We start from the raw sequence: 69,905 nt of genomic DNA, 5'->3' as shown, positions 1-69,905 counted from the left end.
AGTGTTGTTAGACCAGCTGAGGTTTCCTCCTCTCCACCCCTGTCTCTCTGTTAGCTCCATATACATGTGCACACTCTCAGCTGTCATTCGAGGGTATCTACATTCAAACTGGATGAAAAATAATAAATACTCTTGCACAAACTATGAATACTAGTCTTAAATTCTCGAAATATTCAATACTTTTTGTCTTTTTTCTCTTTATCATTATTATTGCTGCAATTTTCTGTTATTGTCTTCCTAATTTAACTGCACACTTCTATTCAATTCAATTCAATTTTATTTATATAGCGCCAAATCACAACATAAGTCGCCTCAAGGCGCTTCATAGATACAGAGAAAAACCCAACAATCATATGACCCCCTATGAGCAAGCACTTTGGCAACAGTGGGAAGGAAAAACTCCCTTTTAACAGGAAGAAACCTCCGGCAGAACCAGGCTCAGGGAGGGGTGGGGCCATCTGCTTGGGGGTGGGGTGAGAGAAGGAAGACAGGATAAAAGACATGCTGTGGAAGAGAGACAGAGGTTAATAACAGATATGATTCAATGCAGAGAGGTCTGTTAACACATAGTGAGTGAGGAAGGTGACTGGAAAGGAAAAACTCAGTGCATCATGGGAATCCCCGGCAGCCTACGTCTATTGCAGCATAACTAAGGGAGGATTCAGGGTCACCTGGTCCAGCCCTAACTATATGCTGTAGCAAAAAGGAAAGTTTGAAGCCTAATCTTGAAAGTAGAGATAGTGTCTGTCTCCTGAATCCAAACTGGAAGCTGGTTCCACAGAAGAGGGGCCTGAAAACTGAAGGCTCTGCCTCCCATTCTACTTTTAAATACTCTAGGAACAACAAGTAGGCCTGCAGAGCAAGAGCGAAGTGCTCTAATAGGGTGATATGGTACTACAAGGTCATTAAGATAAGATGGGGCCTGATTATTTAAGACCTTGTATGTGAGGAGCAGGATTTTGAATTCAATTCTGGATTTAACAGGAAGCCAATGAAGGGAAGCCAAAACAGGAGAAATATGCTCTCTCTTTCTAGTCCCTGTCAGGACTCTTGCTGCAGCATTTTGGATTAGCTGAAGGCTTTTCAGGGAGTTTTTTGGAGATCCTGATAATAATGAATTACAGTCGTCCAGCCTGGAAGTAATAAATGCATGAACTAGTTTTTCAGCGTCACACTGAGACAGGATATTTTTAACTTTAGAGATGTTGCGCAAATGGAAGAACGCAGTCTTACATATTTGTTTAATATGTGCGTTGAAGGACATGTCCTGGTCAAAAATGACTCCAAGGTTCCTCACAGTGTTACTGGAGGCCAAGGTAATGCCATCCAGAGTAAGAATCTGGTTAGATACCATATTTCTAAGCTTTTCAGGGCCGAGTACAATAACCTCAGTTTTATCTGAATTAAGAAGCAGAAAGTTAGCGGCCATCCAGGTCTTTATGTCTTTAAGACATTCCTGCAGTTTAACTCATTGGTGTGTGTTATCTGGCTTCATGGACAGATAGAGCTGGTGTCATCTGCATAGCAGTGTAAATGTATGCTATGTCTTCTAATGATGCTGCCTAAGGGAAGCATGTATAATGTAAACAGAATTGGTCCTAGCACTGAACCCTGTGGAACTCCATAATTAACCTCAGTGTGTGAAGAGGACTCTCCATTTACATGCACAAACTGGAGTCTATTAGATAGATATGATACAAACCACTGCAGCACAGTACCTGTAATACCTACAGCATGTTCTAATCGCTCTAATAGGATATTATGGTCGACAGTATCGAACGCTGCACTGAGGTCTAGCAGGACAAGCACAGAGATGAGTCCACTGTCAGAGGCCATAAGAAGATCATTTGTAACCTTCACTAAAGCTGTTTCTGTGCTGTGATGAGCTCTGAAACCTGACTGAAACTCTTCAAATAAGCCATTCCTCTGCAGATGATCTGTTAGCTGTTTGACAACTACTCTTTCAAGGATGTTTGATATAAAGGAAGGTTGGAGATTGGCCTATAATTAGCTAAGACTGCTGGGTCTAGAGATGCTTTTTGAGTAAAGGTGTAACTACAGCCAGCTTGAAGGCCTGTGGTACATAGCCGATCATTAGAGATAGGTTGATCATACTTAAGATCGAAGCATTAATTAATGGCAGGACTTCTTTGAGCAGTTTTGTAGGAATGGGGTCTAAAAGACACGTTGATGGTTTGGAGGAAGTAATTATTGAAGTTAACTCAGAAAGATCAATTAGAGAAAAAGAGTCTAACTTAATATCAATGGTACTAAGAGTAGCTGTAGATAATATTACATCTGTGGGATGATTACTGGTAATTTTTTCTCTAATGATAAAAATTTTATTTGTGAAGAAGTTCATGAAGTCATTACTAGTTAACGTTAAAGGGATGGTTGGCTCAACAGAGCTCTGACTTTTTGTCAGCCTGGCTACAGAGCTGAAGAGAAACCTGGGGTTGTTCTTATTTTCTTCAATCAGTGATGAATAGTAAGATGTTCTGGCTTTGTGGAGGGCTTTCTTATAAAGCAGCAAACTATTTCTCCAGGCTAAATGATGATCCTCTAAATTTGTGACACGCCATTTCCTCTCCAGATTACGAGTCATCTGCTTTAGGGTACGTGTTTGAGAATTATACCACGGAGTCAGGTACTTCTGATTAGAGACCTTAGTTTTCACAGGAGCTACAGTATCCAGAGTCGTACGTAGTGAGGAGGTGAAATTATTAACAAGGTAATCGACCTTTGTTGGAGTAGCGTTCAGATAGCTGCTCTGCTCTGTGTTGGTACAGGGCATTGAAGATGATAACAGTGGGTGGATTACATTCTTAAACATAGTTACAGTGCTTTCAGAAAGACATCTGTGATAAAGTCTACTCTCCACCGCTGTGTAATCAATTATTGTAAATGTAAATGTTATCAGGAAATGATCAGACAGGGGAGGGTTTTCAGGAAACACTGTTAAATGTTCAGTTTCTATGCCATATGTTAAAACAAGATCTAGAGTGTGATTAAAGTGGTGGGTGGGTTCTTTTACATTTTGAGAGAAACCAATTGAGTCTAATAACAGATTAAATGCCATGTTGAGGCTGTCATTTTTAGCATCTACATGGATGTTAAAATCACCAAAATTCTATATGCTCATGTAAAGCTGAGGAGCACTAATGAATTTCATTATGGGTAAACGTGGCTACACTGTTTATCTGTACATGACAATACAACTTGAAACTTGAAGGATTTAAGAGTTTCTGCTCTTTAACATGTGCCGCCCTCTATTTAACGGGACCAAAAGTAATTGGACAATCGACTGAAAGGCTGTTTGATGGTGTGGGCAATTCCTTCGTCATGTCATCATCAGTGAAGAAGATTAAAGATTTGATTTGATGTTTGGTTCTTGCATTTGGAAGATTTTGCTGTGAACAGACATCATGCAGTCAATGCAGCTCTGAAACAAACAAAGACAAACCGTCTGAGAAATTGCTGCAATATTAGGAGTGACAAAATCATCCTGAGAAAGAAAGCGAGCACTGATGAACTCAGCAAGGCAAAAAGACCTGGACGTCCATGGAAGACAACGGTGGTGGATGCTCGCAGAATCACGGTGCAGAGAAACCTCTTCACAACGTCAGCCAAGGGAACAACACTCTCCAGGAGGAAGGCGTGTCGATACCCAAGTGCAGCATAAAGAGCAGACTGTATGACAGAAAGCACAGAGGGTTCACTGCAGGGTGCAACCATTCATAAGCCCCGAGAATAGAAAGGCTTGATCGGCTACAAACGTCTAAAAACGCCGGCACAGCTCTGGGAAAACATTCTTTGGACAGATGAGGCCAAGATCAAGAGAAAAGTATGGAGAAGGCGTGGAACAGCTCGTGATCCAAAGCATACAGCATCATCTGTAACACACGGTGGAGGTAGTGTGATGGTTTGGACGTGCATGGCTGCCAGTGACACTGGGATACGAGTAGGGATGGGTATCGAAACCCGGTTCTTGTTGAGAACCGGTTCCCACTGTTTCAGTTCCTTGGAATAGTTTGCCATTTTTGCAAACGATTCCCTTATCGATTCCAGTCGCCCCGAATGACGTCACCACGTTGTGGAGCGTCATTTACCTGGCAGGAAACACGGCGGCTCAAACGCTCAAAAGTTTGGTTATACTTTACGAGAACGGATGACGACAGGGCAACTTGCAATACTTGCAAAGTAAATATTTCATTTAAGGGAGGAAACACTACGAATATGCAAAAGCATTTGCTCACAAAACACGCGATGACCTTAAATGAATGTCGTGTTTTTAATTCTGGACTCGTGAATCTCAACCCAGCAGCAGCGGTAACGTTTGCACGTCCTCTCCCGTTAATGCGGCAGGTAAATAATCAACTAACAGTGCATATTATGTTAGCGCGATCTGCCTTATTACAAACCTGCCATTACTGTGCATTTAGTGACCATGATGAGAGACAGAGTCTGGCTCAGATGCTGGCAGTTCTCGCTGCAGTCTACCGGTAGCGTCTCCTTTCAGGCAGGATAGACGAATGTCACCGAGCAGAGACTCAGTTTGTGGTCAAAGGCTTGCACCCGTTTGCCACAGCAGATGATTTTCAGTAAGTGAATGTGTTTAATTGTAGGCAGGGACATTACTGGATATTCTTGTGTAATTGCTACAGAATAATTTATGTTATACTTTGTTATTGCTACAGAATCAATCAATCAATCAATCAATCTTTATTTATAAAGCACTTTTCATACAGAGAAAATGTAGCACAAAGTGCTTTACATAGTTAAAAGCAGCCCACCCCACCCTCCAACTCACTCCCCACACTCTCAATACACATATATCCCCCCACCCACACACACATACACACACGCGCACACTTAAAGAGTAAAAATTGGGCTGGGCTCGCATGAGCCAAGTGAGGAAACACTATAACAGGGAGCCGTCTGCACCGGGAGCCGGTCACAGACCGCAGCCTCCAGGCTGGGCACACAGCAGGAGGGAGGCAAAGGAGCCCCCCAGCCAGGCTGAGAGGACCCCAGAGACCCAGCAGCCACGGTCAATAACAGCCCCGGTGCAGAGAGCGCCCTCCGAGGAAACACTGGAGATATGACGCAATACAATATATATAGGGTAAAATGATAAAATAAATAAGAACAGGATACAATATAAATATAAATATAAATAGAGTAAGAAGATTAAAAAATGAATAAGAATAAAATCAATAAATTTTAGGTAAATCCTAAATTAATAATAGAATAACAGGATAGAATAAATAAGCATAAAAAATAAATAAACGCTAAGTAAAAGCTAAATTAAAAAGGTGGTCTTGAGCCTGTTCTTAAAAACATGTACGTTCTCTGCGGCCCTGAGCTCCTCCGGCAGGCTGTTCCACAGACGAGGACCATACCACTGAAACGCTGCCTCTCCGTGAGTATGTGTCCTGACTTTAGGGACAATCAAAAGGCCAGCACCAGAGGACCTCAGGGTCCGCGAGGGTTCGTATGGTAAAAGCAGATCTGAGAGATAAGAAGGCCCAAGACCATTAAGACATTTAAAAACCAATAAAAGAACTTTAAAATCGATCCTGAAACACACGGGGAGCCAGTGCAGCGATTCTAAAACCGGTGTAATGTGGGCCCGCCCTCTGGTCTTCGTCAGCACACGAGCTGCCGAATTTTGCAAGAGTTGTAAAGTTGAAATATTCTTCTTAGGAAGACCAGAGAGCAGGGCATTACAGTAATCAATGCGACTGGTAATAAAAGCATGCATCAGCATCTCCGTGTTGGCCCGAGAGAGAATAGGGCGGACTCTGGCTATATTTTTTAGATGATAAAATACAATTTTAGTTACATGTTTAATATGTGGGATAAAACCAAGCTCAGAGTCAAAAATAACACCCAGGTTTTTCACTTGTAGCGAAGGACATAGTGAAAATGCCTCTAATTTAGACAAGAGTTTCTCTCTCTGAGCCTCAGGACCGACAATTAAAACTTCAGTTTTGTCCTGGTTAAGTTGTAAAAAGTTTTCTGCCATCCAAGATCTTATATCCAAGATACAGTTAAAGAGGGCATCCATTTGTCTGGTGTCATCAGGAGACACGGAGATGTACAGCTGCGTGTCATCAGCGTAACTGTGGAAGTTCACTCCATGCCTCCTGATGACACTGCCGAGAGGCAACATATACAAATTAAAAAGTACAGGGCCTAGAACCAACCCTTGAGGCACACCACATGTCATTTCATGGACCTTAGAGGAACATGTATCCATACTCACCATAAAAGATCTGTCAGAGAGATAGGAAGTGAACCAGTTGTGTACAGCACCAGAGAGGCCCACCATGTGTTTCAGTCTGTTTAAAAGAATAGCGTGGTCTACTGTATCAAAGGCTGCGCTTAGATCCAGTAGCACCAGGACTGAGAGCTTTTGGGAGTCCCAGTTACATCTAAGATCATTTAAAACCTTTATTATTTTACATTTACAATTTTTTTCCTGGGGACCCTGTGACACCCCATTGAAGAGCCGCAGGCTGGATCTCTTAAGATCTCACTGTTGGGTTTGTAAGGCCATGTTACTCCTAAATTTCTATCTTGTTCAAAGAGAAGATATAAAACAAAGTTCTAAGCTAGTCGACCTTAGTGTCCTCCTTTTTAAAAAGAATCGATAAAGAATCGAATCGTTAAACAGAATCGAAAATGGAATCGGAATCGTGAAAATCTTATCAATACCCATCCCTAGACATGAGTGTTTATGATGATGTGACCGAAGCAGCAGAACGAACTCTGAGGTGTTAAGATAAGATAAGATGAGATATACCTTGATTAGTCCCACAATTTGGAAATTTCATAAGGCTGCCGACCTATTGCACGCAATGGCAGCGCCATCTTACCCTCCGACCACACATACATTACACAAACATCACATGGGGAAGACAGGTCAGAGAGGTATAACAATGGGAAATGCACCACATGAGGAAAGATAAGGAGAAAAAAATAACTCCCCCCAGACTGAGCTCCAACAGGGAGATCAGTTTGAGAACAGAAAAAACACCTCTGCACATGAAAACACTCTTAATCTCTCAGCATTGGAGGGGAATAAGCGTCGAAGGCGTTTGGAGGGGGGATGAGTGTACATCTGCATGTGTATATATGTCTGTGTGTGTGTGTCAGTGTGTTTCATAATACAGATGACCCGAAACACACAGCCAGGAGTTTATTCAAGCAAAGGAGTGGGAGATTCTTCAAGGGCCAAGTCAGTCAGCTGATCTTAGCCCAACTGAGCGTTTCACTGCTTGGAGTCAGACAGAAAGGCCCACAAACAAACAGGTTTGCTTAGGTTTACCTTTTAAAGACCTCTGCAACCTGCTGGACTCGATGCGTAGCATGGACCATACCGCAGTGCTGATCCAGGTGTTCCTGGTCCATGTCTGTTAGTTATCTAACTGATATGTGATAAATGAGAAACATCAGAGCAGCTCCCAATACTAAACATGAAGTATTAAACAGATAAAGCAACACAACCAAAAACAGCGCTACACAATACAAGAAAACTCTGTGTAAAGAAAACAGCAGCAGATTGATAATCTTTAAGCCAACAGAGGGAAAAATAGCTCTCACACACAAATATGGATCTGCACTGAAGAAACTTAGAGCTCAGAGTCGCAAACAGCAGGAGGAGCAGCTGGGAGGCCCGTGCATACTGCGAGAATAAACAGCATGACTGCACTCAGACCAGAGAAGAGGTGTAATGTGCCGGCCTGCACTCACACTGCAAGGTCCTCAGGTCTTCCTTATGTGCAACAGAAACAGTGGATGACAGGCAGAACGACGCTTCACACATGAAGAGTTTGTAAAGCTCCTGACAGCCAATCAGATTTAACCCAGAGAAAGCTCCGAGCCTGCTCTGTGGCTGCGCTGAGAATCAGCTTTATGACGAGCTCTGCACGCAGACCACACTGACCACACTGACCAAAGCAGCAGGACACAGCCATTTGTAGGGATATGGATAAGTGGTTAGGACTATATATAGTCCGCTTACTTGCACACATCATGTATGAGGGATATTTAAATCCAGGCGTCCGCAGTGCTCTGGAGCACGTACAGGAGGGCAGGAGTTGCATCCAGGCTGCAGCGGTGCTGGCTGCACCAGACCTCACCGTGCGCTGCAGTCTGTTCTTGTCCTGTTTGGTGCCGATCCAAGCCGTGCAGGGATGAAGAAGAGCCCAGAGTACTGCAGAGCATAAATGGACCAACAGCTGCTGAGGCAGGCTGAACTCTCTCTCAGTAGGGCGTTTAATGTTTGCCGTGGTGCACCAAGGCTGAGCTTTATTACAAAGAATGAAAAATGTGCAGCTTTTCTGCAGGACAGGGTGAGGTGTTCTTTAAGGCGGACGAAGAGTTGCAGGTCGAACACAGACAGCAACGCTGCTGGCCGACAAAGAGCTCACACGTTTCTCTCTGTGACAAACACGCTGAGAGAAGCTGCAACGTGTTTTCTTCAGCTCCCTTTCAGCACATTTCAGCTCTGTGCGAGCACATTTGCTGGATGACCTTTGTGGCAGTCTTCTTTGGAGTGCAGCGTGTTTTTGTTTGGGCAGCATCTCCTCGGACAAACTCACCAGAATTCACCTCAAGCTAAATGTGACTGAACCTGAAATGAAAAAAATGAAATGGCTCTAATGCTCCTTTTTGTCTCGCTGCTTTACCGCTTCAGAATTTCATTTTCTCCTGTTAGAACCTGAAATCTCTGCTGCGGTCACAGAGCCTCTCGAGCATCAGTCGCTCAGACTGGCTGCTCTTTTCAGAGAAATACGGCCGTAAACACAGCAGCTGTGTTCAGGCTGCAGGGTGAGCTGACCACAAGACAGATGGAGTCAAATGTGACAGGCGGCTCTGGTTTAAGAAGCATTAGTCTGCTAGCTTCATGTTTGTGGAGAAAATCTTTTAGTAAAATGGGTCAATCTGTCATAAATGTCTGGACCCCAGCGCAGACTCACGGGGGCCTAACACAGCCTTACTGCTGAACACAGGAAATACAAACTAAACTGGGAAATTACTAAACACACAGCCATGAGGGAGATGCTGACTCACAGACACAGAAGCACAACACGGGAAGCAAAACTTCTCCCACAATTCCACCCAGTGCTTCCTGCAGAAGTTCTCTGATGACTCTGCAATAGTCGGCCTCATCACTGATGGGGACGACAAGGAGTACAGAGGTCTGACCCAAGACTTTGTGGACTGGTGCCAGCTGAACTACCTCCAGATCAACGCCAGTAAAACCAAGGAACTGGTGGTAGACTTCCGCAGGCACAAGCATTCTCCACTGCAACCACTGAACATCCAAGGTATGGACATTGAGGCTGTGGACAGCTACAGGTACCTTGGTGTTCATCTGAACAATAGACTGGACTGGACTCATAACTCAGACGCCCTCTACAGGAAAGGGCAGAGCAGGCTGTACCTGCTGCGGAGACTCAGGTCGTTTGGGGTGGAGGGCCCACTCCTGAAGACCTTCTATGACTCTGTGGTGGCTTCTGCTATCTTTTATGGCGTGGTCTGCTGGGGCGGCAGCATCTCTGCTGGGGACAGGAAGAGACTGAACAGGGTGATCCGAAGGGCCAGCTCTGTTCTAGGATGCCCTCTGGACCCAGTGGAGGTGGTGAGTGACAGGAGAACGGCGGCTAAGCTGTCATCCCTGATGGACAACATCTCCCACCCCATGCAGCAGACTGTGACAGCACTGAGCAGCTCCTTCAGTGGGAGACTGCGGCACCCACGGTGTGGGATGGAGAGATTTCGCAGGTCTTTCCTCCCCACTGCTGTCAGACTCCATAATAAAGACTTTAACTGATCAAGCACACACATCCATACATGTGCAATAACACTAAGTGCAATAATCCTTTCTGTCATCGTTGTATTTTTACTCAGTTGTATATAGTATTTGTATTTGTATTCTATTTTTATCTTATTGTATATTTATTTTATTGTATTCTACTGTATATAGTATTTTATTTTATTCTATTCTGTACAGTTGTGTACTGTATTTATTCTTATTGTATTCTAATTTTTGCCTCATAACTTTTGCACTGTCCACTTCCTGCTTTGACAAAACAAATTTCCCACGTGTGGGACTAATAAAGGTTATCTTATCTTATCTTATCTTAAAACCATTGACACAAATTAACATGACGCCACAGGGAAGCAAAACTAGACACACCGAACATGGAAACACAAGACTTTCACAATAAAACAGGAAACGGTTGAACATGACAAGAGTGGAGGAAAGGCAGACGAGAGAGAGAGAGAGAGAGGAGACGTGACAGACTAGAAACAGGACACAAGAAGTCACAATACATAAACACAGACAGAGACACACACAGAGACACACACAGAGACACAGAGACACACAGAGACATAGAGACACACAGAGACACACACAGAGACACGGAGAAACACACAGACACAGAGACACATAGAGACACACAGAGACACACAGAGACACACACAGAGACACAGAGACACATAGAGAGACACGGAGACACACACAGACACACAGAGACACATAGAGACACACAGAGACACGGAGACACACACAGACACACAGAGACACATAGAGACACACAGAGACACACAGAGACACAGAGACACAGAGACACACACAGAGACACACACAGAGACACAGAGACACACACAGAGACACAGAGACACACAGAGACACACACAGAGACACACAGAGACACACACAGAGACACACAGAGACACAGAGACACACAGAGACACACACAGAGACACACAGAGACACACACAGAGACACACACAGAGACACAGAGACACACAGAGACACACACAGAGACACACAGAGACACAGAGACACACAGAGACACACACAGAGACACACACAGAGACACACAGAGACACACACAGAGACACACAGAGACACACACAGAGACACAGAGACACACACAGAGACACAGAGACACACAGAGACACGGAGACACACACAGAGACACACACAGAGACACAGAGACACACACAGAGACACAGAGACACACAGAGACACACAGAGACACAGAGACACACAGAGACACGGAGACACACACAGACACACAGAGACACATAGAGACACACAGAGACACACACAGAGACACAGAGAGACACAGAGACACAGAGACACACACAGAGACACACAGAGACACACACAGAGACACACACAGAGACACACAGAGACACACAGAGACACAGAGACACAGAGACACACACAGAAACACACACAGAGACACAGAGACACATAGAGACACACAGAGACACACAGAGACACACACAGAGACACACAGAGACACACAGAGACACACACAGAGACACACACAGAGACACACACAGAAACACACAGAGACACACACAGAGACACAGAGACACACACAGAGACACAGAGACACAGAGACACACACAGAGACACACAGTGACACACACAGAGAGACACATAGAGACACAGAGACACACACAGAGACACACAGAGACACATAGAGACACACAGAGACACACACATAGAGACACACAGAGACACACACACAGAGACACACACAGAGAGACACATAGAGACACAGAGACACACAGAGACACACACAGAGACACAGACACACACAGAGACACAGAGACACACAGAGACACACACAGAGACACAGACACACACAGAGACCCACACAGAGACACACAGAGACACATAGATACACACAGAGACACACATAGAGACACACACAGAGACACAGAGACACACAGAGACACACAGACACACAGACACACACACAGAGACACAGACACACACAGAGACACATAGAGACACACACACAGAGACACACAGAGACACATAGAGACACATAGATACACACAGAGACACACACAGAGACACACAGAGACACACACAGAGACACACAGAGACACACACAGAGACACACACAGAGACACACACAGAGACACACAGAGACACATAGAGACACATAGATACACACAGAGACACACACAGAGACACATAGAGACACACACAGAGACACATACAGAGACATACAAAGACACACAGAGACACAGAGACACACCGAGACACACACAGAGACACAGAGACACACAGAGACACACACAGAGACACACACAGAGACACAGAGACACACACAGAGACACACAGAGACACAGAGACACACAGAGACACACACAGAGACATACAAAGACAAACAGAGACACACACAGAGAGACACACAGAGACACATAGAGACACAGAGACACACAGAGACACACACAGAGACACATAGAGACACACACAGAGACACATACAGAGACATACAAAGACACACAGAGACACAGAGACACACCGAGACACACACAGAGACACAGAGACACACAGAGACACACACAGAGACACACACAGAGACACAGAGACACACACAGAGACAGACACACAGAGATACATAGAGACACATAGAGACACAGAGATACACAGAGACACACACAGAGACACACAGAGACACACACAGAGACACATAGAGACACACACAGAGACACACACAGAGACACATGTGTGTGTGTGAGTGTGTGTCTGTGTGTGTGTGTGTGTCTATTTGTGAGACTGTGTGTGTGTCTGTGTGAGACTGTGTGCGTGTGTGTGAGTACGTGTGTGTGAGTGTGTGTGTGTGTGTGTGTGTGTGTGTGTGTGTGAGAGAGAGAGAGAGAGAGTCTGGATGGGTATTAACATCTTCATGGGGACCAAAAATTGGTAATTTACTACACTTGTGGGGACAAACAGCCCTCGTGGGTCCCCATGAGTTTGAAAGCGTTTTTGAGACTCAAAATGTGGTTTTAGTGTCAGGGTTGCAGTTAGTTCATGGTCAGGGTTCGGGTCAGGGTTAGGGTCAGGGTTAGGGTTCATTTTTGATGGTTAGGGTAAGCAGCTAGGGAAAGCATTATTCCAATGAGATGTCCCCAGATATAAATACACACATGTTTGCGTGTGTGTGACAGTGCAGAGTTTGGTGGTCCTACATGGAAATACAAAATCAGAGTCTGTTCATTTCTTAGCTGTAAGTTAAGATTTGGTACGAGCAGTTTCATCCTTCAGCTCTCGGTCAGCTCTGTGAGGATCTTCAGGAACAGTTTTCCAGGCTCCGTGAAGGACATTCAAAGGACTTCTTTGGATGTTTTGTTCCCTGTCAGGATGATCCCACGCTGCTTCAGTCATGCTGAGGTCTGGCTCTGTTTCCCCGTGTGTTTCTATCCAGCTGTGCCTTCACTGTGTTTGGATCATTGTCATGCTGAAACATGAAGCTGATGTTTCCAGATGTTGCTGCACGGTGGATCGGACTCATCAGTTGATCAAAGCTCTCCAACAGCAGTGACTGACCTGTAGCGTCCTCACAGATGGCTGCAGACTGCTGGACCTCCTCCTGACCTCCTCCCACACACTGACCATGTTCTGGCTGTGCTGTGCCTCTTTCTACAGGACGTGACTTTCCGAAACTGAGCTCTACTCAGGTTTTAGCCCTCACACTTCTTTTTTGGTCCAGTTTGTCAGACATGCAGAGCTTTCAGCTAACAGCTCTTTAAGGCACTGCTTGTTGGTACAAAAATACTATTTTATGCCAAACTGTGTGTGTTTGTGGTAACAAAGAGCCTAAAGACACCATGTAAAACTGGTTCAATGCTAAGGTTTCTGTTATGTGTAGACACAACACTGGTTCATCTCCGAGCTCAGTGCTTCATAGGTCAGAGTTCAGGGGTTAAAAACACTCCTGTGAAAATGCTCAGGTACAGGGACTGAACATGAGTCAAAAGCAGCCGATGTCCAAAGAAGAACTTTAAAAACTGTTGCTCAAGAGCACAGACGAAGTGTGATCGTGTGTACAGCGTCTCTTTATGTCTGTCTCCACGTTGGTTGAGTGTGGAGTAAGTGCATATGAGAGCATGAGGGTGGGAATGGATGTTTGTATCTGTGTGTGCCTGTATTTCTGTGTCTATATGTCAGGTTGGGTATCAGACGCCACCTCTCTGGGGACATCTCAGGCCCTCCAAGGTTTGGAGGCCTATCTCCCCCTACCACCACTTCCCCTGCCAGTGGCGGACTCCCTCAGACATCGGTGCGTTGGTGGTTCTTTGTGTCCGGGGATGGGCGTCCAGGTACACACCGGCTCACTCCTTGGCGGCCGCTTATCGGGGCCTGGAGCCTGGGGCTCGCTCGGGCCACTTCGGAGGTGGGGTGCCCCCGGCCTCTCGGCCTGGGGCTCGGTCAGTCAGGCACGGCTGGCTGCCGGCGGAGCTCACGGGCGCGTCACTGCAACTCCCCCTGGCTTCTGCTCCGCGGCTGCTGAGTGAGCCCTCATCTGGGACTCTCCTCAGCTCTTTCTGGGACAGTGGCGCAGCTGCCCCTCTGTTGGTCTTCCTTGGTCTCTTGTGTTCTGGGGGCCTCTGGATGTCTGGAGTTTTGATCTCCTCCACACCTGCTTCATGCCCTGGAGGACGGGGCTGTGGCCCCCCCACACCCTCTAGCAGATCATTACATGAAGGAACCTTTTAAAAAAACAAGCGCGTCCATGCTCACAGGTGTACACACGGGTGATCACACCCACAAACTACACCCTTTTTGGCTCCTACCTCAAAGCACACTGTGTTCTGTTGATCTTATGTGCTGCACAATAATGTTTAACATTTAGTATTTACTGTCATATTCCCATATATCATTGTGATGTTGTTTATTCTATTACTCTTGTTCTCTTCTGCTTGCTTTCTTTTTTCTTTCTCAGCAGGTGATCCAGGTGATTGATATATGCATTTTTTTTCTCTGCCCGTTCTGTTGGTTTTTGTCTTTTGCCCTTCTCCCCCGTCCCTCTTCTCAGCTGTTTCTCTTTCCCTCTTTCTTTCTCCCCTTCTTTCCCCCAGTCAAGTCTGTCCCGTATTCAGTAAGTGAAAATAAAATAAACAATAAAAGGTGAATCAAATGGACCATTACGGCAAGGCTGGGATGGTCAGTTTGGTAAAGTAAATCCGTTGGGCATCTTTCTTTGCCTTTAGACAACAATTCTGATGCAAAAGAGCCAAACGGGACAGGCCAAAAAAAAAGAAAAAAGAAAAAAAGAGCACAGACGAAGTTTGGCTCCTTGGAAGCAAAATGTAAAGAAGTGAAAAGCCTTTTGCACAGTGCTGTATAAACATTATCGACCTTTGTGAATGTGGCACTATGTTAAAGACAGAGACATGAAAATAGTAGCCCCCCATTTTATTTGATGCTCAGAGACATTTTCTTTTAGTAAGGCCACTGTAATGTCAGTTTTACTGTTGTATAAGTTCCACCAGCAGAGGGCACTCAGTCCTGTGCATCGGTAGCTGACTCTAGAAGTAGTGTCAGCGGTGAAGAGGCAGCCTACGGCCCGCGTGCCGAAAGAACTGATTAATCAGACATTTTTCTGTCTTTACAGGTAAGCTGGGTGGTTGGTAATATAAAACAGAGGTTCTAAAAGTGACAGACAGCAGTGGCGATTAATGATAAATGTTTTGTTTGTGGCGAATGTTAAGCTAAAGAGCTAATTTCCAAGTTGGTCCAGTTGTTAGCCTGTGCCGATCGAGGTGTTAGACGGTACCTAAAGTTTGTGAGTTCATTGCAGGTATATTGTTGGGTTAAAGCCACACTTAATATGTTTTGCACAATAAGAGAAATGTAAGTTGCTTTATGTTTAGTTCATGACGAGTGAATGCTATAGAAATATGTTAAGAAAAGTGTTTATTTGAAAGGGATAGAGTTAAATAAATAGTGTTAATAAGACAGGTTCATAAATAGATTAAAACAGTAGTAAAAACAAGATAAAACTGTAATCAGAGTTCACTATGTTATTCATGCGTATAGTAAAATGTATTTTTGTGATTTAAGCAGTTTATAAGAGTGGTGCATGTGAATATGAAGCTGTATAAGTTACTTGTATAAAGTGATGTCAGCTACACTAGAAGAAGTAGTGTCAGTGGTGAAGAGGCAGCGTACGGCCTGCGCGCCGAAAGAACCGATTAATCACACTTTTCTGTCTTTACAGGTTTCTGTAAAAATAAATATGTTGCACGGGAGATGAGTTGGCCCATCATTTCAGCGGTGTAACATGAACATTCTCACGCTAACAATCAGGAAAGACGACCACAGTCAGTAAACTATTTGACTGGATTTCCTTTGCATTTCACAATAAATGATAAAAACATGGCTTGAGTCAAGTACGTACAATAAAGTACCCATCCATCTGTCCAGAAACGGCCCTAACCAATCTGGCGCCCTAGGCAAGATTTTAGGTGGCGCCTCCCTACATCAGCAGTGTAGTGTAACGTTGTAACAAATAATATTTCTATTAAATAAGCTTTACTTTGCATTTTAATTAACGTGGGATTATTTTTTGTATTTAGAAATAATAGTACCAACTTTTTTTTTTTTTTTTCAACATTTGTGGCACTGGCGTGGCGCCCCCTGATGGACGGCGCCCTTAGCATTTGCCTATACGGCCTATGCCACGGGCCGGCCCTGCATCTGTCCATCCATCCATCAGGCTGTCCGTTTGCCTGTCCTTCCATCCTTCTGAAGCTGTGTGAGCTCCTGTGAATAAAATATGGGGACAAAGTCACATGATGGTTCTTAAAGGTTAAAGTTCATTGAGAGTTGTCAGATTCGTCTTTGAGTGTTCAGGTATAAAACATAACCCTCATGGATGGCTCTAAAATTATTCCCAGAAACAAAGTCTGGAGTCTCCGGTAGGTCATTAGGGCACTGGGGAAAACAAGCTGGTTTATGGATATCGATACTATCATCCAATCAAAAACCCTTCAGTTTCCAGACAAGTCTGTGCGCAGCTGTCATGGGACTGTTAGTCTGACAAAAATAACAGAAGCTCTTATTAATCAAATCTATTCAGTCCAGCTCTGATGATGCATTTAAAGACTGCAGGGAATCTGAGCGGTGCAGCTGTTTAAGATGTTGGATTGTTCAAGTGATCAGAAATCAGCTAATGGGCTGAAATGCAGGAACTGCAGAGGGTAATGCAATGATATGAATAAAATGAGGACCTTCAGTTTGGGCTGACCTGACATTTAACTTAATTGGGAAATCCAACAGGAAGGAGGAGTAGAGGAAATAAGGAGGTGAAAAAGGTGAAGGCTGCATATGAGTTTAATTAGATTAAACTTTAACAGCAGAGTAAATGTCAGCGATATCAGCGCATCAGTCTGAGGGTTTGGAGGACAGAGTCTGAAGACTGCAGAGGGTGAGGAGGAGGATATTCAGAGCAGGACAGATATAAGGAGAGAGGAATGCGAGGAGGTGAAAGCGTTAAATGTATTTGAGGCTTCAGTGATGCTGTGATTTCACGGATGGGTGAAGGGTGGAGAAAAATGAAGAGGATGAGAGGGGAGCTGCTGGAGAAGCCAAAATGTTCCAGGGGCTGATTTATGAAGGCTTTCGCTTGAGTCTTAACAAAGCCAGAATCTGGAATTTTAAACGTGTGAGTGCTCCGATAAAATCCTTCTGAGCAGTGTGATTGGACGGTGTGAGGTTAAAACAAGGATTTGTAACCTTATATCTTTATTACCTTGGAGAACACTGTCAGTCTGGTGGGACCAGCGTTCCTTTCACTCACCCTGATCCCATGGGTCTTACCCAGCAGGCTGTGCAGAGCCGATGGGTGAGGAATAAGCCCAGTTCTAACTGCCTCGACCTCCCAGTGTCTACCCTGCTTAATCTGAGAAGAAACCAGAAGGCCTGAGATACCGCTAACAGGCCCGGTCCCCATCAGCCACACCCGTTAACGGGACTTGAATGGATGCCATTAAGATCGATGCAGAAGGAATATGAACGAGTTTAATATAGTGGCACTGAACACTAAACCGCAGAGGTCAGTTAGTTGGAGGCTGGTGTAAGCTGTAGAAGCTAGTCATACTAATGTAAGAAACAACAAATAAACAACAAAAAGATGAGAGAAATCATTAAATACACCGTACATCTGGGGGTTCCCTAGGGGTGGGATTCTTGGGGGACTTCAGTGTGGGGGGTGTAGACCTGGATGGGGCTTTGGTGGCTCTTAGGCGGTGTTTTTCTGGTGGTTGCTGCTGGGGGGAGTCTGTGCTTGGTAGCCATGCTGCTCCTGGGTGGGTCCAGGGCGGGGTTGTGGTTCTGAGGGTGCTTTGTTTCAAATACCTTTTATTAGAAGCAAGTATCACAGTTGTTACAGGTTAATAAGACTTATGCCCCCTTTTCTCTAAATAAATAAGCAGACGAACAAAAAATCCACCAATCGATGATTTGGATGATTAAAGTAGATTTCAAGTCCGTTCCTGACTGCCAGAAAGTTGCATTTTCCCAAGATATGCAAGCACAGGACGCCAAATTAGTTCAAAATCTTTCACATCGGCATTCATGGTGTATCTTATTTTTTCACGGTGAAGTGTATTTGTAAGCTCTGCGAGCCACATCTTCAACACAGGAACCTCTTTGCCTTTCCAAAGCTGCAGGAGCAGTTTCTTTGCGATGATCAGTGCATATGACACAAGACCTTTTTGAGCATGTTGTAAACTTTGTGTTTCTTTGGAGAGCCCAAAGATAATTACTGTTGGATTTGGATGAATCTTGGTGTTAAGAATATTAGACAGATGGGTGAAGATGTCACCAAAAGCCCTGAAGCCTCGGACAAAGTGCAAAACTATGTAACAGATTTCCATAATGTGTCACACGTTTTCCACAGAGGGGAGTCTGGATACATTTTGTGAAGTCTTTCCCTTGAGTAATGTAACCTGTGTACAATTTTATACTGAATTAAACAATGACAGGAATTAATAAAAAGCACATTTATGTTGCGTAAGACCTGCCAAAAACATTCCGATAGGGAGATCCCAAATTCCTTTTCCCACTCCTCTTTAATTGGATGAGTAGAAGGTGTACTCATCTCCTGTAGTGAGTTATAGAATAATGAGACTCTCTGTTCGGACCCCCGGCTATCACTAAGGCATCTATCCAAGGTGTCGGACGGCATGCTTTCAAACTGCAGCAGATGTGTACGGATATAAAAAAAATGGCTGCACGGTAGTCCAAATCTATCTTTCAATTGTTGAAATGACATGAAGGTATCGTTTGAATACAAGTCTTTTAATTTACGAATACCAAGTTCATGCCACACGTTGAAAGCTCCGTCTGCACATGATGGAAGGACAGGAGGTAGATGTAACAGGGATGCACACTGATAGTGGTTTCAGATTAAAGTGCTTAATTATTTGTTTCCAAATTCGCAAAGTGGCATGGATCACTGGGTTATAGTTGTAGTGTGCACTTGTCAAGGGAGTAGGAGAAAGTAATATTCCACCAACACAGTAAGGAAGGCAATCCTCCCGTTCTGAGGGTGCTTTGGCTCCAGGCTGGGGTTCTGGCTGGGCATGGGGGGCTTGGGTCACGGGCGGTGTGTCGCCAGGGTTGTGTTTTGGTGGATGTGCCAGAGGACGGTCTGTTGATTCAGCCTCACCTCTGGACCCAGGACCCCCCTGGACCTGGGTCTGGGGCCGATTGCCCCTCTGAGGTTGCAAACAGCTCTGAGCACTCTAAGGAGTGCTTTGTATTTGTATATGTATGCATGAGGGCGGGACTGTACGTGTGTGTATTTGTCTACACTACTGGTCACCCCCAGTTTTTCCAGTTATTCATTGCAGTTCACGTCGCTCAAGTCCAGTGAACAGCTGAAATAGTACAAAGGTAAGTGGTGAACGGCCAGACGTTAAAAAAAGGTTTCCCAAAACTGAAAATGATGTGCATTTCAGATTATTCAAAGAGGCTTTTTCAGGGAACACAACATGGATTAACAAACCGCTGTTCTGCAGCAGTGAATGATGAAGCCTTGACACAGTGAGAAAAAGGCATTAAACAATGGAAGAGAGACAGACCATCGTAGCACTTAAAATTGCCTCAGCTTTCACGGTCCACACGCCAAAACAGCGTTTTCAAATGTATCTGCTTTGGAGAGCCTTTTAAAAAGCTCTGTGTTCCAAAAACGCCGTCTCAGTGTGGACGGAAGTTTGCAAATGAAAACATGTTAGTGTGGACATGGACTCAGATCCAGTCAGGGAGGAGTGACGTCTCTGTGGGTTCAGTAAAAGACGAGCGAGCTGGACTCAGGTCTGAGGAGACAGCAGTCCGGGGGAAATGGAAGCATGGATGGAGGAAGAACAGGATCAACAGCAGGTAGTTTATGTTGCAGGAGGATCAGGTTTTCTCAGTGAGATGAATGAATCGTCAGCTGCTGCTACAGGATTCGCTGCAGGTGAGGCTGCTGATTTCAGCACAATAGAGAAATCACATGCATGAAGGGAGACTTTGCTGCAGAGCGCTGTTTACTGAAACGAGCCGGCACAGTTTGTTCCCCGAGGCTGTCGCTCTGATGAACCCCTGCTGTTATATCATGTGTAACATGTGCACATGGCATCACTTTTGGTTTATTTTTCTTTGTATGTACTGCCTATTTCTAAAATAAAAGAAGGTTTATTTTTTAAAGTGGAGTCAGAGTGGCTGACTCTGATTCTAAAAGGCCGCCGGGGCCCATCGTAGAGAAAACAGCAGCTGAAACCGTTGAGGGGAGCAGCTGAGCTCAGTGCGATGTGTGGGTGCCGTCCTGTGGGTTTCAGATATTAAAGCATGTCTGCTTTTATGAAACGCTCTGGTCATCTTTGAGCCGCTCTGCAGGACTGCAGTTGGTCCACTTTCTATTTGGAGGCTCAGGTGGTGCAGCGAGAGAGCCTCCACACTGCCGAGGTTAGCTGCAGGCGCCAGCACGCTTCAGGTTTTACCATGTGATCATGGGGAAGGCAGTGATGTTTCTACGCCCTTCATCAGTCAAAGAAAGTTTATTGTGTAATATTGTTACTCCCATCACTCTTCATCTCATTGCTTTCCTCTGCATCAGAGCAGTGACACTGTGATTACATCCTATGCATCTTTAATGTGACAAACTAAAGACAAACAGCACATCGGTGCAGCTTCAGGTATCGGACCCCGCTCCCCGGTTATTGACTAACTAATAGCATTGATTCTGCAGCTCAGGTCCTTCAGTGTTTGTCTCTCAACCATTACAAGCCCTGGCTCGCTCTGAAGGTCCATTAAACGTCTGCTTCAGCCCACTCGTCCTCGTCTTTCTCTGAACACGAGGAATTATTTTCAGCACAAAGCAGAAATGACATTTGGAGTTCTTATAACAGAGACCGGCGAGACCTGCTGCATAGCATTAAATGCATCTTTGTAGTCCTCGTTAGTGTGTGTGCACGTTTCTGCAGCCGTAATGAGGACAGATAAGCAGGTGACTGTGCAGGTGAGCGTTTACAGCCCTGCTAAAGAGGAAACAGGAAGTAGTTTGAACCAGAACGTTGAAGGGCCAGTCCTGGTTCACTCAGTGATCTCCACAGATGAGAGCTCAGGACGTCGCTGTGCTGATGTGGACGCTGTATTAACGAGCAACACTGGCACCACTCTGCAGTTTATTTCATGCACTACATGGCACTACTTCTTCATGCGTCTGTGTTTGTGGGTGCATGAGCCACAAACACAGACGCACATGTTTGTTAGACTCAGACTTGTGGCTGTCCTCCCTCCATGTTCTCAGTGAAAGTCATCGTTGGTCATGTGATTGATTGAAGTGCCTTGAAGTGACTGCTGTTGCCATTTGGTACCAATAAATAAAACTAAAGCTCAGATGAGAGCCGTAGTGGTATCGCCATAAGCAGGTGGCAGCAGGTGATGTAGTGGTTGGGGCTGTCACAAGAAGGTCCAGGGTTCAACTGAGTAGAGTTGGCATGTTCTCCCTGGGGCTCTCTCCAGTATCTCTGACTTCCTCCCACAGTCCAAACACGCAGTTAGTGCGGTTAGGTAAGCTGGTGATTCCAAATGTGAACGTGGATGGTCATCTGTCTCTCTGTGTTAACCATGTGTCGGGTTGGCCACCTGTCCAGGTGTAGCAGGGCTATGTTCCAGTCCCTCCACGACCCTGACACAGGATGGATGAACTGGTCAGAGGATAAGAGCTGGTTTGAATGGGAGACCTTCCTGGAGTAAAACGTCCTGTTTCCCGCTGACAGCATTAAGTGAGGGAAATGTTTTTTTTTAACACGTTTGTCTTTTCAGGGAACAGAATGAAGCAGCAAATAAAATAAATGTCAAACGCTAATGGAAGCAGAGTGGCAGAGTGACACGTTTTAACATCAGCAAACACTCGAGCAGCCTCTGAATAAATGAAACGCGTTCATTTCTAGGGATGGGTACTGATAAGATTTTCACGATTCCGATTCCATTTTCGATTCTGTTTAACGATTCGATTCTTTATCGATTCTTTTTAAAAACGGAGGACACTAAGGTCGACTAGCTTAGAACTTTGTTTTATATCTTCTCTTTGAACAAGATAGAAATTTAGGAGTAACATGGCCTTACAAACCCAACAGTGAGATCTTAAGAGATCCAGCCTGCGGCTCTTCAATGGGGTGTCACAGGGTCCCCAGGAAAAAACATTGTAAATGTAAAATAATAAAATAAATATTCTTCTGTAGCAATAACAAAGTGTAACATAAATTATTCTGTAGCAATTACACAAGAATATCCAGTAATGTCCCTGCCTACAATTAAACACATTCACTTACTGAAAATCATCTGCTGTGGCAAACGGGTGCAAGCCTTTGACCACAAACTGAGTCTCTGCTCGGTGACATTCGTCTATCCTGCCTGAAAGGAGACGCTGCCGGCAGACTGCAGCGAGAACTGCCAGCATCTGAGCCAGACTCTGTCTCTCTCATCATGGTCACTAAATGCACAGTAATGGCAGGTTTGTAATAAGGCAGATCGCGCTAACATAATATGCACTGTTAGTTGACGTCATTCGTGGCGACTGGAATCGATAAGGGAATCATTTGCAAAAATGGCAAACTATTCCAAGGAACTGAAACAGTGGGAACCGGTTCTCAACAAGAACCGGGTTTCGATACCCATCCCTATTCATAGAGCTGCTCAGCGCTTTCAGCCGCCACGCATGCAGGCGCACTCGTTCTCACCTTCCTCAGAAACACGTTTGCTGAGCCTCATCACTGCTGCATTACTCTCACCTGTTCACACCTGGGGCCACACGCTGAGGTTCAGTCGTGCTCGCTGCTCGAGAATCTCCCACCTTATGAAAATATGTGAGTTTGTTTCATTATGAGCGAGTAAATGTGCATTACTGTTGACTCCAGGTTTGTCTTTCCTGTAAGCAGAGATCCCAAAGATCCCACAGTCATATTTAGACTCCTGCAGGTCATTGGAGTGGACAGTTCAGCTCATCGGTTTGTCTTTGAAAGTAAACATTCTTCAGACTGTTTAAAAAAAACTGTTTCCTCCTCAGAGATGCCTTTGCCATCCTTGTCCCCGCTCTTCCTCCTCTTCCTGACTCCAAAGGCGTGGAGCTACGAGGCCCCTGAAGACAAACAGGACGTTTTTGCGAGAACGGCGTGTCCCGCCTTCCTGACCTTCACCAACGCTGCCTACCTGTCAGGAGTCACCGTGGAGCTGCCCTGCCTCTGCAAACCAGAGCAGGTAGAGTACGCGAGTAACTAACCATCTGTTTTCTACTGCACACCTGGGGTGTCAGGTATCTGCGCAGAGAAACTGTAGTTTTTATAATATCCAGTTAGTGTTGGTTCATATTTTGTGTTGAATCTGTTTCAGTTTGCAGAGTTTAGTTTTAGTCTGTTGATATGATTGTATGGAGGGCGTATGCTGGAGGTGAGCTTTCGGTTTTATAGTGAAAACACAAGTTTTTGACTCTGAGACGTTCGATGCCTTAAACATCGAAGCCTCGTGAGGCAAACTGCGACAACGAATGTCACCAACCTGAAAAACATTTCCTCTTTATTTTATTCCTGTTGGTTTTCCATCTGCACAAAGTCAAATCAAACGTCTAGATTTCATTTACAACTTCATGGTTTTAACTGTATCAGGACCCCCTCGCCGGTGGCCATCCGAGGATGACCGTGGCATCCGACACACCTCGCCAGGAGGTGCTGCGCTCGCTGTGGAGGAGTAGCGGCTCTAGCTGGAGCCCCTCCGTCTATTTAAGAACCTCTTCCAACTGTGCAGACTGAAAAAGGTTCAAATATCGGTTTCAGGTCCAGTCGGTTGTCTGGTTTTTCCGGAAACATCTGGAACGATCAGAGGACACCAAAGCGCTGACTGATCACCATGGCAACCACCTGCTCGATCCCAGCCAGGTTCCTCACAGCGGAGACCTGCGGAGTCGCTTCTCCATCCGACTCTTCAGCCTGCTGATCTTCAGAGCTGGGCCCGATGATGCAGGCATCTATATCTGTGGCTCCGCCCACAAAGACTTCTTCTATGGTTACGACCTGGACATCCAGGAGGCTCCCACGCTCAGCTTAACCAACAGGTGCGCTGAGCACATACTGAATTCATGACAACCACGAACCTGCTTGTTTAAGCTTAATAATCAATCGATATTTAAGAAATAACGATCAGCTGATGTTTGCAGACTCGCTTCAGAGGCTAGCGACGGGAAACGGGACCAGAGCGCCGACCTCAGCGCTCTGTACCGCCTCTTCACCAGCTTCCAGCCGTGGTCTGTGTGCGACCGCTGCGGCGTGCCGGGCGAGCAGGTCCGAGCCGGGCTCTGCTACATACGCTCCCGCTTCCTGAACGTGCGCTACAGGCGGGCCAATCAGACGGTCGTTTCTTGCGGCTCGGGGGCGGTGCCAAGAGCCTTCGGTTTAAAGCAAAGCAGAGTCGCAGCAAAGCTGGAGGTCAGAAGCTGTCGTATGACGTGTCCGTCCCAGGCCCCGCCCTCCAAGCTGCTCGGTCTGATGTCTCTTTTTGGGTCCAGGTGAGCGTGTGCGTGACACCCGTCCAGCACCAAGCCGGTCACTGTGCTCAATTACAGACTTCCTGTTACTCAGGAAGTCAGAGGTCAAATCAGAAGCTTGATGTCTCTCGGTTTGGACGTCCCCCGATCTTCAGGGGTCAAAGTGTATTTCAGTAATGAACTTTTAGTTATTATAATTGTTTTTATTTAGAAAGAGGAGCTCTACATATTATTGAATACTTTAACAAATGTAAATATGCCAGATTACAGCCTCTGCAGACCCTCTGGCAGGCTGGTGTTACACACACACGTTAGCAAAAACATACAGAGACACTATTTACAGGTCATGTGACAAGGACAAAAACAGTGATCACATTATACTAGAACAATGACGAGTGGACACAGAGGACAGTATAGAGATCAGTAACAGAAACACATCAGTTTTGTTGCACAAACCCCAGTGTTGCACATGCCCTGACCTTCCTGATATTGCACTGACCCATTACACTAATAGTTGCTTCCCATTTTACACTAACTCTTTCACTCCCTGACACGACAGAGCATCTGTGCAGATTCAGTCCCCTCTCACAGTGGCTCGGGTCAGTCGAGGCGAAGGCTTTAATAAAATCACTCACTGGTCCTGCAGAGAGATACTGAAGATGATGCACAACCTGTGTCAATCCAGTCTGATTGTCAGCAGTCAGTATAGAAACATTTACATAATCCTCCTCTCTGAAGATCGAATTAATAAGAAGGCCTTTAGATTCCCAGTGGCTTGTGACCACTGTGATGGTGAACCCGTCTGCTGCTGGACCTCACGGGGGCTCCTTTCAAACCAGAGTCATGGTTTTATTTTCTTGTTATTGAAGCTAAAACTCAGAGACGCGTCCGTGTGGACGTCTGTCTGACATGTTATTTAGTTATTCATGCTAAACTTGTTCTTCATGACACAGTCTCTTCACTCTCACGTGTTTCCTGTCGGTCATGCTATTCTTCTGTACGTGTCACTTCCTGTCATGTCCTGGCTTGGAGTCAGCCCCCTGTGTAGATGTAGTCTTTGTTTTTGGTCTTCTCTTTGTTCCCGTGTAGTTTTTTTCCTTTTTGCGTTTTGTGCCAGTAAAGTTTTGTTTGTGGTGACCCTCGTGCGCTCTCACCTGTCGTCTCTGACACATGGACGCGTGGTCGCCCTGCTTGGAACCACAGTGTCCGAATGTCTCCGTGAATCATCTCTGAGATTGTGTCCTGAAGATTTCCTGCGGTGCTCTTTGCTGTTGAATCCAGATGTTTCACCTCTGGGTTTTTCTGTGTCACAGTTCTGCCTCATTGCCAACCGGGCTACCTCTGTACTACCTGACCCATCCCGACGGGCAGGTCCTCACCCTGGGCTGTCCCGGGGCGCGCCCTGACATGGCGGTCGCCTGGGACCGAGGGAACGAACCCATCTACAGGTCTGAACACTCTTCAGGCGCAGACCTCAGACTGCTCATAGACACCGGGCACCACCTGCTGTTCCAGCCGGCTCAAACGCAGGACTCAGGTATGAACAGCGCCCCCATCAGGTGGTCTCATCTCATTGTCCAGTCATGAAGCTCACATCAGGTGACCTTTACTCGAGATGTCTCTTTGTGAATATATTTGGCTGCTGACTCTGAGATAACTCTTTACACTCGGGGTCTTCTCCACCCTTTTCCGAACTTTATGGTGGCAGCAGGTGAAGCTGTGAAGCTAACCCTGGAGAAATTGGGGATCCCAGACCTGCCACCAAATCTGTGCATATCTGGGGTCTCCTCCCTGTACAGGAAGTGCCTCAACCAGGAGGGTGCAGGAAGTGTGGGGTCACGCAATCACAGGGTGGTCACTGCCCACAGTAGGGGGTCATAAGTGAGGAAGGGCACGCAGAGGCTCTTACCTGATGCTCCATCTGAAGTCGGTGTTTGGCCCGCATCAGATTTGTTATTTAGACGCTCTGAATCATATTTCAGTTCAGCGGTGACGATGATGAGGTCCGACCTCTGTGCTGCTCAGTTTGATTGAGGTGTCTTTACACTTGCAGGTGTGTATTACTGCTGGCTGCACGGTCGCCGGGCGGCAGAGATCCACCTCCTCGTGTACCCCCACTTTGGCAGCCAGTCGCTTCTGTCGCATCCCGACTTTCCAGCCGCCGTGCAGACCGTGCTGGGATCGTATGCTGCCATGACGACCGTGTTTTTCCTGCTGATGCTGGGCCGAGCTGTGCTGAGACACCGCAGGGAGCAAGGCCACGTGGACTAAAGGCAGCGAGGGTCAGACTCTGGTTCTGTGGGGCCGAAGGGCAGCCACATGTCCGATCCTGCTGTGATCACATCCTCATTAAAACTCTGACTTTATTACGCTGACATAAAAAAGTTCTCTGCAGGAATCCCTGTTTAAACCAAACACATGCTTGAAGTGATGGGAATACCTGAGTGAAAATGAGTCTGACGGGGCTTTAAGAATCCAGGGGGCGCCACCGCTGATTTATCCTGACGTGGCTGCTCTGGAGCTCAAGCCAGAGACTGTGTTAACCACTTTACCACAGAGCCACTGAGACCAGCCATGGTCTAAAGGTGCTGTTTGCTCTTGCAGACAGTCTGAATGTGTTTGAATATGTTCAGGTGTTCAAACACATCATTAACAGTCTGAGTCTGACAGTAAACCGTCGGGTCGGTCAGTGTGTAACATCTGCTGGACTCCAGCTGGGTCTCTGTGAAGCAGAAGTCCATTAAACGATGCCTGAGTGGACGACGATAAATAAAAACCCTCTTTTCTCCTTCACGGTCCGCTTTCATTGGACTGAATTGGAGGCTGTTGCCATGGTGAATCTCTGATGTCTTTCTGCTTATTAGCTCAGGGTGCACGCGTTCAGAGCTGAAACTGAGTTTTCAGTGTGAGAAAAGCTGATTGGAGTTCAGAGTTAGACTCTAGAGTGGATATTTGGAGATAATTTGTCGTGTTTGAGACCGTTTTCAGCATTGTGCAGTCTGTGGAGTGCAATCAGTGTTGATGAAAGTGAAGATTCAATCACAATATTTATTCATCCCTGAGGAAATTATGGAGCCACAGATGCTGCAAGACTGTAACAACAGCCAGTTACAAAATATAAGAAGATGGCTCTAATTACGAATAACTCAGGATATTACACAAGCTAAAAATGGGCTGTTGGACCCTAAAACTCTGGCTGTTGACCCTTGTTGTTGCTCTTTCTGTCTGATGCATTGTTCTCTGGTCTCGTCTCTGAGTTTAAAAGGATCTCTGGGTCTATTTGAGGTCCTGGGTGTCATGTGACACCTGTGACATCACTGTCATGAAGGTGCCGGACCAAGGTGCAGACACAGCAGGAGGAGGCGGAGACTTCAGGGCGAGGAGCCGAAGATGACCCTGCTCCTGTGTTCCCATCGCCGTGGGCCTAGCTTAGCTGCTGGTGCCAGTAGGATCAGTCAAGCGATGAGGCTAAACAGTCAAACGCCGCCTGTGTGGGTCAGGGAACATGTGATGAAGCTACAGTCAGGTATTAACAGACTCTTGCGTTGAGACTTTGTGTGTGGTTGAGTTTGGGTGACAGCATTAGTCCCCTTACCTGTGTGGCTGCCCTGTCAGTTCCTCCACAGTGACTGTGACCGGTTCCCTTCTGGCCTACTGGCCGTGGTCGTGCGGGTTCACACTCTAAGCTGGCCGTGATCTTTCTGGGCTTGTTACCCAACGGCACCTCTCTGTGGCTGATGCCCGGCGAGTGAGTCTCTCTGCAGAGAGAATCCAGCGTGCTGCTCACGGGGCCGACGTTGCACATTGGATGCCTTGTCCGCTGTAAGCTACGATGCTCACTGCCTTATTGGTCACGGTTTAACTCATCTCAAAAACCAAAGGTGAGATCAGGTGGGGCAGGTCCTGGAGGCTGGAAGCAGCAGGGGTCAGGGCATGCTGCTTCCTCCTGCCTCTCAGTGCCCTAGCTTCCTGCTGGGTAGTGGAGCAGGATGAGGAGGACTGTGGTTGAATTACCAGCGGACCCTTCATGTCGTGTCTCCCAGGAGCAACTCAGCTGTTGCAGCAGGAAATGCCAAATAGCCTGTGAAGAAGCACTGGGGGCGCACAGAGGGCCAGGGCTTCTGCAGAGGAGTTAGAATCCAGATGTTTAAACTGAGAATGCCACAATTTTAAGAAGAATATGAGCTCAATGTGTAGAAGACGATTCGATGTACCAGTAAAACAAAGAGAACACAACTGATTTTCTGTCTTTATGATTTATGTAACGACAGTCCAGGCAGCGATAGAAGTGCCTGTGTGCTGCCATCTTTGTCACAGGGGACGCCACAGCTTCGTATTTACTGTTCCCGGCTCAGTCTCGAGCCACCAGCGTCTCCTCTGGGATCCAACCAGGATCTTTGGCTATTTAAGCGAATCTGAGGCAACATTAAGATCTTCTGCCCCTGTGATGTAATACACACTGGAGGAAGAAAGGCATTGATTAACCCAGTCAATCATCACAGAACCACTGGTGATATGTGACGGCTCCCTCGTCTTTTTAGGAACGTGTTCAGTCGGACATGATCCGGTGTTTGGTCGGATGATCAATAAGGACGGTTGGATGGCTGCATTATTAAACACATACTTGGTGTTGCCTGGAAACAGGCTTCTGTGTAAAAGTCAGATTTGATGTGGGTGGATTTTCAGTGAGACTCTCACAGCCACCCTTCGTCTGACCTCTGAGGGTGGTGCTGTGTCTCAGGCCTGAACTCTAACCAGGGTTTCATTGCTGAGATGGAGGTGTGTGAACTTATGGTGGAGCGTACATGACAGATGAACTGTGGCCTTACACTGCCACCTACAGGTGGGTTCCTGCGTGTGCTTTACAGGGTGAGCCTGGACGACCTTTGACCCACTGAAGCAGCTGCTTTAACCAAAACACACAAACACAATGTATTCGACTCATTTCTGTAAGTTACACGACACCCATGAAATATAATTTTATTACAGTTTTTTACAGTCGCTAACAAGCGCCTACCCATACTTCAGATACTTTTTCTAAACTCTTAACACAGACCCACACCTACAAAACACAATTGGCCAAATGGATAATATCCTTCCCAAAAATACACTTTGTTAAATATATACTAACTCCTCATTTCAAAATTAGAACACATCGTTCTCTGCACACACTAACTGTACAAAAACACTATAAATCTGACTCAAAATGAAATTAGTCTGTCAAAGAATAACACTTGTTTTCACTTCACAAGGTACATGCAGTCAATCAAAGTACACCAGGTTTCAAAATACTGGCTATTATTGACATTACAAAAACTGCATAGACTTTTATGTTTCAGTTTCACAGGTATTTGCATGCAAAACATGCAATCCACCATATTGACACCAGAAATGTCTTGGTTGGTAACTGTATGTCCACATGTACAGTAATGTTCACATTCAAAAGCATTCCAGTAAAAAGCAAACAAGTTTTTGTTTCTTTACTGTTTACTACAGGAGGTACAGTAGAAACACGGTATGATAGGACAGAGAAAGTTTTACAGTATTGCTTACAGTGAACAAAATATCCATGAAACACACAAGAGCATTCTGAACAAAAAAACAACAGCAAAAAGCCAAGATAAAAAGGGGGGGAGGGGGAGGGGGGCTAAAAAAAGGCATAAGATTTGCATCTAATCTCTGCGATCTTCAGGGTTAGGCCACATGTTTTCATCAACATCACATCTGATGTTATCCAAGTCGATGCACCTGGGATGAAACCGCCTGGTATGTCGGATCCACCGACATATCATTGCAGAAGCAGAGGTTTTTATACTGTATCTAAGGTTTGGAATATTGTTTTTGCTATTGTGGGATATTGTGTGTTAACATTCGTAGATACTACAAAAACAGTTCATGATTTTGCTGGGAGGTATAGCTTGTCTGTTAAGAAAATGTAAGCATTGTGGAAATGTGTTCACTGACTGCATATTGGGTGAACACGACATGAAATGTGTGAATGGTATGGCCACAACAGACCGATGCTGTGCTAATTGTGTTTAGAGTTTTGCAAATGTGACAACTGTTTGGACAAACGCTTGTTAGCGACTGTAAAAAACTGTAAAAACATGCAGAAAATTCACATTTTCACACACACGCAGGGTGATGCTGCCACCTAGTGACAGAAATATTTTATCACATACTGTAATCCTGACCACGCTGGTGCTTTCCCCTCTCTCTCTCTCACACACACACACACACACACACACACACACACACACACACACACACACACACACACACAGTGTTTAAGGTGGAAACAGCTCTGTTTACCCAACAGAGGCGACGGGCAGAGCCAACAAAGTGCTGAGACTGTACCGTCACTGCATTTCTTTATTCGTTGCACAGACCTGAGTGCAAAGATCACAGATTCAAGTCTTCATGCAGTACTGAGGTGTGATTTATCCCATTGTTATATCATAAAGGTGTCATGTAGACGATGCATACAGTCCCCAGTTGTAGTGTAAACTGTTTGGGAAAAGGCTTCGCTCTGAAGTAGCTGGCGGTTAACGCCCACTGGATACTGCACAAAGCAGTGCTGCCTGCTGATTGGTCAGCTTGGTCTGTCCACCTGAGGAAAACTGAAACACAGCAGGGACAGTGTTGGACTTTGACAGATCGAACATTAACCATGTTGGTTAGCTGACCAATCAACTGTCTGCGTAATCCAGTTGGGATTAGCCGAAAAGTTAGCGAATGCTATTATACCAACATGAGTAGCCTACATGTGCTAACAGAGCTGATCATGTGACTGACTTATTGCACACAGTAGCTGAATAATACAATTTTCTTCATTTTTGTGACTCAGAATTTTATCTTAAAACATTTGGTGTTGTAAAATTCAACTTTGTACAACTATAATTATCTTTTGCAATAAAAGTGTTTCATTAAACTGACACTTTTCTCATATTTGCCAGTACTTGTATATTTTTTGATGTATCTGTCCCAAACTACAGATCCTTTTGGATGGTACAAAGACCAGTCAGAATTTAAGGTTTTTATCTTTGATAGTAAAGAGGGCGTCTGCTCTATTTCAGCGATATTCTTGTTCAAACATTCTCTGAGATTCAGTGTGTCAGAAAATGAGCTAAAAGTGATTCGATGAACCATTTTTCAAAGAATACGAATGTTTCTGCTCAGCCTCCCAGTACACACACCTATGGTATCAGTCTGAAACGACCTCGCCTCGTTCTCCAGTTATCATATTCACACACCTGAAATAAATCACCAATATGATGAGTACAAATATGTTACTGTATGAAAACGTTCAGATTTAATAAACCAAAGGTTTGCAGAACAGATGAGACATCTTGAAAACAATGATCAGAGTCATGTGTATCCATGTCGAAGCTTTCAGTCTCCTGTCTTTAGAAAATGAACTTTACTTTTAAACTAAAGTGACTGTTGTTGCCTTCTCACTAAAACTCAGTGGACTCTGGAACCACAGGAGCATTATTACTGTGGTGATATGGTGCTACGAGGTCATTAAGATAAGATGGGGCCTGATTATTTAAGACCTTGTATGTGAGGAGCAGGATTTTGAATTCTGGATTTAACAGGAAGCCAAAACAGGAGAAATCTGCTCTCTCTTTCTAGTCCCTGTCAGGACTCTTGCTGCAGCATTTTGGATTAGCTGAAGGCTTTTCAGGGAGTTTTTAGGACATCCTGATAATAATGAATTACAGTCGTCCAGCCTGGAAGTAATAAATGCATGAACTAGTTTTTCAGCGTCACTCTGAGACAGGATATTTTTAATTTTAGAGATGTTGCACAAATGGAAGAAAGCAGTCTTACATATTTGTTTAATATGTGCGTTGAAGGACATGTCCTGGTCAAAAATGACTCCAAGGTTCCTCACAGTGTTACTGGAGGCCAAGGTAATGCCATCCAGAGTAAGAATCTGGTTAGATACCATATTTCTAAGATTTTCAGGGCCGAGTACAATAACCTCAGTTTGATCTGAATTAAGAAGCAGAAAGTTAGTGGCCATCCAGGTCTTTATGTCTTTAAGACATTCCTGCAGTTTAACTCATTGGTGTGTGTTATCTGGCTTCATGGACAGATAGAGCTGGGTGTCATCTGCATAGCAGTGTAAATGTATGCTATGTCTTCTAATGATGCTGCCTAAGGGAAGCATGTATAATGTAAACAGAATTGGTCCTAGCACTGAACCCTGTGGAACTCCATAATTAACCTCAGTGTGTGAAGAGGACTCTCCATTTACATGCACAAACTGGAGTCTATTAGATAGATATGATACAAACCACTGCAGCGCAGTACCTGTAATACCTACAGCATGTTCTAATCGCTCTAATAGGATGTTATGGTCGACAGTATCGAACGCTGCACTGAGGTCTAGCAGGACAAGCACAGAGATGAGTCCACTGTCAGAGGCCATAAGAAGATCATTTGTAACCTTCACTAAAGCTGTTTCTGTGCTGTGATGAGCTCTGAAACCTGACTGAAACTCTTCAAATAAACCTCTGCAGATGATCTGTTAGCTGTTTGACAACTACTCTTTCAAGGATGTTTGATATAAAGGAAGGTTGGAGATTGGCCTATAATTAGCTAAGACTGCTGGGTCTAGAGATGCTTTTTGAGTAAAGGTGTAACTACAGCTAGCTTGAAGGCCTGTGGTACATAGCTGATTATTAGAGATAGGCTGATCATATTTAAGATCGAAGAATTAATTAATGGCAGGACTTCTTTGAGCAGTTTTGTACGAATGGGGTCTAAAAGACACGTTGATAGTTTGGAGGAAGTAATTATTGAAGTTAACTCAGAAAGATCATCCATCCAGTTCAGGGCTACTTCGGTGGTTTAGCCTGTCTCAGCTGTTACAGGGTACACCTGTACAGGTCATCGACACAGAGAGAAACAGCCATTCACATTCACACTGGAACCTGCAGCCAGTTCAGTCTCATCAGTCAACAAACATGTCTGGACTGTGGCACGAAGCAGATCATGAACAGATGGATTGTCTTTTTGTGACGAGTTCATGTTTGATGAATGTGTGAAGTGTGAAGTCAAGATTCCTCTCACGATTCATGATCTGCACATTTATTGGATTCATCGAGCAGCTCAGTCTAACATATCAAAAATACATGAAAAGCGATTTTCAAAATAAAATGTGAGTTCATGTTTTTTACAGGCTGCATGAGAAATGATGATTTCTGTGTGAGAGAACATTAGATTTTACATAGTTATGACTTTACATTCATCTGTACAGTGAGACGGGTTATTACAGCATATTGTTGTCAGAACCGTGCAGATGAAGATCTCATCATTTATCTGATAAAGCAGGAAGTTAAAGAAAGTGACGATACACCGCTGCGTTGACACATTGTACCGAGTACTTTACTGCCACACTGTGATAGAACAAAAACAGGTTACATGACAGAAAAGTCCCAAACCCAGGGAATCACGCCAGCATCCCCACACTCTGAACTGTGGAGTGAATAAATGTGCCCAGTGCGTTCTGCTTACTGCCCCCAAAATTTACACAGAGAACATCTTATGTACTCCAGAGCTCCCGCTGCGTGTGCTTCCTGTTCCATAGGGGGCGCTGTCAAGCTGCAAAACAACCACATAAACTCCAACAGGGTCACATTTTTCAGCGTGGTTTTGATAGAAGGGGTCGGACGAGTTCCAGCTTTGGATTTTTCACAAGCGTCTGTTTCCCTCCGGGGAGCAGGAAGTCACACAGTGGAAGTTCTGGAGTATTCACAAGTTACCCCACAACTTATCTCCAAAGACACGAGACTAAACGTTACATTAAAGATGAATGTTGCTCCTAAAATAACATCAAATATGCAGAAAGTAGCGACAGAGGAAACTCTGCTCCAAGCATCATTTAAAAATGTATTTATAATAATGAGTTTGTAGCTGCCACCAGATTTGAATGAGCTGCTGATCCGTCTCTCTGCAGACCTTCATCTGCTGCTCAATCTGCTGCTTGCAGCCTGTATGAGCTGCAGGTACCTGTGTGTGTGCGCATATATACCTGTTACAAGGTGCTGTGCTGCTGCCCTGCGGTCAGCAGGGGGCAGCATAGACTCACAGATCAGAGCAGATGTAGCAGCGCTCCTGCAGTCGGTCATGTGACCAGAAAACCTCATTTCAACACCAGCTTAGGGTTAGAGTAACACGGGGACACGTCACAGCCCGCCTCCTCAGGATTTGACTGATAGCCTGTGTATTGATGTTTGGTGCTCCCAGAGGGCCGAGCCACGCCCCTGAAGGGTCACGGTGCTCAGAGGTCACAGCTCGCTGCCTCCTAATTGGATTTTTTACACCTTCATAAAAACGTCAGATGTTTTTCTGAAGACGAGCACACGTTTGTTCAACCTCCACCCAGAGAAGCCCCCCGTCCCCACCCTCTGTGTATTTGAAGCTCACTCCCACAGCTGGTGTCAGTAATAATGGGAGCAGCTGCTCCCTCGGAGAGCTTCGTCCTGGACGCGGCTGAAACAGTGCCGGGGAAACTACGCGTGTTTTGCTGGCTCATTGTTTAATAAAACTCTTTGTGTGTTTTTAATTTGCATGGTCTCAGCCGTGGAGGTGTGGAAGTGTCCACAGTAAGAACTGAGTGGGTTCCACAGGAAGGTGTGAGCCACGCTGCAGAGCTAATCCTGTTAGCCACAGACTCGCTGTGAGTGAGAAAATCACACAAACCATGACAACAACATCCAAACAAATAATTCCACACTCAGGAGTTTAGCACATCCACAACAGGGCGTGGGGTGATCGTCCACTACATATGATTACATATTTACATTAAACAATCAGTGATGATTCAGAAGGGAGGGCTTAAATTGAACCCCGCCCCTCTGTTGATCCATCACAGACCAGAGAGAATCTGTGAAAAGTCAAAGAAAGCTTCAGTCTCAGAGCTCATTTAGGGTTTACATGGAAACAGATTAGTTTTCAGCATGCGGTTTATTGTTCCCATGATGACACTACCAGAGCACACTGCCACCACGGAGGTCCGCCCCCAGGTGTATGGCGTTATTTTTGTGCCACTATTCTGAGCGCACGTAAAAAAAATGTGCAGGTGCAAGTGTTGCATTTTGAGGAGAAATTTATTGTGAGCGAAGAAAAGCTGAATTTGAGTGACCAAAATTCATTGCTGCGTGCAAAAAAATGTATTTCAGTGTTTGCTATTATCCACACACACTCACACACACACACACACACTCACACACACACAACAGCAGCCCCTTGCTCAGTTTTTGCATTTGCGCTCGCTCGCATTGTGTCGCTCGCGCTCTCAACATTTCTGCCCGTGCGCGAGCAGCTCTTTCTCTACACTGTTATATTTGTGCCACAAAACCAGCCAATCACAGACTTGGATGCAAAAATATCTGATTGGCTGTTCTGGTCTCCAATCAGCTCGAAATGACGAAATGCAATATCCCAGAATGCATTTCGTCTAAAACTCAAATGAGGCAGTGGCGGAGGAACACAGAGTGGCAAATATGTGATGTCTTGATGAATCGAGCAGATATTTGAAGTTTACACAGCAACATCCTCGCATGAAAATATCTTCAAAGTTTATTTTGTGACCCAGAAAGAGTAATATTTCAAACTCCGCCCCTGCCTCGTTTGTAGTGATGTGTCGGTCGCGAACGAAATGGCTCTTAGAGCCGGGTCTTTGAAGTGAACGACGCGAGCCGGCTCCTTATCGCGAGCCGTGGGTTTTTTTTTCTCTCTCACTTTTTTCCCGCTTCACTCCACACACGAGCCTTGTGCTTTACGCTGGGCAGAGGGGGGAGGGGCTGTAGTTACACTCAGCAGCACAGGAACAGAGCGGGAGGGAGAGAGAGAGAGCCAGGGACAACAAGGTCACATTAGAAAGGTATAGTAATCATCCACAACTATGAAACGTTGAGAGCGCGAGCAACACATTGCGAGCGAGTACAAGTGCAAAAACTGAGCGAGAGGGGCTGATGTTGTGTGTGTGTGTGTGTGTGTGTGTGTGTGTGTGTGTGTGTGTGTGTGTGTGTGTGGATAATAGCAAACACTGAAATACAGTTTTTGCACGCAGCAATGAATTTTGTTTACTCAAATTTTGCTTTTCTTGCTCAAAATAAATTTTCCTCAAAATGCAACACTTGCACCTGCAAAAGTTTTTTACATGCGCTCAGAATAGTGGCACAAAAACAACGCCACACAGGTGGTCCTGCTCTGCGCTGCAGGTGCTCAGGCCGAGCTGCACTCCAGCATCGTCTTGAAGGCCTTCCTGAAGTTGTCGTCCAGGAAGGCGTAGAGGAACGGGTTGAGGCAAGAGTTGGCGTAGCTCAGGCTGGTGATGAAGTAGGAGATCATGATGACCAGGGGCGTGGTCCTCAGGTCCGTGGTCAGCGCTATGATGGTGCTGAGGTGGAACGGCGTCCAGCAGAACAGGCACACGGCCAGGACGACAAAGACCATGACGGTGACCCTCTTCTTGGCCTTGTCCAGTGCCTTGGCATTGCTGTTGAGCCGCATGTTCCTCAGCCTGTACAGCATCATGGTGTATAGGATGCAGAAGGTGGAGACGGGGATGGCGAAGCCGAGGATGAGCGTGTAGATGCGGCTGGTTTTGAACCACAGGGGCTCAGGGCTCGGGAAGCTGAGCACGCAGGTTTTCCTGCCATCAGCCGGGTCCACGTAGACGCCGGCAAACACCGTGAAGGGCATGACGATGAGGATGACGAGGATCCACACGCACAGCGAGATGATCTTGGCCGCTCGGTAGGTGCGGTAAGGCATGCGCTTGGATCTCACGGTCGACAGGACGACCAGGTAGCGGTCGATGCTCATCACGGTCAGGAAGTAGATGCTGGAGAAGATGTTGTAGTGGTCGATGCTCAGGATCACCTTACAGAGGACCTCCCCGAAGGGCCAGTAGTTGAGCAGATGTTCGGCGATGCTAATGGGCAGCACCAGAGTGAACAGGTCGTCCGCGATGGCCAAGTTCAGGATGAACATGTTGGTGACCGTTTTCATTTTGGGGGCTTTGAGGATCATGTAGATGACGGCGGTGTTTCCCGTCAGCCCCACAGCACAGATCACGGAGTAGATGACGGGCAGGATGACATAAAGGTCAGCGAAGAAGGGAGGGGTGCAGTTCAGGTCAGAGCGGTTTCCCGTGGGCGAGTACGGCAGCACAGAGTCGTTACAGAGCGGAGGCGGCGCGCCCGGGACCGACACGTTCTCCATGTTTCAAGAGAACGCGAGACACCGTGATGCGTGGAGGGCGGAGCAGCTCCACAGGGGTGGAGCAGGTGCAGCTCTACCTGCTCGCTCGCACCTCAGAGGAGCACACACCTGTCCGCGCGCTCAGCTGTCAAATCAAAGTCTCCTCCTCAGATCAGCTGACTTCTCCTTCGGCTCATTTACTGCACGAGCGGCGCATCACGGAGCCTGCACGAGAGACAGAGAGATAACCGATGAGCAGTGAGGTCAGCCTGTTTCTAACTTTGATCTAATCTCACAGCGGCGCGCGCAGAGGGAAACACCGAGCTCACGCGACAGCAGAAAGTATGAAAACGTGAAAAGTGAAAAAAATGTGCCCACCTGAACGCGCCTCCTCGCGCACGAGCTTCAGATGGACTGATCGATCAGTCAGTATCAGTGATCAGCGATCAGCAGCGTGCCTCCGTGTGCGCGCTCAGCGGCTCCGCGCTCCGGTCTCTTCTCTGAGGGAGACGCCTGCACTCCGGACCCCCTCTCTCTCTCTCTCTCTCTCTCGCTCGATCTCTCCTCCCCCTCTATCACTCTCTCTCTCTCTCTCGCTTCAGCCCCCCCCCCTCTCTCGTGTCACTGGCAGTCACGTGACCGGGTCAGTCACTGAGAGCTTCTGCTGAGGATTTTATTCTCCAAACGAACAATATTTTTTTCCTTCTACTCGGTGCTTGGTTCTTATTAGGACGCCGAAAGGCCACAACGTGTGATCATGTGATCTTGACTTGAAGCCTCCCCGTGTTCAGTGCTCAGCTTTGGTGGCAAACTTCGCTGGATCAGCTGTATCATCGTTCTGTTTTGAGGAAAGGTCGATCTCTCAGTGCCGACCGTGAACACCCTCTTCATTCTCACTTTGAATGAATGGCGTGTCACAAATTTAGAGGATCATCATTTAGCCTGGAGAAATAGTTTGTTGCTTTATAAGAAAGCCCTCCGCAAAGCCAGAACATCTTACTATTCATCACTGATTGAAGAAAAGAAGAACAACCCCAGGTTTCTCTTCAGCTCTGTAGCCAGGCTGACAAACAGTCAGAGCTCTGTTGAGCCAACCATCCCTTTAACGTTAACTAGTAATGACTTCATGAACTTCTTTATTATTTCATTATAATCAGGAAGTCCTAAAAACTCACTGAAAAGCCTTCAGTTAATCCAAAATGCTGCAAGGCAAGGCAAGTTTATTTGTATAGCACAATTCAACAACAAGGTGATTCAAAGTGCAGCAAGAGTCCTGACAGGGACTAGAAGGAGAGAGCAGATTTCTCCTGTTTTGGCTTCCTGTTAAATCCAGAATTCAAAATCCTGCTCCTCACACACAAGGTCTTAAATAATCAGGCCCCATCTTATCTTAATGACCTTGTAGTACCATATCACCCTATTAGAGCACTTCGCTCTCGCTCTGCAGGCCTACTTGTTGTTCCTAAATAAGAACCAGTCCATCTCCAGCATGTTTCAGCACCCGGCCATCGAGCAGGGAGAACGCAGCCTTCAACACACCGAGGCTGCTTTAGTTCAGAACCAACCAGCCTAAGCTAGTATACTCAGTGGCCTCTAAGTTATGAATCCAGTAAGACTGTCAACGCTCATACTGAAAGAGGAATGTGGCGTGGAACGGTCACCGTGATGAAAGTCCAGGTGGTGCTTATCTGTGAGGTAGTTAATGTTGGCTGTGTGTTTATGTTTTAACAGTTTATACTGTGATTTGTAGGAAACTCAATGATGTCTGCATCTGTGGGTGTAGCTGCAGAGTTGAAACCTTTATTCCCCTTGTGTCCATGCTCTCAGTGGCTGCTGCTGCTGCTGCCTGGGCTTTTCTGCTCTCATTTAGATTTGATAAATGTTCGTGGATGTCTCTGGAGTCCTTCACCTGTCCAGGTTGTTGAAGAATCGTCCTGTCGGTGGTTTGCTGAACAGCATCAGTACAGTTTCAGTGTTTCCTCCGTGATGGAGGCCTGTGCACTCAAACACGCTGGACTTCAGGTTAAATATCAGCAGAGTGCTGTTGAGTTTTATTAAGTATACATTTTATATTGTGTGTGTGTTATTATGAACAGCTCCAAAAAGTGAGCCTCTGTCAGCCATGTGGGTGGTTTGCTTTCGTGAGCATCACATCCCTTTGACTTATGGGACAGGAGGTCCACAGTCTTGAAGGATGCTCCGGTGTCTCCTCTGCTAAAGGAGATAATAGCAAAGGTCCTTGTCCTGTAGAGAAACTGCCTGCTCATCAGCTGATCTCAGTACAGTGTTTCCTGGGTGTGAATGAATGAGGTCCTGTTAGAGTCAGAGAGGAGCTGGCAGCAGGCGAGGAATGTGACATCAGAAACATGTCAGATATCAATGTTTGCATCATTAGCATGGAGCAGCGCAGTGGTTTGCACTGTTGCATCACAGAAAGAAGGTCCAAGGTTTGAATCCGGGGCCCTTCTGTGTGGAGTTTGCATGTCTGCGTGGATTCTCTCAGGCTTCCTGCAGCAGTCCAAACACATGCAGCGGGTGGGGTTAGCTTAACTGCTGAATATAAATGATCCTCAGGTGTGAGTGGTTGTAGCTGATTGGTGACCTGTCCAGGTGGACCACGCCTCTCACAGAGTAGGTAGCTGGCTAAGGCTCCAGCCCCCTCTGATCCCGATAAGCTGCCATCCTGCTGAACGTTGCACTGAAGGCAGAAGGGTTTCCTGATCGGGGAGAAATCCGAGCAGCGCATTCCTTAAATTCTGTTTCACGCGAGGAGGAGGAACACGAAGCATCGTTTTAATGAAATAGTGCCGTTTGGATTTTCTTCTGCTTCTTTCGACGAGACAGACGTCAGAGGACATTTTACATCTTTGCAACAGTCTAATATCAGACCAGGAACAATTCACCGCCATGTGTCTGCCCACAGGTAGAAACCAGTCATGTGAGTGTGGCTGGTTGGAGGCCACGAACCTTTCAAATGTTCCTCCTCATCCTCTGTCTCGTCTACGTGTTTGAGCTTCATGCATGTCCTGCTTTTCACTGTGTCATCCAAGTTTTCAGTTCCTGTCTTTAGGTTCATGCGTCCCGCCCTAACTGTCCTCCTCCGCCGGTTTCTTTGTCAGTTTGTGGGTCGCCGTGTGACCGTTTGGGTCATCCCCCCGCCCCTCGTGACAGCTTGGATGCCTCTGTGACAGACGATTATAACAGCACCGCACTGGCTTTCAGTGACATTTCTAAGGCGGCAGGAAAACCTGCAAAGTGCTCCCGTGATCAATACAAAGCAGCAGACCTGGTCACGATCGATTTAATTGTTTCTGCAGAGCAGCGGCGCTCTGAGCGAAATGTCAAAGGAGAGGCCACGGCTGTTTCGGGCTGGTTACAGAAACAGCACGAGGGGGGCGGGGATAACCAACCACCGGTGCTGCTCGATTGGCTGTTAGCTGAAGAAGTCGTGAGCTGTGAGTGACCGTGAAGGCGAGCTTACCTCAGGAAGCCCGAGTGGGTTATGTCACACCTGGAGAATAATGATGGCGGTGTGCTGAGATGAAGTGTTCTCTTTCAGAGGCGGTAGAACAAACAATCCTTTTTATTAACGATCCACTTCAAGTTTCAGCACATTCACAGATTTCCAGATTCTTCAAGGCTGAAAACAAAGAGCTGAACACCGGTCCTCTCTCAGCCTCGCTGCGTTCACATTCAGACCCGTGTGAGGCCAGAAGCGTTCACGTTTGCCTGTTTTTGATCAGCTGTCAGATCTAACCTGACGTGAATCTGAGCTTGAGGCAGCGCACGTCTGTCCCACCGGGGTCTCCGTGTCCTGGGTCTCCACACACAGTTGTGGCTGACGCTTTCTTTAAATCACGACTCTGTTACAGACATGTCACTCTGCTGGCATCTTATCCAGCGACACGGCGTTCAGCAGGGCGCCAGAGTCAAAGTACGGCGTGTGCATAAGTCAGCGACACTGGCGGCCTCAGACTGTCTGACATCCTGAGGATGACAGACAGCAGATCTACAGATTTAATTATGAAGGTGGAAGCTGTGTGTGCGTGTGTGTGCGCGCGTGTGCGCGCGTGTGTGTATGTGTGTGTCTGTGTACGTGTGTGTGTGCGTGTGTGTGTATGTGTGTGTCTGTGTACGTGTGTGTGTGCGTGTGTGAGTCCAGGTCGACTGCTGTGTGATTCACTGTCTCGTGTGCAGCTGGTCTCTCTGCACATCAGCCTTTTGTTTCACGTTCACACAGCAACAGTTACACACACACGCACACATTTGTAATTTCAGTGAGAAACACATCTCGTGTCAGAAGTGCAGTGCAAACAGGAAGGTGTCACCATGGCAACCAGGAAAGCAAAGTTTTAGTTGATGTGGAAAGTTTGATATATGACCTCAGCAGAGACGTATCTCTTATTACTCATGTGAAAAATCACATGTGATGTCCCACATCCACCCCCTCCACCCTCCGAGTGATGAGGTTTGGTTCTTGATGTAGCGTGCTGACAGCTACACCCTGCAGGACACCGGCCCTTGAACCCTGAACTTGCCCACCCCGACCTTAGAGTGTTAAAATAATGGAGGTGAGGGTACAAGGCTGTCCCACACGAAGTTATGGATGGATGCGGCTCAACGAGAGTCTGGAGCTCAGACCTGCAGCATTGTCTCAGACTGAGAGGTGAAATTTCCTTTTTCATTTCTACCTGCAGGCTGGAGTGAAACAGAAGGTTTGTGAGTCTTGCTTTCAGACTGTTTCGTGACAGTGAACGTGCTGATGTTGAACACGATCGTTTAGTTTCTCAGAGGAAGAGGAGCAGGAGGTCAGGCTGAAGTCTGTACTTCACACCCGGGCCCCACATAAAAACAAGCTTTATACCAGGACTGAAACAATCTCATTTCACAAAACTCAACACGTCGCTGCGTCTGTGGCTCAGGAGAATTTATTCCACAGTTTGGAACTATTACCTGTGAGGAGGTTGTTCCTGTGGGAGGTAAATAGAGAGCCGATGTATGAAAGGTGGGGAGTCCTGCTCACGTAATTGTCTCTGAAAGGTGCTGTGCTTGCAGCGTTTATCTCTCCCTCATACATCATCTCTGATCTCGACTTTGGCTACATGTTGTCACCTCAGAGAGTGACCTAATGTTTTGTCAGATGCTGGCTGTCGGTGATACATCCATGGTGTCCTTTTCTGTAATTCAGGAAGAGTTAACAGTCCCATCTCAGAGACCTGCGGCATCCGCCTCAGCTAGGTGGAGCGTGGATGGCATCAGTCTGTATATAAAGGATGGACGTAGCATTCGGGTGTGGCAAGTAAAGGCGGAGCTTAAGCGTCTTACACCTGCTGCTCTCTACTGTCCAGCAGGGGGCGACTCTTCTGATGTAAAAGAGGTCTGACTGGTCTCTGAGCCTCCTGCTCACGTGATTTAAGTAAACGCTTTCCTGATTGGTTTCTGATCTCGGCCGCTGTTTCGGGTCTTAGTGAAGAACATGAAGTTCATTTTGTTCATCTTTCCTTCATTGTGTTTCATTACGATGCCAAAGTTGTTTACAACATTCACAAAATGTCTGAGGTGAACAGTGTCCGGAGACGGCCCAAGCATCCACGGTGTACAACGCTCTTTTTATTTTCTATTCAACTTTATTTATACAGTGCCAAATCACAACATCAGGCACGTCAAGGCACTTTATTTTGTAAGATAGACCCAGCAATCATATGACCCCCTATGACCACTTTGGTGACAGTGGGAACGAAAAACTCCCTTTTAACAGGAAGAAACCTCCGGCAGAACCAGGCTCAGGGAGGGGCGGGGCCATCTGCTGCGACCGGTTGGGGAGGGGGAAGGAAGACGTTTAAAAGTTCAGATGCTGCATTCTGATATTCGAGTTAGCATTCGCTCTGTGACATAATTCAAGGTCTTCTTTATTTATCCCAAAGCTTCTGAAATGCCTGATTACAGAACTAAAAACACAATGAAAGCAGCTCAGAAACTGAATAATTAAACAAAATCGGTTCAAAAGGACACCACCCAAATAAAATGAAGTAGTAAGTGACAAATATGCTCACAAATGACATCAAATACTATTAAAACAACAAACTACTGCCACAGGCCGTCACTTGGTGTGGCGTCGTCTTTTACTGCCTGTGTCATGGTCCTGGGTCTGTGAGCCAGCGTTGTTCTTGGTTGTCTTTATGGTTTTGTGCTGATGTTTCAGCTTTTAGTCATTAGGCGTCTGTCTCTGTGTCTTCCTGTGGGCTCCATGTTCCCTCTGGCTGTTTCCCAATTCAGGGTCTGCAGCCTTAAAGTACGAAGTCTTAACGGTCCACACGGGCCACGTACTCAAAGACCGCTAAGGCCGGAAGTGCGAGGCTTGTGAAATGGGACGGTCTAGCCGCTGTTGCGCTGCCCAGGTTGCCTAGCAAACATGATACTAACAGCTGGAAACGTTTCATACAGCTTTGTTTGACAGAGATGAAGGAGACAAATGTTTTGTTTGTTTGTTTGTTTGTTTCTACACGAGCTCTGTGTGATCAGTTGAGTATCTGAGGCTGAGACCACGGGACTGTGAAACATGATTGTTGGGCTTCATGTCTCTGCTGAACAGTCATTTAAGATTAGCTAGTAAATAAGAATTAGCTGATGTTGTTCATGAGACTAAAGTCATCTCACTGTGGTGATGTAAATATAATATGGCCAATATTATATTTATTATATGTATCATGATTAGTTATTACAGCAGTGAGTTTGAACTCTGTGCCAAACACTGAGTTTCAGCAAAGATTCAAGTCGCAGTTATTTATGTTTCCTGTCACCTTAAATCTTCACTCACAGACAAGCATCTTTGACAGTGTATATATAGATGTGTTATAAGAGACAAATATTGTTTGTTTAATATGTTGGCATCACTAAATTTGGCTCAATGCTTACATACATGTGTAAAAGCAAATGTAGGAGCTGTGATAACTGTGTCTGATAGAATGAAGAGTCGACTGATATATGAAATATTCCTTTATTGGGTGAGAAAATCAGACCATGTCATAACTGCTGTAAGTCACACAGAATAGATATCAGAGCCTTAAACAGGCTGACGTCTGCTAAATGGGTCAAACTGGGCAGAAAGTAAACACAGGAGGTCAAACGCTGGACAGCTCGCGCTGCTTTGAAGAAATCAAGCCAGTGTCACAGTCAGAGCAGTTTCATCCGTTCATCCGAAAACGGCAAACAGACGACAGATAAACAGGAAGGACAGGAAGATGAAATGAGAAACGAATAAGCGTTACACAGGAATCCACGGGGCCGCTGTGACCTCACACGTCTGGTGACCTCAACATGAGAAGTGCCATCCTTTCATGGACGATGGTGTGCAGCTGTGTTTACGGAGGCAGAGACAGCTGAAATTCTCCATCTTCACCTTAAAGCCACTAACATCAGACGTACGTCGTTCCAAAGTAAAACGCCTCCAACTGTGACAGAAACACCAAATGAATGTTTTACAAAAAGGCAAGCACGAGTCAGATGAAGTGAAACTAATAATAAATAAATAAACTGATCTGAGATCAGTCTATCTCGGTCATCTTTACCTGTCCACGTGATAAACTGATCTCAGATCAGTCTGTCCCGGCCATCTTTACCTTTCCACGTGATAAACTGATCTGAGATCAGTCTATCTCGGTCATCTTTACCTGTCCACGTGATAAACTGATCTCAGATCAGTCTGTCCCAGCCATCTTTACCTGTCCACGTGATAAACTGATCTGAGATCAGTCTATCTCGGTCTACTTTACCTGTCCACGTGATAAACTGATCTCAGATCAGTCTGTCCCGGCCATCTTTACCCGTCCACGTGATAAATTGATCTCAGATCAGTCTGTCCCGGCCATCTTTACCCGTCCACGTGATAAATTGATCTGAGATCAGTCTGTCCTGGTCATCTTTACCTGGCCACGTGATAAACTGATCTCAGATCAGTCTGTCCCGGCCATCTTTACCCGTCTACGTGATAAACTGATCTGAGATCAGTCTGTCCCGGCCATCTTTACCTGTCCACGTGATAAACTGATCTGAGATCAGTCTGTCCTGGTCATCTTTACCTGTCCACGTGATAAACTGATCTCAGATCAGTCTGTCCCGGCCATCTTTACCTGTCCACGTGATAAACTGATCTCAGATCAGTCTGTCCCGGCCATCTTTACCCGTCCACGTGATAAATTGATCTGAGATCAGTCTGTCCTGGTCATCTTTACCTGTCCACGTGATAAACTGATCTCAGATCAGTCTGTCCCGGCCATCTTTACCTGTCCACGTGATAAACTGATCTGAGATCAGTCTGTCCTGGTCATCTTTACCTCTCCACGTGATCTGATCGGTGTGACGGTCTCACTCTACTGAAGGATTTCAGGGATGACCTCGTCTTTGCTCAGCTCATTATCTGGCAGATGTTTCACCAGATGTTTTTTAAGCATTAGAAGCTTTTGCTTTGTTGTTGCTTCGACTTGATGCTGCTGCACACAACGGGCAGATAAAAGGATTTGATCTGTCTTTGATTGATGGCTGAGGTGATTTTGTGAGGCAGCGTTGAGTGAGGGACACCTGTAGGTGTACCTGAGCCTGACGACTGACCCTGAAGGATGACAGGGTGCAGCTAATGGAAGGGTGGATGTTTTTAGATGTAGCGAGTGCTTTTTTCAGCCATCTGTCAGTACTGATTACTGTTTCAGCTGCCGCACTTCACCTCCACCTTCTCCACCTGCTTTCTGATGAGAGATGAGAAGCGTCCTTCAAAAGGTGTGTGCTTTTCAAACAGTTTGATCCCTTTAGCCCCGCCTCTCCTCTCGTGCTGCTTCAGGGCGATGACGAGAAAATGAAGTGGAGTCTTTCTTGGCGCTGCGCTGATCTGTGCGTTTGGGAGCCACTGTGGAGGAAATCAAAGGAGAAAACATCAGTGTTTCTGATTCATGTCACGGAGAAAAGTCGTCACACTGAGCTTCTTCAGGTTGACTCAGTCACTCGCATCAAAGTGGAAGTGGCAGGCAGATGGTGAAAATAATAACTTTAAATCTGACGAAGCAGACATGAAGTCGTGGGAACAGCAGGCGAGCTTTTATCAGACATCACATCCGATCGTTCCCGATGCTTTAAAAATCCCTTTAATGAGAAAGTGTCACACTGAGGAGAAAGGGCACATTCATCACCAACGTAAACACAAAGAACTGTGCAGCGATGTCACAGGAAACATCTGAAATCTTAAAAAATAAAACAGGTGCATCAATTTAAGAAATGGATATAATTTTTATTATGGATTAAAAAAACTCGAGAAACATAAGCAGGACAAAATAGGGAATAAAACAAGCTGATGAAGACTGAAAACATCAGAGGGAGGGATGGCGAGGCACAGGTGAACTCAGTCAAGACGATAATCAGGGCAGGAACAGCACAAAGGGAGGAAGTACTCTTCAGAATAAAAGATTAAACTGATGCAGGGAAACAGAAACAATCCGAGCGTCATCACGCAGACGATCTGTTGATCTGAAACCTCTGACGCTGTGTTACTAAGCTTTAAACGTTAGCTGCTGTAAGACAAGACGCTGGGGATAAATAAAAAATCTGTGAGCTTGTCTTGTTTTGGGAGAAAGAAGTAAAGCAAAAACGAAACAAAAAAACATTACATTAAAAAACAATAATAATTAAAACAAAATCTGCTCATCAGATTAAATTAAAGCAGTAAAATCAGGGTCAAACTGTGTCATACACCAAGTAATAATACAAAAGTAAAGGCAGAGAAAAGAGACCTTAAAAAGAAGCAAACATTAAATCTGAGAGTGTGGAAATAATATTGTGTAAATATTGTGCGCCGATGTGCGTGAACCTTCTTCGGGTGGTTTCGGGCACCGAGGGTTGGAGCTGTTACTCACAGGTCAGCGCTGGGGTGTGTGCACAGCAGATATTACACAGCTGGTTGGTGTCACACGGTCACAGCTTACAGGAGGCCTGGACACAGCACAACTGTCATTAAGGTCATTAGGTTCAGTCACGCGTGCTTTTTCTGGGACTATTAGTCCGATTCTAACTGCAGTCAGCGGCTCGCGGGCCAGCATCACTGAGAGAGTGTGACGGGAGGAACGCTGTCCGCCTCACACCTGTGTCCTGTCAGGAAACCAGCCTGTGATGGTGGCGGCAACATGGACACTGACTGTGTGACGTTACTACAGCGGACAGACGTTTGGCATTCAGCAACCACGCTGAAGCTGAAAGGAAGACTGGATGGAGTTCTTCCAGCATTCACCTCTAAGCTGTGGTCAGATGTTTGTTTCAGTCTGTTGGATTGCAGTAGGGACACACCAATCAGGTGTCTCGCGTCTGCCAGCTACAGGATGGAAAAGTGACCTTCCCCCAGTTTCAGATGATTTGGAAACACGCGCTCACAGCGTCCTCTTACAGAAAGTGGCACCAAGGGTTCCCGATCAAGCTTCCACATGTGAGAAGCTGAGTGCGACACACACTTGATGCCAAAGGCTTCCTGGGTCACAGCACACAGCGGAGGGGCCAGATGTGGTCCTTTTCATTGGTGATCACTCTTCTGAAGAAGGCGATGGATGGAGAAATTTAAACCCAGCCTTCTGTCTCTGCAGATGCAGTGCAGGAGTCTTCAGGTGTTGCCTGAGGCGATGCTTCAGGTTTGTCGAGGAGGACACTTTCTTCACTTTCAGCCACATTCAGACACACAGGACTTTAAACAAATGCCTTTTCTTGTTTCTGTTTTTATTACTAACAGTTCTTCTTTTTTTTTTAAAGTCCCGACCAGACGCCCGGTGTGCAGTTGTATCCGCACAGGTCACGTAAAGCTGGGCCAGCTGGAGCCCCTCACGCTGAGCTCCTCTTTGTGTTTGTGAAGTTTGTCTCTCTGAGACGGCGTGCCGTCTGCTTTACCCTCCTGCTGTCAATCATGTCACGCGAGTGGGTGTCTGTTTGACAAACCTTTTATTCAGTCTGACACAATACCAGAAATCTGTTCAGAGATTTACCCACGGTCGAGCTTTCGTCACACGATGATGTCAGTTTGTCTTACTGATGGAGTTCAGTAAGAACTGGGTCGCATGAAATGTATCTTCAGGCGAAAATAATAACCAGCAAACAGGACAGGAAGTGTGTCACTTAACAGGACGTTGATCTTCATAAATAAATTGGATTCATCTTCTAACCAGAGCTGAAACCTCGGGTAGATGGCAGGTTTGCTTTTATCTTGTAAGAGGAGGAAGGAGGACGCGTGTGTAGTTTACATATACGTGCTGATGAGGCAGTGCAGGTTGGTAATGTGAACAGCAGAAAAAGAAACCACACAATAAGAAACGTAAACGTGTTCAAAGGAACCCCCAAAGCCCCGCCCTCTGGTCAGGTAAGATAGGTGTGGCCGCTCAGGGTAGATTAAATCCTTGTAAGAGGCTGTGATCTCTGCATCTCTGAAAATTCATTGCAATAATAACGTGTGAGCCCACTGTGCAGCTATGCAGAAGTATGTGTCCCAGCTAACGCAGTAAACCAGTGAGTGAATGGCCTCGTGTTGTTGGCCACGTGCACACTTAGTGCACGGCTTGCCCCGCAGCACAGCTGTACTGGCCGAGTACAACTACACACAGAACTGATTATTGTCATTTTTTCTCATTGGGCTAAATGTCCCATAAAGGGACGGCTGTTGTTGAGCCCTCAGCAGAGTTAAGGGACTGCACAGGCTTTTCTGTTTCCTGTGGATGGATAACATCGTTTGTGGTGCCAAAAGCCTTGAATGTGAAGCTGTGCCGGCAGCAGACAGCTTCATGTGTCCCTGCCCTCCCGCTCTCAGGCTCCATTAACGTCACTGCTGCCTTCCCGCCTCGTTTTATCTCTCGTATTCCTGTTGCACTGCGTTAATGCTAATTACACCTTAATTGGAGCTTCTATCCAACTTTGGGCTTTCAGCCTGTCCTTGTTACATTTTAATACATTATTAAAATGCTGAACTTTAAAGCTTAAGTACCACAGGATCATTGTGTCAGTGTGAGTCACTCAGCTCAGGTTCTGCACCATCTCTCATGCATATAAAATAATGTGTGATCTGTTTTGGGGGCAGGGGAAGGTTCACTGTGGGTTTTTGGTGTTTCTAAACTCGGTAACGTCTCAGATGGTCACACGTGTTTGTTTGGTGTGTTTCTGGTTAAGTGTAGGCAGGAAGTGATCTGTTGATAATTACACAGGCATATTCTGCAAGATGAATGTTTTTGTAGTGGTTTTGCAGTGGTGTTAAACAGCCTGCATCCACACAGGTGAGCTGGCTGACTGACTTTCACAGACTCATATCACATGATCAGACTTATCAGGACTCACATTACTCCAGAGAATCCACATTTCTTACTGTCATCAGATGAAGACTCACCTTCAGGTTGAACTTGTCGATGAAGACTTTTTACGCCATCTTTCCAACACTAACATTTCTCTTCTTTGTGGAAAGTGAAGAAAAGCTGCTGGGACCTTTAATGAGAGTGCTGGAGAGACCTTTATGATCAGAGCTCTTGTTTAATGTCAGCATTGTCTCGAGGGTGTACTCACAGGTCCATCCATCCTCTTTCACAGGTCTGCAGTCAGTCGTGGTGGCGTAGTGTTCCAGTTTTTCCTGGGGTGTCCTGAGCCACTCCCAGGCCACAAGTAGGGTCTCCTCCCATGGTTGGGCACGGTTAACAATCCTCCAAAGGAAGGATCCTGATCGCCTCCTGTGGAGGAGCAGGAGCTCTGCTCAGAAACAGAGACTGATCTCCTTACAGCCAGCTGTACAGGAGGTAAGGCTACAGATGGCACGATTCGTGATCAAAGTCACTCATTGGCGTGTGGTGCTGTGGTATCGAGTGCACTTGTGAGGCTGGAACAGTGTGTGTGTTCTGGATGACCCTGATCTACGTCGGAGTCCAATCATAAAACACCTCTGTGGTTCAGATCAGGTTCAGTCTGAAGAAGGCTTTCGACTCTGTAAACCATAGGTGTCAAACTCTGGCCCGCGGGCCAAATTTGGCCCGCAGCCTAATTACATTTGGCCCGCGAAGCCATACCAAATGACTATTAGAGCTGGCCTACTGGTATTATACAGCTAATATATATATTGTTTAGTATTAAGCTTTGCTTGTTCCATATTCAGTTTTTCAGCAAAACGTGTTCAAGTCCATAAGAAAAGATTCATTCTCATATCTGGAGGAAGATTTTTTTAAAAATAAATATTAATGTTAGCCCGCGACTTTGTTCCAGATTTGAATTTTGGCCCACTGTGTATTTGAGTTTGACAATCCTGCTGTAAACCATCAGATATTGTTGTCCAGATTGACTCAGTTTAATATCTCCAGTCAGGCTCTTCAGGGGTTTGCCTCATATCTCTCACACAGGAAACAGTGTGTGGTGTTGGATGGAGTTAAATCTCCATATTTAGACTGTGATACAGGGGTTCCTCAAGGATCTGTTCTTGGGCCCTTATTGTTCTCTCTTTTTATCAATAACTTACCTGAAGTCTGTCCAAATATATTTGCTCAAATGTATGCGGATGATGCAGTTATATATACGCAAGCAAATAGTGTCCAGCAGGTGGCAAAAGATCTTACAGCTGCTTTAGCATTAATGCATAGCTGGCTGGAGGACTCATGCCTAATGTTGAACACCTCAAAAACTGTCTGCATGTATTTTTCAAAACGCTCTGAAACTTGAAGCAGTCAAACATATTCCTGGATGGAGTAGAGCTTGAATTAGCTCCAGAATTTAAATATCTTGGGGTCATTCTAGACCCAACATTATCCTTTAAGAGTCACATAAATAAAGTGTCGCAGGTACTTAAATTTAATAATCGAAATTTTAATCATATACGTAATAATTTAAATATGAATGTTGCAAAAACTTATTTTTACTCAATGATCATCTCTCATATGGACTATTGTTTGACGTCCTGGTCACTTGCTTGTCCAACAACACTTAAAACTATTGAAAACATTTATAAAAGAAGTTTAAAACTACTTGACAAAAAACCGACCTCCCACCACCACTGTCATGTGTTAAAAAAACATAAATTACTGAACTTCAATAACTTAGTGAAACTTAAAAGAGTGAGTTTAATATATAAAGTCTTACACTCCCTTGCTCCACCACCACTAAAGCAGTTCATTAGGCATAAAGAAAGCTCAGACAGGACCACTCGAGCTACAATCCGAGGAGACGTGTTTATACCCCACAGACGGACAGCATTTGGGCAGAACGTCCTCTCTGTCCAGGAGGCCATCTGTGGAACAGTCTTCCTCAACCCATTAGAGAATGCTCGACATTCAATTTGTTTAAGGCAAAGGTTAAAAACTGGTTATGGACAAATCAAGTGTGAGGTCATGTATGAGTTGTATAGTTTTAATGTTTTATTTGGGAACAGAATGGTGTGTATGTGTAAGTTTGGTGATGGAGTTTTTATTATGAATGAATGATGAATTTTTATGAATTATGTCTATTTTTTAATGTTTAAGGACAACAGATGGAAATTAGCCTTTGGCTATAATCTGGCATGTTTACATTCATGTAATTTTTTTTTACATTTATGTTCATTAACATGCACTGTCCTAAATAAATAAATAAATAAGTCCCTCCTCCAGGCGTGACCCAAAAAAAGTTTCCCAGGAGAAGCTCTTCCAGGATCCCACTAAAGACCTGAGTATGTAAACCAATCAGGGAGGTGTGGTTGTGACAGGACAATGACAATTTTCTAACTCAGGTGTCTTAGCTGAAGAACTACGGGGTGATAAGATAAGATAAGATAAGATAAGATAAGATAAGATAAGATAAGATAAGATAAGATAAGATAAGATAAGATAACCTTTATTAGTCCCACACGTGGGAAATTTGTTTTGTCACAGCAGGAAGTGGACAGTGCAAAAGTTATGAGGCAAAAATTAGAATACAATAAGAATAAATACAGTACACAACTGTACAGAATAGAATAAAATAAAATACTATATACAGTAGAATAAAATAAAATAAATATACAATAAGATAAAAATAGAATACAAATACAAATACTATATACAACTGAGTAAAAATACAACGATGACAGAAAGGATTATTGCACTTAGTGTTATTGCACATGTGTGGATGTGTGTGTTTGATCAGTTAAAGTCTTTATTATGGAGTCTGACAGCAGTGGGGAGGAAAGACCTGCGAAATCTCTCCATCCCACACCGTGGGTGCCGCAGTCTCCCACTGAAGGAGCTGCTCAGTGCTGTCACAGTCTGCTGCATGGGGTGGGAGATGTTGTCCATCAGGGATGACAGCTTAGCCGCCGTTCTCCTGTCACTCACCACCTCCACTGGGTCCAGAGGGCATCCTAGAACAGAGCTGGCCCTTCGGATCACCCTGTTCAGTCTCTTCCTGTCCCCAGCAGAGATGCTGCCGCCCCAGCAGACCACACCATAAAAGATAGCAGAAGCCACCACAGAGTCATAGAAGGTCTTCAGGAGTGGGCCCTCCACTCCAAACGACCTGAGTCTCCGCAGCAGGTACAGCCTGCTCTGCCCTTTCCTGTAGAGGGCGTCTGAGTTATGAGTCCAGTCCAGTCTATTGTTCAGATGAACACCAAGGTACCTGTAGCTGTCCACAGCCTCAATGTCCATACCTTGGATGTTCAGTGGTTGCAGTGGAGAATGCTTGTGCCTGCGGAAGTCTACCACCAGTTCCTTGGTTTTACTGGCGTTGATCTGGAGGTAGTTCAGCTGGCACCAGTCCACAAAGTCTTGGGTCAGACCTCTGTACTCCTTGTCGTCCCCATCAGTGATGAGGCCGACTATTGCAGAGTCATCAGAGAACTTCTGCAGGAAGCACTGGGTGGAATTGTGGGAGAAGTCTGCAGTGTAGATGGTGAAGAGGAACGGAGCCAGAACCGTTCCCTGTGGGGCCCCCGTACTGCAGACGACCCTGTCCGACACACAGCCCTGAGTCCTCACATACTGTGGTCGGTCGGTGAGGTAGTCCAGGATCCAGGTAGTGAGGTGATGGTCCACTCCAGAGTTCTCCAGCTTGTCCTTTAGAACCGAGGGAAGAATGGTGTTGAAGGCACTGGAGAAATCAAAGAACATGATTCTCACAGTGCTTCCAGCGGTCTCCAGGTGAGCGAGGGAACGATGTAGGAGGTGAATGACGGCATCATCCGCTCCAATGCCAGGCTGGTAGGCAAACTGAAGTGGGTCCAGTGATGAGCTTATTAGGCGCCGAAGCTGAGCCAGGACCAACTGCTCCAGGGTCTTCATCAGGTGGGATGTCAGAGCCACCGGCCTGTAGCTGTTGAGGTCCTTGGGGCGTGAAGTCTTTGGCACTGGTACAACACAGGAGGTTTTCCAGAGCTGTGGGACTCTTCCCAACCTCAGGCTCAGGTTGAAGAGGTGCTCCATCACCCCACACAGTTGGTCCGCGCAGGACCTGACGACCCTCGAGCTGATGCCATCTGGACCCGCTGCCTTCTTGCCATTAATCCTCCTCAGTTCCCTCCTAACCTGGGTGGTTGAGAGAGACAGGCTGGAGCCTTGTGTTGAGTGTGTATTGGATGCTGTTGTTGGGGGTGGGGGGGAGTGAGCAGGGTGAATAGAGGAGGTGTGAAGTGTCTGAGGTGGAACAGCAGCAGTGGGGGTGGGTGAGTCTGCAGCCGATGTTGCAGACTGCCTCATGGCTGAGTCAAATCTGTTGAAGAAATGATTCAGTTCATTTGCCCATCTCACATCCCTCCCAGGCAGAGAGTTCTGCTGTTTGTGGCCTGAGATGGTTCTGAGGCCTCTCCAGACTTCACCAACGTTGTTTTGTTGAAGCTGGTTCTCCATCTTCTGCCTGTAGCTCTCCTTCCCATTCCTTATCAGTCCTCTCAGCTCTCTCTGCACCTTTTTCAACTCCTCTTTGTCTCTGGATTTGAAGGCCCTCCTCTTCTGCTTGAGGACGGTTTTAATTTCTGGGGTAATCCAAGGTTTGTTGTTGGAGAAACACCGTACAGTCCTGGTAGGTACGGTGTTATCCACACAGAAGTTTATATAGTCAGTAATGCATGTAGTAAGGCTGTCGATGTCCTCACCGTGGTCATCACAGATCACCTCCCACACAGTCGACTCAAAACAGTCCTTAAGAGCCTCCTCGCTCTCCTCTGACCATCTCTGCACTGTGCGGGTGGCTGGTGGCTCCCTGCGCACTAAGGGCTCATACACAGGGACAAGGTGCACCAGGTTGTGATCAGATCTGCCCAGGGGAGGGAGAGGTGATGAGCTGTATGCCTCTTCTGCATTGGCATACAGTAAGTCCAGTGTTTTATTGTCTCTGGTTGGGCAGGTCACATACTGGGTGAAGGTGGGCAGTGTGGAGTCCAGTGAGGCATGATGGAAGTCCCCTGATATTATGAGAAGGGCTCTCGGAGATTGTGTTTGCAGTCTGCTGACCACAGAGTGGAGAGAGTCACAGGCTGCATCTGTGTTGGCCGAGGGGCGGACATACGCTGTTATCGCGATAACATGCGAGAACTCCCGGGGCAGGTAGTACGGACGCATGCTAACGGCTAACAGCTCAATGTCTCTGCTGCAGAGTTGTTCTTTCACAGTGATGTGCCCAGGGTTACACCATCTGTCATTCACAAAAACTGCCAGTCCCCCTCCTTTCCTCTTACCGCTGTCTCTGGTCCTGTCCGCTCGCAGCAGCTGGAATCCCGGTAGTGTCACGCTTGTGTCCGGAGTTAGCGATGTTAGCCACGACTCCGTTAGCATCATGATGCTACATTGCCGGTACTCCCTCTGTGACCAGGTTAGCGACGTGAGCTCATCCATCTTATTGGGCAAAGATCTTACGTTTCCAATAATTACAGAAGGAAGAGATGGTCGATAACGTCTCCTTCTCGGGCGACGGCGCTCCTTCCCAGCACGACACCCCCGTCTTTTCCTCCTCAGCTCGCTGGGAATATCGGGTCTGTCCGCCGGCAGTACCGCTGCAGGACTCAGCGCTAACAGCTGATCCTTACTGTAAACAAAGGATCCCTGCTCTGGGTCCCCAGTTTATTAGAAATAAACTGAGAAAAACGACCAGGACTAGCACAAAACGGTAGAACATGGTTGCAGAGTCTAATTACTGATACGTTAGTTATAAAAAAATTACGAGAAAAAAGATAAGAAAGAAAGAAACTCAGAATGAGCAGAGCTGCTGTAACAGGCTGCCGCACACGGGGGGCGCCGGAAGTAAAAACAGAAATCCCCTGTCATTTAAATTGGTCCTTCGAGCTCAGCGATGGAAACAGCAGACACGTCTCTGTGACTCCAATCCAAGGTCTGACTGCTGTATCCTGACGTCGTGGGAAGCCAGCATTGAAGTCTGTCGACAGCCCTCTCCAGGTAGAGGTGAAAGACCTGGGACGTGAAATTCGGGTCCAGGCCGGTGAACATTTCTGGTCCACGACCTTGGGATCCAGCCAGACGACCTGAACAACCAGCAAAAGACGACTGAGGGTGAGAAAACACTGTTTGGTCTTAAACCACCGGAAGGGTTTAGTGAAATGCGCAAAATAGGTTGGAAGTAGCAGCAATTACTTAGTGATAATTATGTTTAGACTGGTTTCAGAAGTAGCCGAAAGTTGTCCTGATTGGCCCTCTGTCTGCCCCCTCCTGTGGGGCTGATTAAGAGACCCAACCAGGGACACCAAAGCTCCCAGGATCACAGGGAAAACCTGCTCCTGTTGCTAATGCTTACTGTGCAATCAGAGCTTTCATGCTTCTTTTCTATCATCGTGTTCAAGCTCCTGAAGACAGAATAATAAGTACGAGCTGTGGGAGGATGGATGAGCTTTGAAACAACATGAAATGTATTTTTCTCTTTAATTTCCCCAAAGCTGTGACGTTAAAAGGACTGCTCTCTGACTGTGAGCGTTAATGACTGAACATGCTGCTGTGCTGAGCGGTGAAGTGGACCTCAGGCAGGCTCTGGAGTCTTTGTTTCATCACTTTCTCTCCTGTAATTTCATCCTTGTCTTCTGCTCAGTTTTTAATGGATGACGTTTTTAATCACCTGCTGTAACGGCGTGTAACGCCATCATTAGGCACTACAAAGACTCAGGGCAGCGACAGGTCAGTGTGCTGCTGGATAGAAACCCAGACAGTAATGAGGGTGCAGGAGATAAAACAAGGAGATTCATTTGTTTGGCTGTCCGTCATCTGTCCCACGTTCTGTCTCTGACTGGATATTAGTTTATAATCCATTTAGCTTCTCTTCAGTGACGGGCCAGGTCTGTTTCTGCTGAAGCTTCATAGCAGGGTGACAGGCTGAAATGCAAGCCGGCCGGCAGGATAACAACAATCAAACCTTTTACTCACGCTCACAGAATGTCAGAACAACAAAGACGAGTCTATTCCATTTGATTTCTTTCCATTTTATTTATAATGGCCCAAATCACATCAATACCCACCTCAGGTGCTTTATATAGTAGAGGAAGGACTCAACCCCAACATTCAGGCGAGCCCTGTGATCCAGCACTCTGATTGGCTGTGGACTGTGTGAGGCAGCAGCGATTCCCTTCAGGCAGTTTTCTGAAGGCTGAACACACACAGGTGAGTGTCAGCGTGGAAGGCTAATCTCGCTCTGTTCTGAAGTTTCGTAGCTGCGAGGCTTCTGCTCTTCTCTGGGTTATCGAGTCTTTCTGCCATCGCTCTAAATCTGGACCACATCCCCCAATAACGGTTGTCCACCTGGTGGACGTAAGCAGCTTGATGACCTGAGGACCGAAACTCATCCACATGCATCCCTCAGACCTGTTTCTGACTCTGAATGTGGTTCACAGGACAAAAAACGTGTCATGCTCACAATCAGGACAGGTGTGCATGTGCTCAATAATCCTGTTACCTATGGCAGGGACAGCGGAGGAGCTGCACGCCCGTGTGGGTGGCTAAATGCTGCGGCGGGGATATGGCTCCTCTGGAAAGCAGAATGATGTCAGAATGGTTTTAAAGGACATCTTGTTCTAATTATCTCACTGCAGGTAAAGTGCACCATTATGTGGATGGCACTTTGGAGCATTTCAAATCTGCAATAAAAATCCATAAAAACAGACACAACAAATCGATATCTGCCCCATCGTTACGTTATGGTTTCTGGAAGGCTGCGTGTGGGTGGGACGCTGACAAGCTTCTGCTGCACAGGGTCGGGAGAAAGAAGAAGAAAAGGAGGTGCGAAAGGAGCTGTGAGGAGGAGGAGGAGGTGTGATGAGCTGCAGATAATAGACTGTTTGACATTTGGATGGACTCTCAGTGCAGAAACTCCCAGCAGGTAAATAACGCCTGTTCTCATTATCCTGAACACGCTCTCCAAAGCTCCCGCGAGCTCAGCCTCCCCGGACTTCTTATTTCATCAGGTGGAGCCGGTCTGGTTCGTGCCGCCAGTGTCAGCTGGTACACATTTAACGCTGATTTAGTGAGCTCATTTCCAGCTTTTATTCTGGAATTGTCTTGGAGTAAAGGCCTTGGAGGAAACCTTACAGGAAAACACCGTCTCTGCAGTGCAGACTGACTCTATTGTCCTGGGTTATGTTATGATTCAGTGTCAGCTGCACTCCCGTCCAGAGGGCCGCAGTAAAGCCCCCAAAGCCTTTTGGTAACTGCCAAAGAGGAGCATCGATATTTTGTTTCTGCCCCCCACCGAACTGTGTTATATACATATGAAGTGTTTTGATTTATAGCCTGAAGCACATTGAAACTACAGAAGCTGAGCCTTTGACAGGCACATTTCAAAATAAAAGATGAAAGGTGTGTTTTATTGTCTAACACAGCGGTCCCCAACCTTTTTTGCACCACGGACCGGTTTATGCCCGGCAATATTTTCACAGATCGGCCTTTAAGGTGTCGCGGATAAATACAACAAAATAAAACTAGTACCGGTACCGAAAAAAAGAAGATTCATTCATAACACACGTGAAAAGACCAAGGAAACCCGAGTTATCGATAAAAACGATAACAAAATAACGCTGAAAACCGATAAAAACCCTGAAAACCAGACATTTCACACCTGAGCCTCAACGACCGCTGATGTAAATCACAGGGTCATTGAAATGTGTTAATAATTTACAGATGATGATTCATCACATAAGTCGTGACCCCTGCTCTCGCCCGCATCATCTGCCTTTAAAAGGTTAAAAGTATCGGCTCTGTATTGGCTTCAAAATGAGGCTTTCATCAATAAGACCTGAACTGACAGCATGAAGTCCTCAGAGACCAGGTGAGCAGCAGGCCCACTCTCACCTGGACGGCAGGCTTCATGCGGATCGATCCAAATGTCGATAGTAAGGATACCAACACTAGTATTGGTATCGGATCAATACTTTGCTTTTATCATTCAAGTCCAATACCCATATGGAAAAGAAATAGAAAAAACTTATAAAAGATGTGGCCTACTTCATATCGTGAACTTAGAAGGCTGATATGATTCACTCATGAAAGTGGCCACTTTCATATATTGTTTTAGGAAGTATCCAAAACATACCAAAACCCCGTTTCAAAACACATGACGAGCTGAAAGGTGTGTTTTGTTGTGTTAATTATTGTGGAAAGCAACAATCACAGTGACATAGTGGTGATTAAAATGTGTTCAGAGATTTCACCTCATGAGTCACAGCACACCACCCTTTCCCCAGTTAGCTGCCTGATTGCCTTTGCAGTGTGGCACAGCACTACTGTGAATGAGGGAAAGTGTTAATGTTGAATTGTCCAGGCAAGTATATTCATGTCAAATGAAAAGATATACGTGTGCAGACAGCATCAATTAACACACAACTTCAGGTTTTTTATTTCTATGTGATAATTCTTCATAATTAAAGAATAAGAACAAGTTGCCTGATGTCCTGTAATCATTATGAAGCTATAATTTGAACACAGTACGTTTTTGTACAGAGCATCGGATCAGTATCATCGATATCACCCTGAATTTTACTTGGAATTGGATGGGAAAGGAAGTCAGTGGTATCACACATCACTACTTCACGCCTTCAGCGACGTCCGTCTTTACATGAAAGCAGACTTGGTAAAGGACAAAGTGCTTGTTCAGGACTTCAGGCTGATCTGTGGTTGCATCACGTGATCGGGCGCGAGGAGAGGAGCTCTTCTCAGACTCATTTTGTGGTTTTTAGGACTTCTGTAGGTCACAGAAAAGAAACTCCCATCCAAACTAAATGTAAATACATGAGTCGTACTCTGTGTTTAATATGAAAGCGACCTCGGGCGTATCAGCACGTCGCTCGCTGATCTCCTGCAGGTCACCAGTCGAGCTGCAGAATGATCACACTGACGCTGAGTTTAAACACACAGATTAAAAACGATCAGAGAAAACATGCAAGTGTTTGACTGAGAAAACAAACGAGTTCGTTCTGTTTATGTCCAAACAAAGAAAGCTCCGATCAGATCCTCCTTTGATCTGCGGGAACCTTTCGTTTGACTGGTGTGTATTTTATAGCGTCTGCAGCACTCGATGTCTCCGTGGGGCTTCTTTGATCAGGCCACCCTTCAAACACACATTTACAATCTTTGGTACCGTCACTGTGATCATTTAAAAAACTCGCTTACACTTCAGGAAGTTATTTGGAGTGTGTGGGGAAAGATGGCTAACGCTACCAGTCAGCGGCGTTGAAATAACCTGAAGAACACTCACCTGAGGACAAACCTGTGACATCACAGCCTGTCCTGATCAGCAACACGACAGGCTAACAAATCCTTGTTGTTTGTTACGGAGCTCAAAGTCGTTATCAGAGAGTCTGTATATCTGTATATACACAGAGCGGAGACGCCGCAGCTGAGAAGCTAATAATGACACACAGGAAGTCAAAGTAAAAGCGAGGTACTACAAAATAAAACAGCACATAGCAAGAACACAGAGACAAAGGCTCCACAAGATATAAGGGCACGCTGAGGGGCGTAGATTAGAGTAAAGCTCAGACTCTAATATGAATAAGTCCACAAAGTTAGATTTAAACTTCACAAAACTCTGAATTTGAGGTTTCATACGCCAGGAGTGTTTCAGCGACTGCGTGAGATCAGTCCCTGGACTTCCTGGATCTATCCCGCACTCACACACTGAACAGCAGCAGTGCTGGGAGAGCTCCAGAGCTGCAGCAGGAGACCACCTTGAAGGAGAGATGAGCTGACTTTAAATAATGTCTTTGCTGTTTGACTTTAGAAGTTTGTTTTGGACATACAGGGAAAAGTGCTGCAAACAAAGAAAGCTTTCAGAAATATAAATTATTGCTTATGGGCCCCAAATGTATTCTGCAGCAGGACAACGAGCCCAACGAGCACTCAGGCAAAGTCATTAAAAACTATCTTCATCGTGAAGAGGAAGTGATGGTACGGCCCCCACAGAGCCCTGGTCTCAACAAGTGTGTCTGGGGTTACATGAAGAGACAGAAGGATGTGAGGAAGCCTACATCCACAGAAGGTCTGTGGTTATCTCTCCAGGATGGAACGACCTACCAGCCCAGTCAAAAATGGTGTGCAAGTGTACCTAGAAGAAGCCAAAGGGTAGCTGAAGGTGGTGCCATTAAAGTCACACATGTGGACTTTTTTCCTCCGTTACACCAAAGTAAGGTGTCTGTGGATACAGAAACTTTTTTTCCTCGTGCAGACTTCCTGTTTGCAGACACTTGCAGTGAAAACTCTGACGGTAACACCATGGCGTGCTGACCTCACGCTGTAACGGTGATTGTCAGGAGGCGTTGCCGTGCAGCAGCTGTGTTTAAGACGGACAGTGATTTGAATGTGAGGCGGTGGGGGGGTCAGATGAGCCTGCTCTGATATGAGTTACAAGCAGTGACAGTGACTTACACAGAGCTGCCACTGCAGCGAGGCACAGGCTTCACAGAAGATTGTGTTCCCCTCGCCCCCCTGCTCATGGGGTTTCCTCTGCTAGCCACACATCCTGATCTGCTTTGGCATTTCTTTTCTTCTCTCGTGTTCTTTTCACAGCATCGGCTAGAACAAACGTAAGAGTACCAAGTAATCTGTGAGCGCGCTCAGTGGGACTTTTTCACCCCAGCACTGAGTCAGAACGGCCTCCTAATGCACACCTGTGGACTCTGGATGGATAATGTTGAACTAATTAATAATGATGATCCACCCTGTAGATTTTTCAACTTTGTTTCTGTGCACTGTCACAGCGTCGATGCTTCGTGTGCATGCAGCTGTCTGTACAGGCCTTCCTGATCATGCATGCTGAGCGTCTGAAGGCCTAACACAGTGTAAATGCAGTGCAGTCCAAGCCCAGCAGTTAGTTTAGCTGCACCGTACTTGGATCCATATTTGGCCAGTGAGATGAAGAGGGAGCGTCACCGTCCTGCAGGCCAGACCATGATAGCAACTCCTGTTTGGAGTCAGCAGGAGCATCTGGTTCTTTTTAATGTCTGTGAATATTAAGCGGTGATTTATTCATCTCTGTGGAAATGTTTATCTGGAGCTGTGGACTCCACATGCTGAGGTTTCACTGTGCTGTGTCTCCTTTAATCACTCCTGAAAAACATGAAAAACAATTTTTAGCATGAACATTTTATGATAAGAAAGAAACCCTGAAACTCTCCATCAGCTGTTTTTAGCCTTCACTGAGTGTTTACTCATCATAATGTGCTTAACATGACCGCTGTGCTTTCATACACGTGAGCTCTCAGCCACTGCCTGCAGTAATACATGTTGGTCAAACAGCACAGAGATAAAAACACACTGATTGTTAGGCTGTATTCACAAAGCGTTGGCAGCTGCTCTGATATCAAAGTCAAACTGAAGTTTGATGTTTACTGACTGCAGGTGTGATTCTCAACTGGCTTCACCACTTTAATCACACTCTACATCTTGTGTTAACATATGGCATAGAAACTGAACATTTAACAGTGTTTCCTGAAAACCCTCTCCTGTCTGATCATTTCCTGATAACATTTACAATAATTGATTACAGAGTAGACTTCATCACAGTAGATGTCTTTCTGAAAGCGCTGTAACTAAGTTTAAGAATATAATCCACCCACTGTTATCATCTTCAATGCCCTGTACCAACACAGAGCAGAGCAGCTATCTGAACGCTGCTCCAACAGAGGTCGATCATCTTGTTAATAATTTCTCCTCCTCACTACATACGACTCTGGATACTGTAGCTCCTGTGAAAACTAAGGTCTCTAATCAGAAGTACCTGACTCCGTGGTATAATTCTCAAACACGTAGCCTAAAGCAGATGACTCGTAATCTGGAGAGGAAATGGCGTGTCACAAATTTAGAGGATCATCATTCATCATATTCATGTTTATTGATCCTTAAGACTGGTGTAGAATTATGTGTCTGCATTAAACATCATCAAACACTCTGAAAACCTCTGGGCCTCCTGCTGTGGCACTCGCAGCTCCGAGGGATCTTCAGGAATGGTGACACCATTATTTTCCAGAGATCTGATTGGTCAGTAGGCAGTGGCTCCATACCTGTGGAAACCTACGGTTGCGTGGATGAGAGGAAGTCCTGCTTCATGGTGCAGGCCTTCCTGAGTAAACCGATCAGCTCCTGTCCAACCTGTGAGAAATATTCTGTGCAGAGCAGCGCTTTTCCAAACTGCGAATACATCAGCTGAGAGAGGATTTCAAATCTAGACTTTCTATTCTATGACAAACTGAGCGATGCGAGGCTCGTCGGAGGAAGATCATCACTGTGGGAGCATTGGGACAGAAAATCACACTACAAGCAGCCCTGAGAGAGGTGAGATAGAGAGGCGCTGTCGTACCTGTGTGACCCACACCTGTGCTTGGCTGCGTATTAAGGTCACAGGAAGTCCTCCCTGGGAATGTTTGGAGGGTTACACTCAGCCTCGTTGTATCACCAGGCATCACAGAGTTTTACTTTCACCCTCCTGATCTGTTAGTTTCTTTCAAACCTTCTGGGTCTCCTCCACATTTTTGCTTTGTGACATCAGAGTGTCTCACCTGTCGCAGGTGTGTGCTCGCTGAGATGTCACAGGTCCTCGATGCTGAAGCTCTTTCTCCTCTGTGGGGTCAGGATGGTGGCGATTATGGTCATCGTCATCATTTGTTTCAGAGTTTAAATAAAGATTTTTCATGTGATGTTTTTTCTATCAGTAAGTTCTAGAGCTTCAGCGCCGCCGAGCAGCCGACAGGAACAAATGACAGGACGGGACAGCTGTGTACATAGCAACAAAAACCAACTGTGTGTGCGTGCGCGTGTATGTGTTTACACACTAATGAGCTAATGAGTTAAACAGCTGTGCAGGAGGAGGCTAATAATCACAGACAGAAACTAATCAGAGGCCTCGCGGGCAGAAACATGTTTGTGTTAGTGAGTCACATGAAGGTTCTGAAGCTCAGTAATAATGTCTGTTTGTGTTGTTGCAATTATTCCAGTGATGATCGTCGGTCTGTGTACCGAGCATGAAAATGTTGATGGGAAGCCATAAAATCTCTGCTGCAGCACAAACATGATTTCAGCCACGATGATCTTCATGAGTCACCAACAGATTAAATGGTGCGAACATCTCACATATCAGCTTTGCTTTCATGGCTTTCTCAGCCGGAGCATGAACACTGACAGCAATAAGCTCAGTCTGTATGTGAGGGCCACGCCTGGATGAGATGCTGCAGGACTGGCCTTAAAACCAAACGGAAGTTTCAGCTTTTCTCTCTGAAGGCCAAATATTCTGCCTCGTTTCGTTCATCTTCCACTTTCTTCGTTTCACGGCAGCAGGAGGCTAAGCTGGTCGCTGTCCTGCTCCACAGCTCGTTCCTCCTGGAGGATCCTGAGCTGTTGGCCACAGCAGATGTAGACTACACTGTCTTCGGTGGGTTGTGGGCGTCCGCCCGGGGTCGGCGTGTCTCACAAACTTCCACATGCCCAATCCTCGTTAGCGGCCCCTCGTTCTGGTGTCCGTTGACTGTGGCTGGACAGGAAAACAGAAACTTTGACTCTGGCTCAGCACTTTCTTCACCCCAACGGTCTGATACAAGGCCCACGTCACTGCTGACACCACACCCATAAATCACTGGCGTCCTGCTAACACGTGCTGATTGGTCTGTTAAGCGTTTGGGACAGGACGCCCTCCGTCGACGGCTCCAGTTTCTAATCTGTACCTCCAGCAGGCATCAGCAGTGGCGTTAAAGCCCAGCAGGAGCTTCACGTGTGACTGACGTCTCAGTCAGTAGTTTTCACCTGGAAACAAAAATATCTCTTCATTATAGTCTGACTGCTGTGCACTCGCCTTCACTAACAGCCTGCTGAGGCTCCTTGAAGGACATTCAAAGCTCTTCTGGATGTTTCCCTGTCAGGATGATCCCACGCTGCTTCAGTCATGCTGAGGTCTGGCTCTGTTTCCCCGTGTGTTTCTATCCAGCTGTGCCTTCACTGTGTTTGGATCATTGTCATGCTGAAACATGAAGCTGATGTTTCCAGATGTTGCTGCACGGTGGATCGGACTCATCAGTTGATCAAAGCTCTCCAACAGCAGTGACTGACCTGTAGCGTCCTCACAGATGGCTGCAGACTGCTGGACCTCCTCCTGACCTCCTCCCACACACCGAGCATGATGTGGATCCATCTCTCCATCAGACCTGTTCCTCTGATTTCCTCTGACTTCTCTTTGTCTGTCTGACAGGCTCCCCGGGTTCCTCGGTGATCTGAGCACGCACGCTGCTGTAAGCATACAAACAGGAAGTGACATAAGAAAAGCCACAGATTGTTTTTACTTTGATGTTTGTTTTCTGGACTCAGAGGGGAATAAATGAGTGTTTGTGACAAAGAAGAATTTGAGCTTTTTTTCAGCGCTGGAGTGGAAGAAAAAAGCTGCTGAAAGGATGAAGATGGATCCAGTAAAGACATAAAACTTGATGGGAAAGGGAAGATCAGAGGAAGTGACACGGAGTTTGCGATCTTGCATTCAGAGTAAGACAAAAACGTGACAGCAGCTCTGTGACGGCCCGACAAGCCGAGGGAGAGGAAGAAGAGTGAAAAACAGCGTCCTTTTTCATTTCCCTCCTTGGTTCCTTCCGTGGTCTGAGTGTCAGTGTCTCCTCTGGCCATGTGTTAACTCGAGTGTGTCCAGGAGGGGGGCAGGGGTGGCACCAGCCCCCTGCGACGGCCTCTGGTGCTGCAGCATCGAAGAGTTTTGCACATCAGTGAATCAATGAACTGTTAAACTGCAGGTCATGGTTCAGATCCTGTGTAGCTCCATGTTTCACATAATAAACATGAAAAATCACTTTATCCTACTCTGACTTCCTCTCTGCTGAAATCAGCAGATTTCCTGCAGATATGGATCCACATGCACGGAGATAATAATGATGGATTGGATTTATATAGCGCTTTTCAAGGCACCCAAAGCGCTTTACAATTCCACTATTGATTCACACACTGGTGGAGGCAGCTACGGGTGTAGCCACAGCTGCCCCGGGGCCGACTGACAGAAGCGAGGCTGCCATATCGCGCCATCGGCCCGTCTGGCCAACACCAGTAAGCGGTAGGTGAAGTGTCTTACCCAAGGACACAACGACCAGGACAGAGAGAGCTGGGGGATCGAACCGGTAACCTTCCGGTTACAGATGAGCATCCCAATCCCCTGAGCCACGGTCGCCCGTGGCTCTGAGCGTTTGTGGGCGGAGCTTGTTTTCTAATAAACTGTGTTCGATATCTCTGCTGATCAGGGAGAGCGAGCTCTGAATCATTCACGATAGAGTCTGTGTTAAATATGAATAACTAAATCAGTGCGGCTGATCATGAAGCCTTCAGCACACAAACACAGTGAAATGCACTGACACGCCGCACTGCGACGGCTGCGAGCTCCACGTCTCACCACGACAGGCTGTGATAAAGGCTTCACCGAACAAACAGATGGATTTCTATTTTATTCAGTTGTCCAAGTTCACAAGATCATTTTTTCAAAGGTTTTTAAATATTTTTTTAAATGACTGTTATTGCTTTTATGATGATGGCGAGGGTGGTGAAGATGAAGCCCGAGGCTTGGATGGAGCTTTGACCATGGAGGTGGAGATAGGAGAAGGAGGGAGAGCAACACTCTAAATCACACAGAGTGGAGGCTGATTGGCTCAAAAGAAGGCGAGCAGGAAGGTGATTGGACTAGAGCAATGATGTCAGACTGATTACTCAGACTCACACACCAGCTTCAGTTTGTAGTTTCAGCGCTCTGCAGCGTGACTCCGAGCTGCGTCGACTTTATGGACGTCGTTATCAGGCTGATAGACGGGCGCACGCTCACGACGATGTTAATTATCAGATAAATAAATCCAAGATGGTTTTATTCTATTGTGTTTCTGTTTTGTCCTTTTCCTCTGTGTTTCCTTGGTGATGGTTTGGATATTCATGTGTAAAGAGCAGAAACTGGAACCTGCTGACGGTCTGCTGGTTTGATTTTCCTGTTTCTGGTTTCAAAGAGGCGAGAAAATCAGCTCGACTGACTGAAGTCAGATCTACCTGCAGGTACAGCTGACCCTGAGAGCAGCTTCAGAATAAAAGCTGATCACATCAGTGACAGAGCAGAGCCACTCCGCTGTGAGTACACGATCCGTGCTTGTAACTGGTCAGACGTTGGCAGCATCCACATGTGAGTGAGCTGATAACCAGCGTCATGTGACCACTGATGCAGGGTCCTGGTTTGTCCCCGATCAGACACTCGGCAGCTGTAAGCGTCTGTGTGACAAATATGTGCTTCTTCAAAGGTCAAAGGTGAATCCTGCCTTCTCTCAGGAGGCACTTATCCTCACAGGGACTCGAGAACAGCGCTGGGGAACATGACTAAAGACTTTATAACTCCTGTGTTTAATATGAGGCATGAACAGAACAGGGCTTAAATCATCCATCGTGTTATAATCAGTGACAGTTAAGAGGAGAAACTCTCTGGCTTTTAATGTTTGTAGTAAAACTGACCGTTAGAGGCCAACGGCCCCTGAATGAGGGATGGCTAATAAACCTGGGCTGCCTTATAAATGCTTCTACTACTGAGCATTTACACACGAGTGTATTAAACTACAACAACCTGTAAACAGTGCATATAAATATGGAGCATGGTCATGGAGTATAATCCTCCAAACATTCCCAGGGAGAGACCTGCGCTGACGTGGAGCAGGCTTATTCAGATAAGGAGGAATTCAGTTTGTCATGGTCCCGGCGTCCGAGGAGCTGATGGGATGCCCACGCCCACGGGCGTGGCTGTTAACTCCACACCTGCACCCCATCCCAGGCGATCATCAGGCGGACTATTTGATCCAGCCCAGCCTGCTGCTCCACGCCAGTCCGTAGTCATCTCACAGCGGTAACGTACACCTGCGGGAAAGCGATTGTGAAAACTCATCTGTCTGAACTTGCGCTAATTCTGTCTTGTGCACTCAGATAACAACTCGGCGTGTTTTTTTGAGCCACCTGCCTGTTCACCTGCCCGTCTGGAATTTGGATCGCCTTCAGTACTCGCCACCTCGACTTTCCTGGAGCTCCCCCGCGGACCCTCACCCCTCCCTCCGGCTCCCACGGCCCCGCTGTCACCGTAAGACTCATACTCTTCCCCCACGTATGCTGCTATTTCCCCGCGCCCCAATAATCCTTTTCCTTTTTCTGTTGCAGCCTCCCACAGTCCCGTTTTCGGTCCCTTGGTTTCTCTAGTTTCACGCGTGTTTTCCTTCTACCTTCCCGGGACACCTTCCGGTAAAATAAAGTTTGTTTTCTCATACTCATGTGTGTGTTGGCTCTGCTTCTGGGTCCAGCTTGTGCGCTGAACTTCGGTTCATGACACAGTTATGCACATTTAAAAGGATAAGTGCAGCTTTTTTCACATTATCGTTAATTTAAGGTGAAAAAGTGGAATAATTGAGGGAAAAGATGATTCTTCACTCTGTCTGCTTCTATGTTGGGTTTCTGTGTTGTTGCTGTGTGGTCATCTACTGTACACTTCAGCAGAGGGTGTCGGCCCAGCGGCACGAGGGAACAGGGATGGACACAGGTGCAGAAACCAACCCGGAAGCGAGGTGACAGAGAACAAATGATTTATTTCTGCCCACAGGTAAACAAAGGTAAAAAACAAAGCGACGCCACCACACTAGTAGGATTCGTAGGTGAATAATGAGGGCGACCTAGACACCTCTAGGAGACGGCTGAACAGCGGGGGCAGCGGGGAGGTAGAAACAGGACTAGGTAGGGACCGGGGGCACTGGAATAAGAGGAGATCACGATCAGAGGGATCCAGCAGACAACCAACAATCCTCCACAGTTGAATTGAATTGCCTTACTTGGTTTCAGATGGAGGGGACAGGTGGAGCGGAAAGCCCGGAAGCGGTCGAGGCGTGGGGAGGCAGGCAGGTGAGCGGTGGGCCGGCAGGCCACGCAGCAGGCGGCCCAGGTCCAGGAGGACGGGAGCGAGGGGAACGAGATCTCCACTCCGGGTGCTATCTCTGAGGACAAGAAAAAACAGGTGAGTCAGGACAAGGTTTATGATGCTCCACTGAACTAACATGGGGATAGCAGATACTCAGGCGATGAATGGTTGAGAGCGCAGGTCTGATATACCGCTGGCACGATTGCTCACAGGTGGTCAGCCAGGGAGGGGCAACCGGACTCCGCCTAAAGGAGGAGGAGCCGCTGTCTGAGACCTGCAGGTGCCCAACCAGACTATGACAGAGGGTCCATCTTTGAAGCCCTCACAGACCGAGCAGGATTTCTTCTGTTATCCACTTTTCGTCCACCTGTTTTTCAATTTGAAGTTAATATTAGATACGTCTTTATTGTCATTGCAGTCATATCTGGTACAACAGTACAACCAACCTGG

At 46.2% G+C, this 69,905-nt stretch overlaps 2 protein-coding genes across 3 annotated transcripts; one reads left to right on the top strand and one right to left on the bottom strand.

Annotated features, from left to right (window-relative positions):
• Positions 1-23,157: 23,157 nt before the first annotated feature.
• On the top strand, positions 23,158-27,719 carry LOC101482379 (Ig-like V-type domain-containing protein FAM187A). Of its 2 annotated transcripts, XM_004567618.2 has the most exons (6): positions 23,167-23,190; positions 23,391-23,581; positions 24,154-24,431; positions 24,534-24,881; positions 26,174-26,397; positions 26,914-27,233. In XM_004567618.2, the coding sequence occupies exons 2-6, from the start codon at positions 23,393-23,395 to the stop codon at positions 27,129-27,131; spliced, it is 1,257 nt and encodes a 418-aa protein (XP_004567675.2). In that variant the 5' UTR covers positions 23,167-23,190; positions 23,391-23,392; the 3' UTR covers positions 27,132-27,233. The 2 variants fall into 2 exon arrangements, with proteins under 2 accessions (XP_076734857.1, XP_004567675.2); XM_076878742.1 differs by lacking the exon at positions 26,174-26,397 and having other exon boundaries at positions 23,158-23,190; positions 26,914-27,719.
• A 6,224-nt stretch (positions 27,720-33,943) lies between these two features.
• npbwr2b (neuropeptides B/W receptor 2b) lies at positions 33,944-38,578 on the bottom strand. The gene is made up of 2 exons (XM_004567617.3): positions 38,460-38,578; positions 33,944-38,306 (listed from the first exon to the last, which is right to left on the bottom strand). The coding sequence occupies exon 2, from the start codon at positions 38,100-38,102 to the stop codon at positions 37,101-37,103; it is 1,002 nt and encodes a 333-aa protein (XP_004567674.1). The 5' UTR covers positions 38,103-38,306; positions 38,460-38,578; the 3' UTR covers positions 33,944-37,100.
• Positions 38,579-69,905: the final 31,327 nt, after the last annotated feature.

This window comes from Maylandia zebra, linkage group LG20, assembly GCF_041146795.1.
Source record: "Maylandia zebra isolate NMK-2024a linkage group LG20, Mzebra_GT3a, whole genome shotgun sequence".
In the NCBI taxonomy this organism is placed as follows: domain Eukaryota; kingdom Metazoa; phylum Chordata; class Actinopteri; order Cichliformes; family Cichlidae; genus Maylandia; species Maylandia zebra.
This window is presented reverse-complemented; position numbering and strand designations above follow the sequence as displayed.

Bases quoted from the DNA above. Each gene is read 5' to 3' on its own strand.
- LOC101482379 (XM_004567618.2), top strand. From the start codon at position 23,393: ATGCCTTTGCCATCCTTGTCCCCGCTCTTCCTCCTCTTCCTGACTCCA. The intron at 24,432-24,533 runs GTGCGCTGAGCA...TGATGTTTGCAG, and splicing joins ACGCTCAGCTTAACCAACAG to ACTCGCTTCAGAGGCTAGCG. The intron at 26,398-26,913 runs GTATGAACAGCG...TTACACTTGCAG, and splicing joins GGCTCAAACGCAGGACTCAG to GTGTGTATTACTGCTGGCTG.
- npbwr2b (XM_004567617.3), bottom strand. From the start codon at position 38,102: ATGGAGAACGTGTCGGTCCCGGGCGCGCCGCCTCCGCTCTGTAACGAC.